The sequence below is a fragment of the Carcharhinus amblyrhynchos genome, chromosome 15 (assembly GCF_965287045.1).
Source record: "Carcharhinus amblyrhynchos chromosome 15, sCarAmb.v2.hapA, whole genome shotgun sequence".
Lineage (NCBI taxonomy): Eukaryota > Metazoa > Chordata > Chondrichthyes > Carcharhiniformes > Carcharhinidae > Carcharhinus > Carcharhinus amblyrhynchos.
Genome location: NC_137338.1, coordinates 26,996,131 through 27,068,219, shown reverse-complemented (window position 1 = coordinate 27,068,219; position 72,089 = coordinate 26,996,131). Strand labels below are relative to the sequence as shown.

Sequence of the window (72,089 nt, the reverse complement as noted above, 5' to 3'; positions counted from 1 at the left end):
AATGTCCCTCAAATTTCAATGTGGGAATATCCATAGATCCATAGAAAGGTTACCGCACTGAAGGAGGCCATTCGGCCCTCTTATCCATATCAGCCAGAGAACATCCAGATGCCCTTTCTAATCCCAACTTTCTGCACCCGGCCGATAGCCCTGTAGCTTATAGTACTTAAGGTGCAGATGCGGGTACTTTTAAAAAGAGTTTAGGGTCTCTACTCCACTACCAGCTCAGGCAGCGAATTCTAGATACCCATTACACTTCGTGCAAAAAAAAAATCAACCTCATGTCTCCTCTATACCGATTGCCACTTGTCTTGAATCTATGTCCCCGGTTCTGGAATTCTCCCATAAGGGAAACAATTTCATCCTGTCCGTTCTATCTCTTCCCCTCATAATTTTGTACCCATCAATCAAATCACCTCTTAGCCTTCTTTGTTCCAAGGAAAATAATCCCAACCTATCCAATCTCTCCTCATAACTATACTTCTCTAGCCCTGGCAGCATTCTTGTAAACCGCCTCTGCACTCTCTTCAGATCAACTTCATCCTTCCTGTAACATGGTGAGCAGACTTGCACACAATATTCCAGTTGTGGCCTCACCAATGTTATATACAATTCTAACATTATATCATTCCTTTTTTATTCCATACCTCTGCCAGTGAGGGAGAGCATTCCATACGCCTTCTTTACAACTTTTTCTATTTGAGCTGCTGCTTCTAGGAAACTGTGTACTTGTAAGCCAAGATCTCTCACTTCATCTACCTTCCTTAGTATATTTCCATATATTGTGTATTCCCTATAACTGTTTGACCTCCCTAAATGCATGACCTTACACTTCTCTGTCAAAATCCATCCACCACTTTTACCGCCCACTCCATCAGCCCATCGATGTCGTTTTGTAGATTATAGCTATCCTCCATCTACTACCCAGCCAATCTTTGTGTCATCTGCAAATTTTCCAACATACCTCCATGATATCAACACATCACTTCTCTTTTCAGATACTGACAGACCTCAACTGAATTTCACTCAGTCTCCATTTGTAGTTTTCCTTGAAAATAGATTTTTCTTTTGTGTTAAAAATGTTTGGCATTTAAGTTACCCTAGAAACGGCCCAATAATAACAATGCAAGTGGGACTGTTTCTGCGGCAGCATTGTTCTTGGATGAGGCATTTTGAAGAGGACTAAGGGAATTCTCTTGGCGTTCTGGCTAACATTACTGTGAAATCAGCATCTGACCATGGGGCTGATTGACCTATTGAGTCTGCTGTGTGCACAAATTGGCTGCCTTTTTCCTACTTTACGACCTTACTAAATTGGAAAAGTAAGTACTTCATTGGTTGTAAAGCACTTTGGCACACACTGAGTTGTAAGTTTGTTTAAGTTTATTAGTGAGACAAGTAGGCTTATGTTAACACTGCAATGACGTTACAGTGAAAAATCCCGTAGTCGCCACACTCCGATGTCTGTTCGGGTACACTGAGGAAGAATTTAGCATGGCCAATGCTCCTAACCAGCACATCTTTTGGACCGTGGGAGGAAATCAGAGCATTTGGAGGAAACCCACATAGACATGGGCAGGGGGGATCATGCAGACTCCACAGAGAAAGTGACCCAAGCCAGGAATCGAACATGGGTTCCTGGCGCTGTGAGGTAGCAGTGCTAACCATTGTGCCACCATGCCATGAGGTTATGAAAGATCCTACATAAATGCAATCCCAATATTTCTTCCTTCTTTTCTTACCATGAATGGAAAGATATTTAAAATTCCAAATATTATCTGCAGTTCTCAAGGGCTCCTGCCCAAGTTTCCAGAATGTAAATCAATTAAAAAAGAACTGTCCATTGCAATATTTTCCTTTGTCTAGAGTAGTTATTTCCTTCTTGTCATCAATATATATTTTTCCATAAATATTATAATGACGCCTTCTTGCGCATGTGCCAGATGGCACTGCATGTTATATGCTGGAAAAGGATAATAAAAGCTATTTAGGACCAGTTTAAGGCCCTTGGAAGTTTTATGTTTTTACAGTGGCCAGGCTGTGGTAGTTAATGAATAATGAGGAGTTAAACTGACCTGCTGCACGAACAATTAAGGGATTAGCATTAGCGAAAGTGGGAATGGGACCATTGGTCTGCGGTTAATGAGTGAAAAGTGTGAGCGCAGTGCTGTAAAAGCAACACGCTGAACAATCAAAGTACTCAAGATTAATTACTGAACAGCACCAACACAAAAGCAAAAACATCAGAAGTAAATATTCAGCGACATGAAAAGTTAACTGGCTCCTTTGATCCAAATCCTTTCCGAGAACGTTAATGTGAACATTTGTAATGTACACTGCACATAGCAACAGGTATGGCCTCTCCTGCATGTTCAGAGTTATCTTTGGGGGCAACTGAGCTAAATGTTAGTCAACAAAGATTATCTTTAAACCATGTTTGCTTTTCATTTTAATTATAAGTATTTGCTAAAGGGAAGGAAAGATTCTCCCCTGTGCGTTGGGTGAAATGAATCTTTTATGACATATTCATAATTCTGAATGCATTTCGCTACAGGAAAACAACTCATAGTAAATCATTGGCTTGAGCACTTTGACTTACTTCTGTGATAAGGTAAGGTGTGGTATTAGTGCAATCCTTCGTAAAACTATCAAAAAACATATTTCTTAAGCATTTGTGTTTCAGAATCTGTGGAAGGTATCTATAGAAGCACAATGGCTTATGAAGTGACAATTTGGTGTACAGCATACAACAGTGTATCTTGACTCAGGCCTCTGTTTCCAAAATTCCACATTTTATTAATGTGATTATTAGTGAAGCATAGAGAAGACATAGGAATATAGGAATTAGGAGCAGGCGGAGGCAAATTCAACTCTTTGAGCCTGCTCTGCCATTCAATCAGTTCATGGCTGATCTCTCCCTGGTCTCAAATCCACCTCCCCACTGTTCTCCATATCCCTTCTCTTTATTAGAAATATGCCTTTCTCCTTTTTGAAACCATTCAATGATTTAGACTCCACCGCGCTATGGGGCAGCGGGTTCCACAAATTCACCATCCTCTGCGAGAAGTAATTCCTCCTCATCTCAATTTTAAATCTACCGCCTCTCAACCTGTACCTGTGATCTCTTGTTCAAGATTGTCCCGTAAGAGGAAACATGTGATCTACATTTACTTCTTCAATCCCTTTTCAAATTTTATAAGATCCTTGATCTACGAAAATAAATCAGACAGGAGAGCCACACTACTTTATGTCCCAAGTTCTGGCCACTGAGGCACATTGATGTGCTCAAACCCTGAAAACTATGCAGAGATTTACAATGAGACTGAGACATCAGTCAGAAGATGGAACGATGGAGGAAATACTACAGAAATTTAAGCTCTTGAGTTTCGAAAGGCAGTATGAGTTGGTCTTTTAAAGCCACCAGTTACGTTGGGCCATTGATGAAAAGAAATCTTCCAAGGTACTTCACATGAAAGATAATAAACTACGCAGAATAGAAAATATTGGAAACACTCAGCAGAAAACGTCAAGAATTAAAATAACAAGCAACAGGAAGCTCAGGGCCATGCTTGCAGACTGAGTGGATGTGTTCCGTTCGAGATCATTATTTAAATAAATGTTATTGTAAGAAAAATGCAATAGGGGAACAGGGGAGCTTCACTCTGTATCTAATCCCATGCTCTACCTGTCGTGGGAGTGTATGATGGAGGGACAGTGTAGAGGGAGCTTTACTCTGTATCTAACCCCGTGCTGTATCTGCCCTGGGAGTGTTTGATGGGGACAGTGTAGAGGGAATTTTATCTGTATCTAATCCTGTGCTGTACTTTTCCTTGGAGTGTTTGATGGGGGACAGTGCAGAGGGAGCTTTATTTGCATCTAACCCCGTGCTGTATCTGTCCTGGTAGTGTTTGATGGGGGACAGTGCAGAGGGAGCTTTATCTGTATCTAAACACATGCTGTACCTGTTCTGGGAATGTTTGATGGGGGACAGTGTAGCACTGATGATATGTAAACAATTAGAAAACACCTTTTGTTTGAACAGTGAAATCGGAAGCCATGCCACATGCAGCAGGATGTATTTTGCATTTTATGTTATTTAAGCAAATACATGTTTTTCTGAAAGGCTGAACTAAAATGGAAGGAATTAACTCCCCCATGTCTGTGGTGTATTTTTCACATCTTTGGAATGTGGGAAGAAACTGTACTACCCGGAGGAAATCCACACAGGAACATGTAAAGCCCATACAGTCACACGGGGCCAGAACTGAACCAGGGGCCCTGGCACAATGAGGCAGCTGTGCTAACCACTGTGCCACCAGAAACACTGTGCCACCATGCTGCATCATGCCTGAGGGCCTACTGCTGCCTAATGTTGCAAAGTTGCACTGGCAGATATCTGAGGGCCGCTACATGTCCACTTTTTAGGCTCAGGTGTGGAAAGGGGGCAAACAGTGGTGGATAGCACTCAATGGACAAAGCAAATTCCTGGAAAGATTCAAAGTGTATGAAATAAGAAAGAGAAAAATGTAATTAAAAAAGGGAAAGCGCATTTCATGTGGATGGCCAAACTTTGAAAATTTCTCCCCCTTCCTTCTCAATGTTTGGAAAGTACAGAATTTGGATCGAGTGCCCATATGGCACTTTGCTTAGTTAGTATTGAGCACCATGTGATGTGACTCAGTCCAATTGAGGTCATCCAAATATCTACCAGTCTCATTAGTATTTTTCCAAGAAATTCTGGTAGAAAGATGCCAACTGACATTCATTGCACCACTTTGATTATGTATTGATGCTTTCTGCTAGTAAACTAACATCTGTGCATCTGATTGATGACAGACTGGAACATACCTGAGTGTAGCGACTAGAGGATTTTTCACAATAACTTCATTGCAGTGCTAATGTAAGCCTACTTGTCTCACTAATAAATAAACTTAACCTGAAATAACCTTAAAACTCAGCGTGTGCCAAAGTGCTTTATAACCAATGGAGTACTTACTTCTCCAATTTAGTAAGGTCATAAAATAGGAAACAAGGCGGCCAATTTGTACGCACAAACTCAATACGTCAATTGGCCCCTTGGTCAGAAGGTTGATTTCGGGGTACTGTTAGCCAGGACACCAAGAGAATTCCCCGGTCCTCTTCAAAGACAATTATTAAATTGTTTATATAGATTCACGAATGTCAGTGCCCACACTTTCCTTACTAAAAGACATTAGACAATGAATGCCAATAGTTATTGGTTATTCTATTCCTTAAACTCATAACACTAATAACACTACCCATTCCCTGGGAGTTATCATTGACCAGAAACTGAAATGGACCAACCATACAAATACTACAGTTCCAAAAGCAGGTCAGAGGTTGGGAATTCTATGTGGGGTAACTCATTTCTTGGCTCCACAGGATCTGTTCATCATGTACAGACACAAGTTAGTAGTGTTATGGAATAATCTCTACTTGCCTGGATGAGTGTACCTCCAAAAGCATTCAAGATGCTTGACACAATCCAGGACCAAGTAACCCAGTTGATTAGCAGCCCATCCAGCACCTTAAATATTCACTCCCATCACCACAGTGTGCATCATCTACAGGGTGCATTGTGGATCATCTCCAAGGCTCATTTGACAGCACCTTCCAAACCACAATCTCTACCACTTTGAAGAACAAGGGCAGCAGACACGTGGGAACACCACCACCTGCAAGTTTCCCCCCAAACCACACACCATCCTGGCTTGGAAATATGCCTCCATTCCTTCGTTGTCACTGGGTCAAAATCCTGGAACTCCCTCCCTAACAACAGTTCCTACAACACATGGACTGTAGCGGATCAAGAAGACAGCTCGCCACCACCTTCACACGGGTAAGTAGGGATGGGCAATAAATGCTGGTCTAGCCAGCCACCCCCACATCCTGTCAATGGATCCATATTGGATTTGAGTCCATATGACACTTCTCCAGAGCGTGACTCTTCAGGGCGATAAAAAATAAAAGCTTTCTGAAGACTAACAACTTGATGAAGTTGTGGGGGGAAACACCATATAAATTAAAACTGCTACTCTCAGACGAGTTAATTGTCCAACTTCCATTCACATTGTTGTGAGAAAGGAACGCTAAAGAAATATAAAGATGGAACAAATGTTACTTTGGGTGAGGTAAGTGCTTTATTCAGGATGGGTCTGTCAGTTTTAAGTGTGCCTGTTAATATTTGATAACACAGCATCAGAATCATTGTGTAGGAGGTCACAATAACAGGCAGGCGAATTCATTCTCCAGTCGCTTTTACATTTCATACTTCTGGATTTATCTTTGTAGGAGTTAACAGTCATTGCACTGACTTATGCAAACACTGAGAGGTAGAAAAAGACAGTCTGTTTCCACAGTTCTGATACTCAATGTATCACAATATATGCATCCTCCCTCATTAAGTTTTTAAGTTTAAAGTTTACTTATTAGTGTCACAAGTAGGCTTACATTAACACTGCAATGAAGTTACTGTGAAAAATCCCAAGTCATCACACGCCGGCATCTGTTTGGGTGCACTGAAGGAGAACTTAGCATGGCCAATGCACCGAACCAGCACGTCTTTTGGACTGTGGGAGGAAACCATGCAGACACGGGGAGAACGTACAGACTCCACAGTAACCCAAACCAGGAATCAAACCCGGGTCCCTGATGCTATGAGGCAGCAGGTGCTGACCACTGTGCCACTGTGTTGCCCCTTTCAAAACCTGAGAGAGGTGAAAAAATAGGTCATTTCTAGGGGAGCAGGGGAGTACCTGGGAGATTGTCTCCCACTATTTTCATTGCTAAACTGGTTCCATTATAACTTATGGTAGAATCCAAAATCTACATCCTGGAAATGTGGAGCTGGCAGAGATACATCAATCTCCCTTCCATGGAAACACTGACCATAATCATATTTTCCTGCTGAGGCCAGCTTGAAACTCAAGCCCTTTGTTCATTTCCATCATAACTTAACTGTTAGCAATCCTCATTCACTGGACCTTGGCTGTCTCTTGTGTATGGTCACATCCCATGCAGATTTTCCAACAAAGGGTTAACTATCACTGGGCATGTGGGTGTGCCACTGGCTACACAGCACAAAAGGTGCTTCTGTCAGTTGGAAGTGTGGAGGAGTGACGTCTGCATTAACTTCCTGTATTTACATAGCTGAAACCAGCTCCCTCATCTCAGTACAAAAGATGCTGCAAATCCGGAATAAAACCCAAATATTCCATCTATGCTCAGCAAGGCGATCATCTCCTATGGAGCGAGGGACAGAGTTAACATTACAGGTCAATGACCTTTCGTCAGAACTGAATGCAGTTTAAGCTGTATGGAATTATAGGATTCGAATCATAGAATTTCACAGTAAAAAAAACTACGGTGCAGAAGGAGGCCATTTGGCCCATTGAGCCTGCATCGACAACGATCCCACCCAGGCCCTTCCCTGTAACTCCACATATATACCCTGTTGATCCCTCACTCAACCAAACCCGCACGCATCTTTGGAGTAGTGGGTACATTACAGAAGCAGCTGAAGAAGGAAAAGGATGAAAGAGAAGGGACAGGGGAAGTTAAATTACAAAAGGAATGATGGTACAAAGTCAAAGGGAATGGTGATGGGACAAGAAAAGGACCAAACGTTGGGTGGTGATAAAGTGGAAATGAACTATTACCATTCCCAGTGTCAGAGCTATTACCAAGAGCTGCTGCCCGAAAAGAAATGGAGACAAAGGATATCATAGAATCCCTATATGCAGAAAGAGGCCATATGGCCCATCATTCCTGCAGCGGCAACAATCCCACCCATGTAACCCCACGTCTTTACACTCCTAATCCCCCTGACACGAGAGACAATTGAGCATAGACAATCAACCTAACCCACGCATCTTTGGAGTGTGGGAGGAAACAGGAGAACCTGGAAAAAACCACATAGACACAGGGAGAATGTGCAAATTCCACACAGATAATCAGCTGAGGCCAGAATTGAACTCTGGTCCTTGGCATGTGAGGCAGCAGTGCTCACCACCGTGCCACCATGCCACCCCAGCATGATCTCAGATTGTTGAACTGAGCATCTCATGCTTTGATGAGAAAATTTACAGACCTCTAGACCCAATACTGAGTTCACCATTCAGCCTGTGAGTCTGGGCCAGCCAGGAAACAGCTTCTCAATCCTCTAGGTTCAGGCACTTTAACTGCACATTTGCTGCTTTTTAAATATAGAACATAGAACATTACAGTGCAGAATAGGCTCTTCGGCCCTCGATGTTGCGCTGACCTGTGAAACCAGTCTAAAGCCCATCTAACCTACACTATTCCAATATGATGAGGGTTTCTGCCTTGACCATTCTGTCAGGCAGTGAGTTCTGGACCTCTTTCATCCTCTGAATGAAAACTAAAATCTCCCCAATTCCCCTACAATCCTTCTACCAATCACTTTACATCCAGTTTCCCTGGATAATGATCCCACTGCTGACTTAAAGCTTATCTCAATCTCAAAAATAAGCAATGTTCTGCAAATGCTGGAATCTGAAACAAGAACAGAAAATGCTGCAGAAACTCAGTAGGTCTGGCAGCATCTATTAGGAAAGAAGCAGAGTTAATGTTCTGAGTCATTCGACTTTGCGTTGTTACAACAGAAGGGAGGGAGAATGTGTTAGAGATGTGGAAACTGCAACAAAAAAGTAGCAACTTTAAGAACCAAAGATAGATGGCCAGGTATGAGAAAGAGCGGGGAAGGAGGGAGTCTGGATTGAAGCCACACGTGGTATGGGATACTTAAAAAGGGCTGAAAGATCAAGGAAAAAGGTCAAAGTCTCAAGTTGCCAAACTCAACAGTGCTGTTTCTCAGACGAGATCTCAAACCAAAGCTACTTCTAGCTTCCTGTGGGTGTCATGGTGCTATTCAGACCATAAGATATAGGAGCAGTATTAGGCCATATAGCCCTTTGATTCTGCTCTGCCATTCAATCATGGCTGCTAAATTTCTCAATCCCATTCTCCCACCTTCTCCCTGTAACCTTTGACCACCTTACCAATCAAAAACCAACTATCTCTGTCTTAAACATACTCAATGAGCTGACCTCTACAGCCTTCTGTGGCAATGAATTCCATAGATTCACCACCATCTGGCTGAAGAAATTCCTTTTCATCTCAGTTCTAACGGGCTGTCCCTTTACTCTAAGACTCTGCTCTCGGATCCTAGTTTCTTCTACTAATGGAAACATCTTCCCCATGTCCACTGTATCCAGACCTTGCAGTATCCTGTAAGTTTCAAATGAGATACCCCCCATTCTTCTGAACTCCATCAAGTACAGACCCAGAATCATAGAAACCCTCCAGTACAGAAAGAGGCCATTTGGCCCATCGAGTCTGCACCGACCACAATCCCACCCAGGTCCTACCCCCATATCCCTACATATTTACCCACTAATCCCTCTAACCTACGCTCCTCAGGACACTAAGGGCAATTTTTAGCATGGCCAATCAACCTAACCAGCACATCTTTGGACTGTGGGAGGAAACCGTTGCACCCGGAGGAAACCCACGCAGACACGAGGACCATGTGCAAATGCCACACAGGCAGTGACCCAAGCCTCAAACGGTCCTTATACATCAAGACTTGCATTCCTGGGATCATTGTCATGAACCTCCTCTGGACCCTCTCCAGCTAGGACAGTTCTCCTTGATACCATAGCTATTATTTAACCAGCAGCTATATCTGTTAAAATAGTGGATCTGGTCATAATCTCAGTGCTGTTCCTGAGATCTTACTGTGTTCAAATTGGCTGTCGTGCGTTTACATTGTAAATTTTATCATTGTAGGTGTGGATTGATGCTGCTGTGCTTTTTCAGATCCCTATTCTTTTCATCTGTACAAACTTTCAGCAAAATAACTGGCTGCGGCTGATTGGCACGGAGCTGCAGTGGCTTACAGATGAGGTAATGAATTAGTCTGGACAATTTAGAAGATAATTGTGTTGATCAAAACTGGATGTGCAGTCTGTCAGAGGAATGTTAAGAGCAAATGCACTGTTGCTTCACATTACTTACTACTGCACCCTCGCCCTTGCTAATCTCATTTTACACTCAGCAAGAAATTGTAATCCCCATTTGTTAACAATCACCTTCATTATGAAGTCCAGGTTTGTTTTCTTTTGGGTTTATAATTGTGAAATAACTGCCAAAAAAAGCAATTGCGTGCTTAGTTACTATTTCTGTAGCACTGCATACAATATAATTTACACAAACCCAGGCTATTAGCTGTAGCAATAACAATTGTGATAGAATTAGTAATATAATGGCTTTTTTTCATTTTTGCCCACAACCAAAATTAAAATTTTACAGTTAAATTTCCCTTCTTGGTGCAGTTGACTGATTCTGTCAGTCCATTTAACATAAGCATGACTGAGATCAGTTGAGCAATGTTGATGCTTGATGTTTGCCTGGTGAGTTTCAGTCCTGGATTAGAGTTTAATTAAATATGTGAGGTTTAAAATATGATTCTATATGAATTACAAATTGATCAGCAAAATAAATAAAATGGGGTTTCGCTTTCTCTGCCCGTAAATGATGACCTGGTAGAGCAGACTGACCATCCATTATAGAATCTGTCCTCCACAATCCCTGCCATCCAAAGTGTCCATTTCTCCTGCAGCCCACTTGCCTTGCATCCACCATCGCCAGCTGCATCTTCAGCCGGTTGGCCTGTAGAATGGGGAGGTGACGGACCAGTGATATTATCGCTAAACTATTAATTCAAAAACTCAGCCCACGTTCTGGGGACCCGGGTTCAAAACCTGCCACGGCAGCTGGTGGAATTTGAATTCAATAAAAATATCTGTAATTAAGAATCTACTCATGACATCGCCGATTGTTGCAAAAACCCATCTGGTTCACTAACGTCCTTTAGGGAAGGAACTCCGGTCCTTACCCGGTCTGGCCTACATGTGACTCCAGAGCCACAGTAATGTGGTTGACTCTCAGCTGCCCTCTGGCAACTAGGATGGGCAATAAATGCTGGCCAGCCAGTGACGCCCATGTCCCACGGGTGAATAAAAAAGAAAGAATTCCCTCCCCAAGCTCCTCTGTTGCTCCACCTATCCTCCTTCCCAAAAACAATTACATGACCAAGCCCTCCTCCTTTTGGATCAATGTCCTTTTCTCTGTCTCTGTGATTGGCCTTGGGGTGTTTTTCCTATGTTCTCGATGTGATGCTAATGCGAGTTATTAATGTTGTTAAACCCTCATGAATAGGAACACACATTTCAGTATTTCAATCGAGTTGAATCCTCTTGTGTTCAATGCAACCCCTATAAAGATGAAGTAGATATCATCAATTTTTAAGAACACAAGACACTTTGTAGCCGATTAAGTTTTATTGTCTTTGGCCCCACCATTGCTTTATCAATCCTGGTGCCAAGATCATTCACAACTTTCCCAGTTCGCTGTTTATGGAATGTGCTGAGTTATTGTAAATTCACATGGATATCCAACTCATTTTGAATGTGAAAGATTCACTGCAAGTGTGTGTGACCTGAAGATGAATAAGCGACAGCCCCCGAGGGTGATTCCTCTTTGGTCCTTATCTCAGGAATAAATGGTTTATGCTTTGATAAACCACACTTCATCATTCGCTAAGTTCCCTTGGCATTGTTGACAAATGTGTCAATGTCTCTTTACGGGTGACTTTTCAGATTAGGATTTTAGGCCATAAGCCAGTATTATTGTACTAACAGCCGTTGTCAAGGTTACTATCACTCTGCCCACTGAGTGTAAACCAGGCATGGGGGCACTTTACATCAACCTGGAGAAAATCTGTCAACTTCCTGCTGTCTTCCAGTGCTCTTAATCTGCCCTTCTGAGAAGCAGGGGACAGACATCTGCTGGAATCTGCGAGGCCTTCCACTTAATTCATGAATTAGGCATAATCGGAGCCTGACGGCTATTCTGACCAATGACTGGAGCTTTGTGCAGGTCATAGAATCCTACAGATCAGAAGGAGGCCACTTGGCCCATCGCCTGCACCAACAAGAATCCCACCCAGGCCCTATCCCCATACACCTGGGCACTAGTTCCCCTAACACTAAGGGGCAATTTAGCATGGCCAATCCACCTAATCCATGCATCTTTGGAGCTTGGGAGAAAACTGGAGCACCCGGATGAAACCCACGCAGACATGGGGAGAATGTGCAGGCTCCACACAGACAGGGACCCAAGCCAGGAATCGAATCCGAGTCCCTGGCACTGTGAGGCAGCAATGTTCACCACTGTGCCATCCTGCCATCCCTGTCTCAGGTGATGCTCGGGGTGGATGAGTTGCAGCCTAAGGTGTCCGAAGATGTAAGTCCCTGATGCCAATCAATTTAGCATGTCCAATCAACCTCATTCTCACGTCTTTGGACTGTGGGAGGAAACAGAAGCACATGAAGGAAACCCACACAGACATAGGGAGAATGTGCAAACTCCACACAGACAGTGACCCAAGGCCAAAATTGAATCCGGGTCCCTGGCACTGTGAGGCAGCAGTGCTAACCATTCTGCCACTATGCCGCCTCCCACAGTTTAAAAGATGCGGGGGTTTGGTGGATTTGCCATGATAAATTGCCCCTTAGAGTCAGGCGAACTAGCAGGGTAATTATGATGGGGGAATAGGATCTGGGTGGGATTGTTGTTGGTACAGGGTCAATGGACTGAATGGCCTCCTTCTGCACTGTGTAGGGATTCTGTCATTCTATGTATTTACTGGGATAGTAAACCATTTTGTGTTGGAAGGTGTGCCTAGCTCCTACCACCATGCTCCCCATCTCAACTCCTCCTCACGTAGTCAAGAATGCCCACCTGCCAGACATACCAGAGGGGACTGCTGCTCATGGACTTCATCCCACTCAATGCCCTCAAGAGAAGAGAGGGAGGATGGGAGAGGGAAAACATATTAACAGACTCCTCTAAACTAAATATGTGAGGATACAAAAAATGTAGTGACATTAATCAAGAGAAATAAAAAGAACATTATTCCCTTTGAGCTAATGTTTGCTTACTGGTCATCATAAGGAAAAATCGTTTTTTGACGCTTGCAGCAACTATAATAGTGGCTGACTCTGGCTCTGAGCAGCTGCAGTAAACAGGATACACATGGGGCACTCTGCTGGAATTGACGCACACCCAGGAAACGGAGAAGGATGGACTTGTTATGTAATACCACCCAGCCAGCAAGCTGCACGAAACCTGAATCCCCACAAAGGACAAAGGAATTTTTTATTCACAGTAAATCGTTAGCTTTAACAGAGAAGATATTTTTATTGAAGTGTGTAGAGGCAGTGCAAGCACTTGTATAATTTACAAAAACCATGAAGATGGCCCTTTGTGTTAAGTAGTTAATATTGTTGTAATCGAAGTGGACTTGATGCTTTTTTTTAAAAGGAGACTAATTGTGCCACTTTGGATGAATGCCTAAGTTTAAATAACAAGAAATTAAATTGGAGTTCTTACCAAAAAAAAGTCTAAGTCTCAAATGGGCGTGAAAACGGCAAAGTTTCAGATCCATTTTTTCGGTGAGGCCACAAGTCCAATCTTGTGGCACTGTGTAAAAAATAATGCACAATTTGTTTCCCACCAGTTGGGGGAAGGGGCGGGATCTAAGTTTGCCATAAAGCTGGCAGCTGACAGTAGAGGGCACAATTACGCATGTGCAGGTCTCTCTGTTCTGTGCAACAGCACAGAGAGATCTGTCAGTCACCATCAACCCCCTGGATAGCGTCTGCCCATCCCCTCCTCTGCCATCGCTAGCTTCTCTGACGAATTCTCCTTCTTCTATGGCCGCCAAAACTCCTCTAATATCAAGACTTGTTTGGCCACCTACTGAACCTAGACAATTAATCAGGCAATGAAAAGGTAAATTTAACCCATATTTTCTCAACTGGATTCCATACAGATTTATATGATGGGACTTGATGCTTTTAAATCTCAAAAGCAAACAGAAAGCTTGTTGAGTTGCACCTGTTGAGGCAACAGGTGAAAAGAAGAAAGCTGAACTAGCTGGTCCACAAAGGCTGAATGTGTCTATCCAGCCTTTTCTGTACTCATATCAGATGCAAAGCCTTGACCAGATGCCTCTGAAAAAGGATCACCCAGATTGAAATAAAAGAAAGTCTTGTCTTTATACACTCAGGTGTTCTCCTTTCGCAACCTCAGGACTTCCCAAAATACTGTCCAGTCAATGATGTGCAGCCACTGTTCTAATGTGTAGCAAACTTTATGCACAGAAAGCTCCCAAAGGCAACAGTGAAACAAATGACCAGAGTTTTGGTGGTGTTGATAGAGGCTAGGCTAGGATATTGGCTAGGTCACCTTGTCAATAGAGTTATGGGATCATTACCCCCCCCCCCCCCCAGCTGAGGAGGCAGACAATTCTTTGGTTTAAAATTCCACCTGGGGGAACCTCCAACAGTATTGCATTTCCTTGGCACAACATTGAAACCTTACATAGCGCTCAAGATTGTAGAGGCAGACTTGAACCCACATTCTCCTGGCTCCGTGGTGAGAGTGCTACTCACTGAGCCTCAGCTGGCCCCAAAGCATCTTTAGAATTTTAACTTGCCGCCTGGGTGTAGGACTGCTGTTAACATAGAAAACTAGAAGCAGGAATAGGCCATTTGGCCTTTCGAGCCTGCTCCACCATTCATTATGATCATGGCTGATCATCAAAATCAATGTCCTGATCCCTTCAGCCCCAAGAGATATATCTAATTTCTTCTTGGAATTACACAATGTTTTGACCTCAACTAATTTCTGTGGTAGTGAATTCCACACATTCACCACCCTCTGCTGAAGAAATTTCTCTAAAAGATTTACCCCTTATCCTCAAACTATGACCCCGAGTTCTGGATTTCTCCAACATTGGGAACGTTACTCTGTTAGAAATTTATAAGTTTCTCTGAGATGCCCTCTCACTCTTCTAAACTCCAGTGAATATAATCCTAACTGACTCTCCCCTCATATGACAGGCCTGCCATCCGAGGAATCAACCTGGTAATGCTTTGTTGCACTCTCTCTATAGCAAGAGCATCCTTCCTCAGATAAGGACACCAAAACTGCACACAATGCTCCAGGTGTGGCCTCACCAATGCCCGATACAACTGCAGCAGAACATCCCTATTCCTATACTCAAATCCTCTTGCTGTGAAGGCCAATATACCACTTGCCTTCTTTACTGTCTGCTGTACCTGCAGCAATTGTGGATGGATCACCTATTATGGGCACTGAAGTTTATATGATATTGTGCAATCTGTGGTGTTCGCCCTGTAGGCAATGTTCAGCAGCAAATATTATGGGCTTGGATTCCAAAGCTTAATGTAAATCTTTCAAATGTACACCTTGGAGGACTGATTGAATCTGCAGAGGCAAACAAGGAGTTTGAGAAAGTCTATAAATGTGACAGATGAAATTTAATTTGGACAGGGGTAAAATACTAAAGAAGAAACACACATCGGGAAAGGTTTGGAAACGATGTCACAATAGCTCAGGGTGAAATTTAGAGTCAAGATATGGATATCTGGCACTGACTAGTGTCATTGTTAGACTCCTTTTAGGTTGGAAAATAGATGCAAAGAGACATGAGGGAACATAAAAAATTCAAATAGTTTCAAAAAGGTCTCTACCTATTTTATACACACTCATCTCTCCAAAGATGCCCCTTCTCAAATGACACAGTAGCATAATAGTGATATTGGAATGAGCATGAAATAATGTGATTTAGCAATCAACATAACATTGTATAATTTATGTCCAAGGATGTGCAGGTTAGGTGGGTTGGCCATGCTAATTTATCCCTTAGTGCTAAGAGCATTAGCAGAGTAAATGCATAGGGTTACAGGGATGGGGTCTGGGTGGGATTGTTGTTAAAGTTTAATGACCACTACCATCCAGAAGGACAATGGCAGTAAATGTAAAGCTTATTTATTAGTCACAAGTAGGCTTACATTAACACTGCAAATGAAGTTACTGTGAAAATCCCCGAGTCTCCACACTCCAGCGCCTGAGGGAATATTTAGCATGGCCAATGCACCTAACCAGCACATCTTTCAAACTGTGAGAGGCAACCGGAACACTCAGAGGAAACCCATGCAAACACAGGTAGAACATGCAGACTCTGCACAGACAGTGACCTCAAGTTGGAATTGAACTTGGGTCCCTGGTGCTGTGAGGCAGCAGTGCTAACCACTGTGCCATCCCATTGGTGCAGGCTCAATGGGCTGGATAGTCTCCTTCTGCACTGTAGGGATTCTACAATTGTCTGATTTCGCTTCTTACTCATAACTTAAGTGAGATCCTCACTGCCTATTCCAGTAATTTAGATTAATGTTAAATATCCTCAGGCATCAATTGAAAAAAAAACAAGAGTTCTTCAAGCATTTTGTCCAGGAATCCTATTCTCATCATGATAGGTTAACTGGTTCATTCACTTCATGGCTTTCTGTTGTGCCTGAATGACTCTTGTTATTATCCACACAACATCAGTATTATCAGATATTCGCAGGACCGATAAAACCCTGCATCAATGCAAACATTTCCTTCTGCCCGACACCCTATCTGTACATTGTAATGACCATACGTGTCATCCTTTCGGGAGCAGTTTAAGTTTTAGTTTGCATCTGGGCTTTCCTAATAAAACTACCTCATTCCATTTGGACCAATGTATGGGGCAAAGGGAAGAATCGAGTTTGGTTGTCCTGTTGTGTTGAATGTAAAAATGGAGGCTGTTTCATAGCAGCACACTAGGTGCAATGGTGCTTTATAAGATAAAATTCTGTTTCATTAATCTCTTGGAGTTTAAAAGAGGCTGAAAATCTGTGTAAGAAATGGTAAATACCATTGGGCCCATCTAGTTTCAACTTTTGCAGAAACATATGAGCCTCCATCACTGTATTTTGCTCTGAATAACTTGAGTTTTCCCTTACCCAAAAGCCATGTACTTACCTGCGATGAAGAATTGTTTCCCGTTATCAGTCCTGAAACAGATTTTTCCCAGTTTGAACCTGTACCTTCTTGGAATGGTGCTCAGGATTAACCTGTCCTACTCCACTTTTTATGTTGGATGTCAGTTTAAGGTTCTTCTAAGATGTCCTCATCTGACAGAGGCCTTGCGTTGAAGTGATGACCAGGATGTGCGGTTAGAAGTGGTTTACTGGCTGGAAGTAGGAACCCTTCGGGGGAGAGTCTAAGACAAGGGAATTGGCCTGAGCTCCCAAAGGTTCATTGAAGATTTATTGTTGACATAGGAGCAGGGCAGAATTGAGAAGTGTAATAAGTTCACAAAGGCAGAAGTCCCTCCACCAGCATCTCTTTGTATACTGCCTTTGGAATTGTAAATAGAATATAGTCAATCAGCAGTCTATCTTCATGAGTGACAGAGGAACCAACACTCCCGGTTATATACAAAATTAAGTCTCCCTAATTGGCCAATCAATTGGCCCCTTAATCAGGGGTGTCTTTTGTTTATTACAAAAACAGTTACAAATATGAAAGATACAATACCAATGGCTAACACCATTTATCAGTAACCTACAATTATTATCTTCTATTCAGGAAGGGTTCATGGTCAGTTATTGTTTTCCAGGGCATTGCCCCTCAGAAGTATAATAAATTCACAAAGGAAGGAGTCCCTTCATCAGAATCTCATTATTTTCAATTCTAAAAGCAATATATCAAGTGTCATCAATCTACCTTCAGGAGTGATAGAGGAACCATCACTCCTGGTTAAATACAAAGAAATTCCCTTGATTGGCCAATCAATTGGCCCCTTAATCAGGGACATCTTTTGTTGGGCCCCTTAATCAGGGAGTTTGTATTCCAACAGGCCAACAGCAACGGCCTGATTGAAGTTATTACAAGAAGGTAATTGGAAAAGAGGAAAGGCAACTTCAGTCTGGATTTCCCAGTGTCTTGGGGCTGCTGGACATTTGAGATTCATTTTTGGGCTGTTGGTATTTTATGCTGGTTGAGAGAGGGAAAAACAAACTGTGCATTTAGAACGTGTGCTTAAATGCTTAGTTGAGGTTTGAACCCAATCAGCCACAGAATTCAAAATCGAAGAGGTGGTTTAGTGCAATGAATGAGGACACTCTGATTCACCCTCTCCCACTCATGACAGCTGAAAGTATGCATTATATCATCTCATTCAGCTTCTGAAAGGATAGTTTGTAATGCCACCATTTTTACTTTCTCCCTGCCCTAATTTCTATCTATCTTGTTTTCTCTTAAATGTGTTTTCGCTTGCATTTTTGTTTACTCAGCCGCGATCTTTTCCTGACTTTGGTCGTATTTGGGTGAAAGGACTGCAGTTAACGGGCAAAAAATCAATTGAAATTGTGCATTTGGCGAGCAAGGGCACTGAGTGGATGCCATGGAAACACACTAGAGGGACCCCTGAGTGCAGGAAGCTGCAGTAGTGATGGAAACAAATAAGGACCTGCATTTATATAGCATCCTTCACAATCACAGCATGTCCCAAAGGAATGTCAATGATGTACACTATTTTGAAATGTAGTCACTCTTTTAGGAAATGCAATTTGAGTTCAGCAAGTTTCCACAAACGACAACGTAACAATAACCAGATCATCTGGTCTTAGTGATGAGATAAATCCTGGTCAGGACCCCAGGAAGAACCCTCTACTTTGCCTTTGATACAATGCCGTGGAACGATTAACACTCACTTGATGGGGTGGACCTTAGTTTTAAAGTTTGTTTATTAATGTCACAAGTAAGCTTATATTATCACCACAATAAAGTTACTGTGAAAATCCCCTAGCCGCCACACTCTGGTGCCTGTTCGGATACACTGAAGGAGAATTTAGCACGGCCAATGCATCTAACCAGCACGTCTTTCAGACTGAGGGAAGAAACTGGAGTACTCGAAGGAAACCCACGCAGATGCAGGGGGAATGTGCAGATTCCGGAGTAAGTCATCCACTGTGATGAATGCTCGTAAATACACTTATAAAAAAGTAGCCTTCATTGGGATACCTTTGAACTTATATAATGTTTGAAATACTTGAAACTTGCACATCCGATGTGCTAAGTGTAATTTTACAAGATGTAAATTTTAAGTTTAAACCACGCAAGCCGGGAATTGAACCTGGCGCTGCAAGGCAACAGTGCTAACCACTGTACTGTTGTGCCGCCCCCACCTTAGCTGGAGCTAACGTCCCACCCACAGCACAGTGGGTGGGACTAGTGGCAGTGGACAAGGCAGCATTCGCTCAGTAGCACACTGGAGTCCAGGTTTTCTTCTCATGTTTCCGGGGTGAGACTAGAACTCACAGCCTTTTGGCTCAGGGTGCTAAGCACTGAGCCACATTGAACCTGAGACAAGGCATGGACAGTGGCTGCAAGGGAACAGACGCACAAATCAGAATCACAGCTACCCGATTCGGGCATGAGTCATCCCTTGTTCATAGACAACTCTTTAAAAAAATAACAAGTCAGTTTGACTTAACTCAAACTGTCTGAAACTCCCCTTGGGTTATTGGTCTCCAGATGCTGACAATAATTTGAATTTGCACTTCTGGAGATTAGGATATTACCATTGGAGAACCAGATGGTGAGAGAGGGTTAACAAATGATGCACAGTTCCTTAAATGCAGAACAGATCCCTACTTGTGCTTCTAGTCAGTTAAGAACCATCGCTTTCATATTCAGCTCGGAATTAAAAATCTAATATAAACCAGTTTACATCAACATCTGGAATTTGCAACCACAGTCCTTCTGCACAGCCTTCTCCAGTTTAAAGATCCCACACAGTGATATCAGCAGTACATGATGCCATCATATTAGCGTCTGCTCCACGTGCTGGTAAATTGGAGTCAAACGTCACGTGGGCGGAATGACAAGTAATCCAGTTTAAGGGTGGTGTGGCTTTGTGGAGTGAAAGGAGGCAGCTCTGTGAAGGTTGCACCTTATAGCCTTCGAAATACTGTGCCAGTGAGATTGCATCCTTTAAATGTTCTGCAAAATAATGATGCCAACACAATGCCGATTGCCAACACATTTGAACGTGAGGTTTTACAGCAGGTGTGGCTTCTCAATGAAACAGTTTGAAGTAGAACTTTATGGGATAATCTGAATGAATTAATTGGCTCAAAAATCGACCCTTAGTTATTTTTAAAAATGTTATCCTTCTTTTGTGGAGCAGCATGGTGGCAGAGTGGTTAGCACTGCTTCCTCATAGCGCCGGGGACCTGGGTTCAATTCCCGGCTTGGATCACTGTCTGTGCGGAGTCGGCTCATTCTCCCCATGTCCACGTGGGTTTCCTCTGGGTGCTCCGGCATCCTCCCACAGTCCAAAAGGTGTGCTGGTTAGGTGGATTGACCATGCTAAATTCTCTCTCAGTGAACCCAAGTAGGTGCCGGAGTGTGGTGACGAGGGGATTTTCACAGTGACTTCATTGCAGTGTTAATGTAAGCGAGGGAGGGGGAGCGGTAAGGGAGCTCCGGTAATATGCAACAGCGTGGTGCTTGAAACATTTGCGATTGTGTTGCACGCCAACACAGAGCTACTTACCACTTCACCCCATCTGACACTAAGAAACGAGTCAGCCTGTTTACTCAGGAGGGTGTGGTTAATATTTACGGAAGCAAAGGTTAGTTTGAGCAGTATTTGTAACAGCTCAGGGAATAGAATTTGTCTAAATGAGTACATTCACTCAATTAAATATCGGTATGGGTTGTTATGTCAACAAAGCAAATGCTTACCCCTCCGCAGCTGATATTTATGTTGTAAGTTCTGCACACGAGTCATCATTTTTCAGTGCCATGAAATCAACGTTTTATTCAAAAAAGAAGTTAGCACATTTCACAAAAGGGCAGAAATTCCCCTCAAAGTTGGTTTTTGGTGCTTTATTTGTAAAGGAAGTTTTGTCCTGCTCAACGTTTACTCCTCAGCTACCACCTAATGCTGCACAATGTGATGATTTAATTTATTACCATTCCCTTGTTGTACACAAATTGGTTGCAGTGTTTTCAACAGTGAGTATATACTTCTGAAGTATTTAAATGACTGGAAAAAATTTTGGTTTCTCCTGAGTTGGTGAAAGGTGCTATGTAGATGCCAGATCTGCCTGACTTTAAAATATTTCTGTTAAACACTCTATATATATTAGAATCCTTTATTACATACTTGGCATAAGATATATGCACAAAACATATGTTCTGGAGAATAACAGTTTATGAAATTAGCTCATTTCAATTTTGTCAGAGGACGCGTTGTAGAGATGCTAACTGTAGACTTGCCAATCGTGAGACAAATGGAGCGAGATCGAACAAATGTTGTTTCATCATTTTGATTGTCAATTTCTGCTCTGCTCAAGACCACAAGAAACTACAAAAGGTCATGAATGTAACTCAATCCATCACGCAAACCAGCCTCCCACCCATTGACTGTCCACACTTCTCATTGCCTTGGCAAAGCAGCCAGCATAATTAAGCACCCAACACACCCCGGGCATTCTCTCTTCCACCTTCTTCCGTCAGGAAAAAGATGCAAAAGTCTGAGGTCACGTACCAACCGACTCAAGAACAGCTTCTTTCCTGCTGCTGTCAAACTTTTGACTGGACCTACCTTGCATTAAGTTGATCTTTCTCTATACTCTAGCTATGGCTGTGTAACACTACATTATGCACTCTCTCACTTTCTTCTCTATGAACAGTATGCTTTGTCTGTATAGCGCGCAAGAAACAATACTTTTCACTGTATGCTAATACATGTGACAATAACATATCAAATCAAATCAAATCGAAATTCCTGTGTATTGGGATTTAATACCACACTTGTTCCCGGAACTTTTGAGAAGTACTTGTATCAGTTCACCAAATAAAAGCAAGGTGATTTATATTTATGAATTTCAAGTGAAATTTGTGCTGTGGAATTGTGTGGCCCTTTCTTGCCAGTGAGTGTATTGGATGTTAAACAAGTCAGCTTCCAAGCTTCCTCAGTTTTTCCCTCCTTGCCTTCGACTGTAATGATTCATGTTCTGAAATGCCTCACTGTAAGTTCAGCATCTGCAAAATTTTCTTGCTCATTAGCGCCGAGATCTTTAATGAAGTGTAATGGATGCAAAGTTGGCAGCACTTAAAGTTCAGAATGTATGGGGAAAGGGGATCAAAATACGGATGGACCTTGATGTAATTGGTGGTAAACCCACCTTTTGAGAAGCATTGGTAAGTTTTTGATCAGGAGGATTAAGTACTTTGAAACGGGGGCGCAAGGATGAGGTTTAAAACCAAGGCTCCATCTGCCCTCTGTGAAAGATGGCAGATGGAATTTGATCCGAACAAGTGTGAGGTGATGCAATTTGGAAGGAGGAAAGTATACAGTAAATGGTAGAGCCCTTAGAAATTTTAGCATACAGAGGGATCTAGGTGTGGAGATCCATAGTTCCCTGAAGATGGCAAATTAGGTGGACAAGGTGGTCAAGTAGGCATATGGCATGCTGGTCTTCATCGGTCAGGTTGTTGAGTATAGGAGTTGGAAAATCATGTTGCAACTGTATAAAACTTTGGTTGGGCCACATTTGGAGAATTGTGCACAATTCTGGTCACCACACTATGAGAAGGATGTTTTTGCATTGGAAAGAGTGCAGAAGAGATTGACCAGGATGTTTCCTGGTTTGGGGGATAGGGACTAAGAAGAAAAGGGAAGCAAACTTAAGTTCTTTTCACTGGAGCGTTGGATGATGAGGGGACCTGATAGAGGTTTACAAGATTATGAAGGCTTAGAGTCATAGAGGTTTACAGCATGGAAACAGGCCCTTCAGCCCAACTTGTCCACGCTGACCTTTTTTTTAAACCCCTAAGTTAGTCCCAATTGTCCACATTTGGCCCATATCCCTCTATACCCAACTTATCCATGTAACTATCTAAGTGCTTTTTAAAGGACAAAATTGGCAGCTTGCTCCAGTCACTCACCACCTTCTGTGTTTAAAAATTGTCCCTCTGGACACTTTTGTATCTCTCCCCTCTCACCTTCAACCTATGTCCTTTAGTTTTAGATTCCCCTACCTTTGGGAAAAGACATTGTCTACCTACCCTATCTATGCCCCTCATTATTTTATAGTCCTCTATAAGATCACCCTTCAGCCTCCTACGCTCCAGAAAAAAATGTCCCAGCCTATTCAGCCTCTCCTTATAACTCAATCCATCATGTCCCGGTAGCATCCTAGTAATTCTTTTCTGCACTCTTTCTAGTTTAATAATATTCTTTCTATAATAGGGTGACCGGAACTGCACACAGTATTCCAAGTGTGGCCTTATCAATGTCTTGTACAACTTCAACAAGATGTCCCAACTTCTGTATTCAATATTCTGACCAATGAAACCAAGCATGTCGCTTTCTTCACCACTCTGTCCACCTGTGACTCCACTTTCAAGGAGTTATGAACATGTACCCCTAGATTGCTTTGTTCTGTAACTCTCCCCAACGCCCTACCATTAAACGGGTAAGTCCTGCCCTGGCTTGATCTACCAAAATGCATCACTTCAATAGTCAAAAACTTTTTCCCAGGGTCAAAAGGTCAATTACTCAGGGGCATAGGTTAGAGAGCGAGAGGGGGGAAACTTAAAAGAGATGGAAGGTACAAATTTTTCATACAGTGGGTGGTGAATGCCTGGAAGGTGCTGCTGGAGGAGGTGGTGGAGGCAGATTCTATAACAACATTCGAGAAGCATCTGTATAGATACATGAACAGTAGGAAATAGAGGGAAATGGAGCATTTCCCAAAAAAAAGACTAGGGAGGCATCGATGTTGGCACAGACTTGGTGAGCCAGAGATGTGAGGGCAGAGGGCGAGAATTTGCCACCTAGCCAAATCTCCGTCCATTGCAATGGGAAGGGAAAATCCCACCAGCATGAACGGCTATAACATCCAGCCTACTGGTGGGATTTTCTGAACCTTCCCGCTGGTGCGTTCTCCCAATGCCTCCCCGCCCCCTCACCCCCCACCCCAGCCAGCAGTGGGTTCACTGGTGGCGGAGGTGTGAACAATTGACTGCAGCGGGACTGGAGGATCCTGCTGCCTGCCAATGGTGGCTTGCCTCTGCTGCAGTATAAATATGCTGCATGTTGTGTTGTGGGGTGGGGGGCGGAATGGAGGGCGGCGGGGAGAGAGGTCCCTACGCATCAGTAGTTTTTTATTAACTGTGATGCACTTGGGGATGGCCTATGCTCAGGACACTATATGAATGCAATTCTTTTTTTCCCTTTTACACCACCCCCTTTCCCTGCACTCCCCCATGCACCCTTTACACCACCCCCTTTCCCTGCACTCCCCCATGCACCCTTTGGTAACTAGGCTGTGAGTTTGTGAATACTAAATGAAAAAATTACCAGCGCACAATAGAAGATTTGCGAGAACGCCATGTACCACAGAGTGATAGATCACCAGAACAATTAGTTTGTGCTTACAATCACCAACGAGGATTAATGTTTTTAAGCTCACTATATACTGAGAACATCCATCCTCTTGGGGCGCAGTGTTTCATTTGAAGGTGCGAATTCAGCAGTTTCCTTAGTCGCAGAGCATTAGAGAGAGCCTGGTGTGGTATGATAGAAAAGACCCATATCCTTTGTGGTACACCACACTAAGTTCACGCGTCAGCTTTCTTCCAGTGTTTTCTTAGAATAGAACAATTGCTTTTTCTTTCCCTTTCTCATTTCTAACGTGGCATCGGGCTCCAAGAATTATGGATTTCCTTCTGAGGGAACTGCAAGTCCTGATAAAGTGAAATATATGGGACGAGAACCACTTGTTATTTCCCCGCAGCTGACGATTTGGGGGCTTTGTGAGTGGAGCGAGGGCAATAAATTTCGGCAGTGCCTTTGCAATGGACGGAGAGAGCGGCGCCTGGGACGCTTGTAATGACCGGTTTGTGCAGATAGCTGGGAGAAAAGTCCAATAGAAACAATTTGCCCACAGACAGGATTATTTATCTAACTCGCATGCGTCTCGGAGATATTCTGTTTCTGTCTCATATCTCAAAGCTGACCAGGATTCAATGCACAGGGGAAGGAAAAGAGGAAGCCAAAATAACAAAACAAACTTATCACAAGTACAATTGGATTAAATATGCAAATTTCCTCCCCAATATTATGGTTTTATCGCATGCATATTTAAAATTGCCCTCCTCATAATGTCTCTTCAAGTTCTGTTGAATGCCAACGCAATTTGTGCTTGATAATTTCTCCTTTTTTTTGGTTTAGCTGTCAATTGGTCAGACCAATTTATGGTGGCCTGCCCGTCCCATTCTCCTTCTTCTTGTGGTGGGCTAAAAATGGCGCCTCAACAGATGCCCTCAACCCCTGCGCTGTTCAGCAGTGCGTGCCTCAGCTGCCTGCATTCTGCAGGCATGCAGCAGGATTATTTATACATCGCTCTTTATTACCTTATCTACCTCGCAAAAATTTCCTCAATAAGTTTTTTCCTGTTGCTACGGTTGGAAACAAAACATGAGGGAGGGGGGGGGGGGTGGGGAAAGAAAGCAAACCGAGTTCAGGAAGGTCCTTCTGGTTATTTGGTGAATATTGTTTCCTCTGGCTGTTGGCAGCACTGAGGAAGCAGTTGTTCAGTGAGCCAAGGGAGCTGTTAGCTCGTTTGCACTGGGACTGTAGCTATTCGACGGAGCTGAATGATGATGCAGGAATGCATAAATCATACAACCACCATGAGTCAATGGTACAAATTTCTCCCTTTATAGGTGCAAGTTACACTGAAAGCAGCGACACGCTGAGTAAAATTGAGCAACAGTTTAGAAAGAGAGTTATCTGAGTTTGGCTTAGGGTGTTGCTCATGCACTTATCAGTCTGTTTTGCTTAATGATAACCACTTTTTCTTTTTTTTTCAAAAAAAAAGAGAAGTCGCCTGATTCTGACAACTGTTGGTGACTCAAAGTGACATAAGCCTCTGAACGTGGATCTAGTCCTTCTGTTTCCTCACAGCCGTGGGTGACTAATTTGATGTTTTCAAAACGACTTCACTATAGACTCCAGTGTTTCCTCAGTCAGCCCTGAAGAACCCACAGTCTCTCCTCACTGAGACCATCAGCCAAGCCTCGCATCACATTGTGTGAAAAGTTGCACAAGACAGATGAGTCTGGGGCAATCTCGTTTCTTCAGCAAAGCCTCTATTAAACTGGAGATAATTGACAGCTAACGTGAGCCACTTTTCCTGCCTCAGCTCTGAGCTCAGTAAGTAACTCATCACACAGTCACATAATAACAGCATCTTTCTTGCATTTAGCTTCAGAGGACTGTTTCTCAATGTTCACCGGAGCGAATCACTTTAAACAGCAGCCACTAACCTCTCATGAAGCACTGTTGATATGAAGGAAATGACTCAAATATGCTGTTCGAAGCCATGATGTCCCGTGGAGTCGTCCCAACTGGCTGCGCAGGTCTCCCACCTTTTCAAAGGAAAACCAAGAGAATTTAAGAGTTGCACTCTCCACAGCACCGTTCATCTTTGGGCAATTTCCTTTTACCTTATCGCACAGCTTCTGCCGCAGTAGTAAACTACACGATAAGGTACTTTTTTGAGGTCTGAAATGTAAAAATAGTGGATTGGTTGTGGTTAGATGATGCTTACCACTGTACGAAATGCTTGGCACTCTGTGGTTTAAATCAGAATGAGTTGCTGTGTTGCTGACCAATATCCCGGACTCACTGTTGTGTGACTGGTTTGCACCCAACTTGTGGTTCTGTGGTTGCCTACGAGGCCCGAAGAGTTTCACACAACCTAAATTACAAATTTAACTGTTTCCCCTCAAAAACTCAACCTCATTGGCTGCCGCTGGTCACGTGCCCTGGCTGATGTCGCCTTTTTTTTCTCATTGTAGCATGGCCCTTCCCGCCCCACCTGCCCTCCCCTGCCTCCGTCAGGAAATAGCAAGGCTAGAGTTTGCAAAACTGACTCACAGTCCCTTTTTGCTTATTATGCAAATAGAACGATACGATTCTGTACAACAGAGCCTGTGTTGCTTTAAGGGCAGTGAGGCTTTCTGAATCTATCATTAAAATTTTACTGCAGTTTTCATTTCTTTTGTTTTTGATTGCTGGAAAAAACAGTTTGATAATTAAATAGTTCCATTTTGATTCCTTTCTTAGAGATCTTGAAAGAAAAAAATTATTTTTCTCACACGGGGGAAATTTGTAAAATGTCATCAGGATTGTTCTCATTGTGTTCAGAACTTTTCACAGGTAGTACGTTAGATTATTGCTTTAAACATGCCTTTGCAATGTTCCTCTCAAACTTTCCAAAAAACCTGCCTACCATATTTTTCACATTGCATTTCTCCAAATCTGAATGCAATTTAGACTTAAACTTTTATAAAACTGAAGTAAATTCCAAGATTACATTACCTCAACTGTACTACTGCGCCTCCCCCCCCACCATCACCTGCCTACCAAACCCCCCCCCACCATCATCCTCTCCAAACTCTGCTCCAAGTGGATACAGGGTAGCCATTAAGGAAAGCGATTAAGGCCATAGGGTGGCATGGTGGCACAGTGATTAGCACTGTTGCCTCACAGCACCAGAGAGACTAGAATTCGATTCTCAGCTTGGGTCACTGTCCACAGAGTCTGCGCGTTCTCCCTGAGTCTGCATGGGTTTCGTCCGGTTGCTCCAGTTTCCTCCCAGAGTCCAAAAGACGTGCTGGTTAGGTGCATTGGCCATGCTAAATTCCGCTTCAGTGTACACGAACAGACGCCAGACTGTGGTGACCAGGGGATTTTCGCAGTAACTTCATTGCAGTGTTAATGTATGCCTACTTGCAACACTAATAAATAAACTTAAAACTTAACTTAAACTCTCTGATATTCCTCCACGACTGAACTTCCTGCCGATTTTTATCGCCTAGGCTCCCACCTGAAGAATGGATCCTTAAGCAACTTAACAGAGCGCTGTGGACTCATTGTTGGTGGAGTCAGCACTTCCCAGAGAAGTGGAGAGCAAATTGGAACAAAAAAACCCTGATAAACCTCGGAACCTTTAGCCAGGGGCCCTTGTATATCGGACTGGTCGATGCACTAACTGAATTACGCATGATTTTGGAAAAGGAACGCTGGAAATTAAAGAAGTGCTCAGTTAAGTCAAGGGACATTTGCAAGTTACAGAGAGTTTGGAGACTCACCTCAGACAGGATACCACCAGTAACTGTCGCAGCACTTTTCACACAGTCCTATTCCAAGCAGTTATTTATAAAAAGAAATACATTAGTGCCTTTATATTCTAATTGCAGTCCACAGGATTTGAAAGGCAAGTCAATGAGTTTATTCTCCGTTGGTAAATGGCACGTTATTCTATGTGTCGTCTGCTTATTACTGGCTTACGTTGCCTTTTTTTTTCAATCGGACAATGCAAATGATTGGGACTCCTAATTGTTAGGTTGGAGCACGCCGGGATTGTACAGCAGCTGGCTCACTGCAAGTATTCTGTGAATAAAGTTTTGAATTTCCTTTGCAGTTAACCACATCACTATTTAACCGATCCATCTGCTGCTAACTTTTTTTTTGTGTTCCTACACATATATGTGATCTACCAATGTATATATGAAAAAAATAATTAAATCGTCAACCTCTGGGGACAAGCTGCATCACTCAACAAAGAAGTTGTAGTCCGTTAGTGTGATGGCTTGGATGCATTTCCGTAAATAAGATCACCATGTGTGCGAGATGTAAGCTATGAATTCTCTCTTGTATTTCCAGGCTATTATGCTTTGCAACGCCTGGTGCTCATTTCCATGCAATTGGTGCCACAGTATTTGGAATCATTTGATCTCATAACAGAAGGAATGAAAGCAAAGAGAGCGGAAAGAGAGAGGAGTGTTTCTCTCTCTTTTCTTCTTGAGTGATGTTAGGCATAGCCATTAGCAAGGCTGAGTGAGTCAAAGGATAAGCTTCCACCCATCGCCCCTGCACTACCCCCCCACTCCCCACCCCACCCACCACTGCACCACTCCTCATCCTAACAGGATCTCGCTGTTAATTGATCCCAGTCCACCACATGGCTCCCTTCCACAAGAGGATGCTTCATCGGAGGTCTGGTGGCTCTTCAACATCAATCGATGTGCAGGGATGTTAAAAATGCATGCGGAAGCAACGCGAGGAAGTCAGGATCAGACGATCTGCTCCGGAGAAGCTGCCAGAGTGAAATATCAGTCGCCAGCAATCTAATTGTATGGGACTAATTGGCATCACTGTGGTCCCTTTGCCCCTCTGTGTTCTTTTAAAAATATTCCGGAGCAAGAGTGGGTCGCAGATACTCTGTAGTTTGCTATTGCATCATCAAGAGAAGGTGGTCCCAGGTTTTTTTGCCTAATGTATCTCAGCTAGGAAAGCTGAGTCAGTGTCTGACAACAGACATCAGTGCCTCTGGATCAGGATGGCAAAATCAACACTCAGCCACCCTTGCTGAGAGGGGCAGTAATGATGAACCCTGTAATGGAGAGAATTAGGCTAAGCTGGGATGCTCGCCGTGGGTTTCAGCGTCCACTGGAACTCTCTGACTGATGTAGAAGAGTCCTTGCGATAATGTTAGAAATGTGGGTGGCTTTAATTGTAAACCAGGTCTTGCTTCTGAGTGCACTGAAGTTTATTAAAGGGCTGGGGGGTGGGGTGGGGTGGGGTGGGGGGGTGGCGGGAGCATGGGGGTTGGGGGTGGTGGGAGGGGAGCAGATCAGGAAGGGAGGAGAGGAAACCATTGCCTGTACTGAACTGTGGTATCACATTAAAACGGTTGTGAATCATCAGAACACTTTCTGTTGCTGATTCAGCAAATAGATAATATACTCTGCGCTCATTACCCATCACCAATGCCTCACTGCGCCTGTGCGCCGAGGACCATTGCCACATCTGAGCCAGCATGGTTCAAGCCCCACTTTCAGCACAAAGCCCAAATCGACTCTCAGGCTGTGACCTTACTGTCCATGCCCCGCTGCCACAGCAAATAAGGACGGAGAATTTGGCGCCCAGTCAAATCTCCATTCAATGCAGCGGGACCAGTGGACACGGGGAAGATTCCACCCTCAGTCATTCGGATGAGACATTAAACTGAGGCCCTGTCTGTCTGCTCAATTCTCATGATTGGAGGGGAGTTTTCCTGATGCCTGACTAGTATTCATCCCGTGGCCAACACTCTTCATAAAAAAGATGATCTGGTCATTTACTGTTGGTGTGACCTTGCTGGGCAAAAACTAGTTGCCAACAAAGATGTGCTAAATTACCCCTTAGTCTCCGAAGGACTAGCTGGAGTAAATGGATGGGGTTATGGAGATCGGGTCTGGGTGGGATTGTGGTCAGTGCAGGCTCAATGGGCCGAGTGGCCTCCTCCTTCACTGTAGGGGTGTTATGATAACAGAGGTTACAACCAAAAGAAGTACTTCATTGGTTTTAAAGCACTACGAGTCGACCTGAAAAACTGAAAGGCTTTATTGAAGTGGTTATTAATGCCTATGAGGCAATGCTAAAGCAAAGATTAGTACCAGCAGGAGGGGAGAAAAGCCATAAAATGTACAAAGTAGAGTCAGATACTGTTTTAGGATTAACCAGTTAGGCACACAAATTCCTCTCACCAGGAACTCAGAGTAAAGCTTCACCATGTCAATCATAACTGCACGTCACAGCCTTCCTGAAATAAAGACATTCTCAAATTATACTGCATTTTGCTTGATTGTAGGAATTTTAGCAGTTCACCTCGAAGATAATGATATAGTTGGAGTTTTAAGCATAGAAAGATGTATAATCTGGGCTAAAGAATTAAGAAGTACCTTGTTCACTCAGAAGGAGTCAGTGTGGTAGACTTAAACCAAAAAAATCCTGAGCTTTTACTTTTCATTTATTTAACAACACTAATTGAATACATTATATATCTGACACTCATGTCCAATGAGTTTGATTGTATTTCCGGGATAAAAGCAAAAGGTAAAGTTGCCATAATCCCGGATGATCATAGACTACTCTCCCCTTTGAGGGGGAAGGGGTGACTGCTGGTGATTTAACCCAAGAATCACTACATGTCAGGCAAGGGGCAAGGTTGAGAAGGTGACGCCTTCATAAATAACCTCAGCCCGTACGGGAATTGAACTCGTGCCGTTGGCTTTCCTCTGCACCACAAACTAGCTGTCCAGTCAACTGAGCTGAATTATAACGAACAGGTCATCCCGAGATTCGGTGTCTAACCGGTAGTTGCTGACTCGTACGCTCTGACTGCCATTTCCTGCTCAATTGAGTGTTGTTTGGCAGGGGGCGGGATTTCCATCCACCCTGGGAAGGAAGTCCCACTCGTGAGATCTTGTCGGTCCATTAGAGTGGTCAACGGTTCTTCAACCTGGCCAGACAATTTTGCTGCAGTGGCCAGAAGTGGTAGTGCAGCACTCTGCCTGGGGCTAAGACTCTTTGAAAAGGTAAGTCCCAAAGGTCTCATGGGTAGGAGGCTGGGGGATGGCCAGGGATGCTCAGGAGGGGGCCGATCGTACATCGGGGTACAGGCCAAGGGGACAGAATCCAGGAGCTCCAACATCCTGGGGGGGAGGGTGTCCAAGTTTGAGGGGGGCTTCAGAATGGGGCACCTCTCCTCCCCACCATCTTCCATTAGGCAGCCACTTATGGTTCTTAGCCAGTGACTATATGGGACCCACTGAGATTGGACCCACCCGAGGACCCTGCCTGTCCTAATGTGAAATTGCAATTGGGTTTGGGTGGGCGGGATCCCAGAGGGAATCCCATCATTCAGTTTGACACTCCCCTGACCCCACCCCATCTCCCGCCTCAGGACTGACTTTACAGGAAATGTAAAATTCTGTCCCCAGAGTCCATGCTGACTGGAACAGTCAGGAGGGGCTAATCTTCGGGGAAGTTTTGTTTGGAGTTGGGAAGATTAAAGCTATGTTAGAAGACTGTATCATCCTTTAAAAGCTGAATCACTTAGGAAACACATAGCTTGGCCTCAGATTCAAATTTCGGTTAGCCATGTTTCAGGGGTGCTTTATCATGGAAGTGAAATGTCAAATGTACATTCAAGGAGAATGAGATAAAAATGGAAATGCATGTTCTCACACTGACATTTTTTAAGAAGCAAGAATGGTGCACATGTTTAAATCCCTTGTTCCCTCCACCCCCGTGCCTGATGATATATGTTGGAATATGGTTTATGTAGGTAGCTTTGTCTTTGCAAGTTTCCATGTCCGAGTGGTTGCTTGGTATATGTGTGTCCAGTTGACTGTGCTTGCCAGCACTTTAACAACTGGACCAGTTGGGGTCTCACCTGACAACTAATACCCAACCCGAATCCAAATTGAGAATCCAACAGTAACTGGGGCAGTGATCAGCTGACAGAGGCCAGGGTTCAAACCAGAATTAGCACCAATCTGAATGGTGCATTAACATACCAGGAGTTCAAATGGTTGGTGAGCCTAATGCTCATTCGAACTACTCCAGTTAAAATCAGGCCAACAACGGCCGATTGAAGGGCTTTTGTTTCTATACATTCATAGCTGGGCCAGAATCTCTATTTAGCCTTGAACAGAATGTATTTTTGAGGACAAAAATCAACCAGTTACTGTGGATCTAGAGTCATAGATTCCACAAGTGCAGAAGGAGGCTATTCAACCCATCAAATCTGCATAGACCACAATTCACCGAGGCCATACTCTCGTAACCCCACACATGTACCATGCTAATCCCCCTGATGCTAGTATCAGTTTAGCATGGCAAATCAACCTAACCTGCACATCTTTGGACTGTGTGAGGAAACCCATGCAGACAAGGGGAGAATGTACAAACTCCATGCTGACAGTGACCCAAGCCTGAATCGAAACTAGGTCCCTGTGCCGTGAGGCAACAGTGCTAATCACTGTGCCACTGTGCTGCATCTTTGTGTAGATCAGGCCAGGTAAGGACACCAAGGGCCCAATTCTCCCATTGCAACCCACAGCTTTTCTGGCAGGTCCGGTCCGGAGAATCATGTGGCAAGTGTGAGGTTATCCACTTTGGTAGGGATAACAGTAGGAAGGACTACTACTTACAGGACGAAAGGCTGCAGGATGCTACAGTGCAGAGGGACCTCGGGGTCCTTGTGCATGAGTCGCAAAAACCCAGCCTGCAGGTGCAGCAGGTGGTCAGGAAGGCAAATGGGAGGCTGGCCTTCATAGCGAGGGGGATTGAATATAAAAGTAGGGAGGTCTTGCTGCAACTGTACAGGGCACTGGTGAGGCCGCAGCTGGAGTACTGTGTGCAGTTTTGGTTGCCGCACTTGCACAAGGATATTTTGGCCTTGGAGGGAGTGCAGAGGAGGTTCACTAGACTGATACCAGAGTTGAGGGGGTTGAGCTATGAGGAGAGGCTGAATAGATTGGGCTTGTACTCGTTAGAGTTTAGAAGAATGAGGGGGGATCTTATAGAGACGTATAAGATGATGAAAGGGATGGATAGGGCAGAGGTGGAGAGGTTCTTCCCGCTCAGAAAGGACAGTAGGACTAGGGGGCACAGCCTCAAAATAAAGGGGGGGTAATTTAGAACAGAGTTGAGGAGGAACTTCTTCACTCAAAGGGTGGTGAATCTCTGGAATTCTCTGCCCGTTGAAGTGGTGGAGGCTACCTCGCTAAATATACTTAAGACGTGGGTAGATAGGTTTTTGGTAGGCAAGGGGATTAAGGGTAATGGGGAGAAAGCAGGAAAGTGGAACTGATCCACTTCAGGTCAGCCATGAACTTATTGAATTGCGGGGCAGGCTCGAGGGGCTAGATGGCCTACTCCTGCTCCTATTTCTTATGTTCTTATGTTCTTATGTATTGACCATTTCACCAAATTCGTGCATGCGTTGGGAAAACATACGCATCTCCCAGAGCCAGAGAACAATCACAGTCGAGACTGTGCTGGAAACCGGCAGAAAGGGAGCTAAGTCATTTAAATCTTTTTTTAATGTATTTTAAATATATTTTGCTTGTGATTATGGGGCCTGGCATGGAACTTGCCAGGCCCAATATCTCCCATCCCACCAGGAATATTTCATTTTGGCGAGGTTCGGGGAACTAGCGAGAGACCCTGCCAGAATGAAGGGAGGGGGCAATCGGGTTCCCCCAGGGGTTGGGCGGCGGTGGGGTAGTGCTCCCAGGGCATGCCCCCAGCACTGCCTAAGTGCCCATGTCCAGGGGGCACCTTGGCATTGCCCACTGGGCATCGGGCAGTGCCAAGGAGATGGGGCCTATTGTCGGTGGGGCCCGGGGTGATTGGTGGGGTTGGCGGGTCCCGCTGCCATTCTGCATTGGGATGTGTCTGGACTGGTGAGAGGGCAGCGATTGGGGTGGGCTGGGAGGGTGTGGTCTTCCGGGGTGGAGGGGTGCCTGCCTCTTGGGGGGAAGGTCTGACCCTGGGAGGGGTTAGCGGGGGGGTGGTGATCTGCCGGGGTCAGGGGAGTGGGGGGATCGCCACTGCTGGGGGGGGGGGGGCGGTGAGCTGGACATTGGGGCGCTCTGGGCAGGGGGGAGTCAGGGTTGGCCCGGGGATTGTTGTGGGGGCTGTGATCAGGCTGTGGGGGGATGGCCTGGAGGGGCAGCACTGCGGGGGTCCCAGGCTGGCCATCGATTGAGCTGGCCAGCAAACGGGGAGACTGACAGATCGGGGCCTCTGCACATGCGCAGATTTCCAGAACTGTCAAACTCCGGTGTGAATAGGCCCCACCCCTCTGAGATTCATAACTGGGACCTCTCCAGTGCACAGACTGAGGAGATTCAGGTCGGAATATACACTGAGAAAACAGTCTAGAACAGTTTTCCCACCAATTCAGCACTTTTCGGAGAATCGCTCCAGGAAATTAGTGAACCAGATTGATCTTTATAACAATTGGTTTCACAGTCATCATTATTTTATTGAATTCAAATTCCACCATCTGCCACGGTAGAATCTGAACCCAGGTCCCTAGAGAATTATCCTGGATTTCTGGATTGCTCCAATGACAATGCCATTATGCCACCACCTCCCCACAATGAATGGAATGGAAGGAACAGGATACAAGGGATGGAATGTTGTAAACTTTATAAATAATCACAGGGCGGGACCAGTTCTGGGTCCTGAATCTGAATGTGCCAACAACCTGCCCACCAGTGAAATCTTCCAAAGGATAACCTCCTGTTTGTCTGCCGTAAGGATGGTTGGCATGTTACTGATGCTGTAGGCCCGATCAGAAGGCCTGCAGCCTTGGAAAGATGGCAGTTTCCTCCCCAGCAGAGATGGGCACTGTCATTGCAGGATGTGGACCACAGAGGCCCTTCTATCTTGAGACACCCTTTGAAGAGGTTTACAATTTAAAAAAATTAAACTATGGCCATAGCTGTCAGGCTTTCAGTGCGGAAGAAAGGCCGTCCAGTGGATGGTGAGTGATTGCAGTGGCAGCCCTGCAGATTCTTGTGTCTCCGGCGGGGATGAGGTTTCGTGGGTCAGCTATGGGCAAGCCACTCCCTGTCAGGATTTAGCCTCAGTGAGGGGAAGGAGCCTGTTCGTCGCTGGGGAGAACCCAGCAGCAAACCCATTATACCACAATTGGACACTTAACCTTCTGCTGCTGAGCAAGCAGCCACTCCTTTGATGACCTGACTCATGCAAGGTAGCTTAGAAGAACCAGAGAACCACAGAACCCTACAGTGCAGGAACAGGCCCTTCGGCCCATCGAGTCTGCACCGACCACAATCCCACCCAGGCCCTATCCTCATATCCCTACACATTTACCCACTAATCCCTCTAACCTACACATCCCAGGACACTAAAGGGCAATTTTAGCATGACCAATCAACCTAACCCGCACATCTTTGGACAGGGACTGCTTGGACCATAACCCAATAACCTTGTGTCAAAATGTCCTCCTGCTCCCCTGATGGGCTGAATGGCCTCCTTCTGTGCTGTAAATGAGTCTATGAACGGTTACTGGTGTTGAGCAGAGAGACAGAAGGAGATCAAGGCATTCCTCTGCCAGGCACATGGAAACTGCTGGCGTGTAGGGAAGAGTATCATTTCTGTGAAGCATCACAAGCTGCTCACATCGGATTGAACCCGAGTGGGGTCGGCAGACAATCAAACGGCTATGAGAAATTCTCACATAACCACAGATACATGTGAAACATATTTTAAAATGCAAATCCGAATATAATAATAGGTTCTGTTGCAACTAAAAAACCCTTTTATGTCTTATTCTGAAATGTTCTATATTGGAATAATAAAGTGGAATCAATCTCCAACAGAAAGATATTAATGCTTCGTCCATGTGCATCTGATTTGTGAGGAATGTATTTTTTTTTGTTTCAATATTTTACATTTAATGAGCTTTACTCAAAATGATGAAAGGTTCTTCGTTCCCAATGTATTGGAAGATTGGCATTTGGGTTGGCAGTTGGGGGTAGGAACAAGGTTTGCTGGGAGATGTGGAAGATCTCCGTGGCATGAGGTGCTGTCACCTCTGTCAGTGATTGGGAAAGCTACTGAGGTGAAAGTAGACAGCTTTCTGGGCTGTTCCATGATCTCAGGAGTGTGTATGTGAGTCACTGGCACTTGTTTTATTGGACCATAAGAAATAGGAACTGTAGGCTGTTTGGCCCTTCGAGCATACTCTGCCGTTCAGTTGGATTGTAGCTGACCCAGCATTCTCCAAGTCCATTTCCCTGCCCTTCCCCTGTAACCCTTGATTCCCTTTTCTCTCTTTCATGGGATGTGGCTATCACTGGCAAGGGCAGATTTGTTGCCCATCCTTGATGACCCTTGAACCCAGTGGGCTTGGTTAGGCCTTTTCAATGGGTAGTTAAAAGTCAACCACATTCCTGTGGGTTTGCAGTCACACACAAGCCAGACTGTGTAAAGGTGGCAGATTTCCTTCCCAAAGGGAATTAGTGAACCAGGAGGGTTGCTACAATAACCAGTGATATTTTCCTTAGTCGTCATTACTGAGACTAGATTTTAGGTCCAGACTTAATTAATTGCACTTAAATTCCACTAACTGCGGTGGTGGGATTTGAACCCATGGTCCCAGAACATTAACATAGGCCTATAGGTTACTCATCCAGTGGTATTACCACTACACCATTGTCTTCTCTAAAATAAGGTGAACCACTACAGAGATAAGAGGACAGGAATCCACACTTTGTTCCAACACCACCCCCCACTCCACAACACCTATTCCACCCACCCATACTCCCCTCACTACCCATCTCCCTCCTCACAACCAACCAAAGACGTCAGGACCCCTTGTTGCCAAATGAACTAACTTGTCTGGGCCGCTCCAATCTTCACAAACGTTTGTGCCTCTGGCAGCTGGAACTTGGCAGAGCTGCACGGCATCTCAAAGACATCCAGAATTTATAAATGAGGTAAGATCCTCGAAACAACTGAGCTATAGAATTGTAGTTGTGTCTGTACTTGAAGGCTGATGCTGCTATCTGAAATGATTTGTGCACATTGGGGCTATTGTGAGAGGCATTGAAGAACATGGTTCAAGGTATCCGAATCTTCTTTCCTCCTCTTTGATCTGCTTCAATTGCACTAAAATGGAAGTGCATGAGAAAATGTGAAAGAGTCCAAGGAATTTTTCCCCAATAGTCCTTCTTTCGTGCGGGATAATTGGGTATGAAGTCAACCTTCAGTGCTAATAGTCTGCTGCCATTGGAGTGATATTAGTTGTCAGTTAGAGCACTGTGGTGGTAGCTCCTGTACTTTAATGGCAAACGTGAAGGCTACAGTTTTAGAAGATTCACTTGTTTCTGGAACAGGTTTCTTGTTTCTGTTTCCAAAAGTCTGGGTTGGGGTCACTAAGTACAACACTTGGGTTAAAATAAGAGGAATGTGATAGCGCTGTGGCTGGCCAGCATTTATTGCCAAACCTAGTTGCCCCTGGAGGGCAGTTGAGAGTCAACCACTTTGCTGCAGCTCTGGAGTCACATGTAGGCCAGACCAGGTAAGGACAGCAGATTTCCTTCCCAAAAGGACATTAGTGGACCAGATGGTTTTTTCCAACAATTGACGATGGTTTCACGGTCATTAGTAGATTCTTAATTCCAGAGTTTTTTTATTGAATTCAAATTCCATCATGTGCCATGATGGGATTCAAACCCGGGTCCCCAGAACATTAGCAGAGTTTCTGGATGAACAGTGGTAATCCTACTAGGCCATCGCCTCCCCAAAGAAGTCATTGGGGAACTCGGGGAGGGCAACTGCCTAATGTGTACTCTGATTTGATTTGATTTGATTTATTATTGTCACATGTATTAACATAGTAAAAAGTATTGTTTCTTGCACACTATACAGACAAAACATCCTGTTCTTAGAGAAGGAAACAAGAAAGTGCAGAATGTCGTGTTACAGCCATAGCAAGTGTGTAGAGAAAAATCAACTTAATGCAAGGTAGGTCCATCTGCGATGCCCATGTCCCACAAATGAATAAAAACGAACTTCTGTAGTATTTGATTTAATGAGCATAAAATCCCAAGCTGGAATGCCCAGTTTATTAAATACAGCTGGAATTGGTGCAGCTGAATACTGATCCCAAAACTGACAGCGATATCACATTCCTCTTATTTTAACCCGAGTTTTGTACTTAGTGACCCCAATCCAGACTTTTGGATACAGAAACAAGTAAATCTTCCAAAACTGTAGCCTTCAATTTTGCCAATGAAGTACAGGAGCAGGGTCACACCACAGTTCTCTAACTGACAACTAATATTACTCCAATGGCAGCAGAGCGTTAACACTGAAGGTTGACTTCATACCCAATTAGCCCCCACAAAAGTCTAACAGCAGCAGGGAAGAAGCTGTTCTTGAATCAGTTGGTACGTGACTTCTGAATTTTGCATCTTTTTCCCAAAGGAAGAAGGTGGAAGAGAGTATGTTCGGGGTGCGTAGGGTCCTTAATTATGCTGGCTGCTTTGCCGAGGCAGTGGGAAGTGTAGACAGAATCAATGGATGGGCGGCTGGTTTACATGATGGATTGGGCTACATTCGTGACCTTTTGTAGTTCCTTGCTGTTGTGGGCAGAGCAGGAGCCATACCAAGCTGTGATACAATCAGAAAAGATGCTTTCTACGGTGCATCTGTAAAAGTTGGTGAGAGTCGTAGCTGACATGCCAAATTTCCTTGGTCTTCTGAGAAAGTAGAGGCGTTGGTGGTCTTTCTGAACTATAGTGCTGCATGGAGAAACCAGGACAGGTTGTTGGCGATTTGGACACCTAAAAACTTGAAGCTCTGAGAGTGGGCTTGCAGCCTGCACAGTGGAATATTTATTCCTTATATCACTGCCGAGGGAAAATTCCTGTTGGCCTGTTCTACCAATGAAAGGTTATTGAATGATTGCAGGGAAGGTTCAAGTTGGCTGGATGGGACTGGGCATAAAAATGCTCAACACATTGTTGGTGGGCTATCAGCATAAAGTGCAGCTGGTGGGTTTCACCTTAGTTAGGAGGTGATAGCCTAGCGGTATTATTGCCAGACTATTAACCCAGAAATTCAGCTAATGATCTGGGGAGTCAGGTTCGAATCCTGCTACAGCAGCTGGCTAAATTTGAATTCAATTGAAAAAAAATCTGGAATTAAGAATTTACTGATGACCATGCACCATTATAGATTGTCATAAAAACCCATCTGGTTCATGAGTTCCCTTTAGGGAAGGAAATCTGCCATCCTTACCTGGTCTGACCTACATGTGACTCCAGAGCCACAGCAATATGGTTGACTCTCAACAGTCCTCTGAAATGGCCTAACAAGCCACTCAGTTCAAGGGCAACTAGGAATAGGTAATCAATGCTGGCCCACCAACGATGCCCATGTCCCACAAAAAAATGAAAGAACCATTTACAGCACTTGGACATTTAATATTCAAACTTCGGGGTGGAGGCGGGGGGGGGGGAGTCTTTTCCCATTCCTTCCCCACCACAGAAATTGTAGTGGGTGGGGGGATGTCCCATGAAAAGGTCCATTGACCTTGGACAGGACTTTCTGGTTTTGGGGCGAGCGGGAACCGCAGAACCCCACCCAGGGAATGCGTGCTGCTTTTAACAATGTTCAGCATTCAGAATATCATAGAACCATAGAATCCCTACAGTGCAGAAGAGGCCATTTGGTCCATTGACCCAGCACCAACACAGCGTATCTTACAGTGTAACCCCATACATTTCCCATGGCTAATTAATCTAGCCTACACATTTTTGGGATGCTAAGGAGTAATTCAGCATGGCCAATCCGCCTAACCTGCACATCATTGGAGTGTGGAGGGAACTGGAGTACTCAAAGGAAACCCACGCAGACATGGGGAGAATGTGCAAACTCCTTAGAGAGAAAATAGATGAAGGCACAAGTGCTCTGAAATTCAACAGCTCTAAAGCCTGCAGGCTGGATTTGAGGATCCCAACTCCTGAAGGAGTAGGATAATTGGGACGGGAATCTCAGCCTTTCTGATGGAGCAAGAATTGATATCATCCCAAACCCTCAGGGATAAGTATAAACCTGTACCTGTGGGAATGCTACTGCTATTCCCAGTCCTGGGGATATCAGAGCAGCACCCTACCATGTGGATGAGGGAGGGGTGGTGTGTGAGAGTCAGAGATCCTATTGGAATGGAGAAGAAAGACAAACAGTCTGCTTTCTCCTCTGGGATTGGTTATTGTGATTCAGAGACATCTTTGAAGCTTTAGGGCAGCATGGTGGCACAGTGGTTAGCACTGCTGCCTCACAGCGCCAGGGAGCCCGGTTCAATTCCCGGCTTGGGTTACTGTTTGTGTGGAGTCTGCACGTTCTCCCCATGTCTGTGTGGGTTTCACCCGGGTGCTCTGGTTTCCTCCCACACTCTGAAACACATGCTGGTTAGGTGCATTGGCCGTGCTAAATTCTCCCTCAGTGTACCCAAACAGGCACCGGAGTGTGGCGGCTAGGGGATTTTCACAGTAACTTCATTGCAGTGTGAATGTAAGCTTTACTCGTGACACTAATAAATAAACTTTAAAAATAAACATTTTGAGTTCAGCACCACTGGAGTGGGTAATGGAATCTGCTTGGCCTAAGAATGGGTGCAATCCTTCATTTAACCCTGCGAAGGTGCCAGACACGTCCTGACATTCCTGTAGGAATAAGGGGAGCTGATATATCCCCCACCCCACTTCCCGCCCCACTTTCTATCCTCTCTATCCCGTTTGTATTAGAAAACTAGGTGAAGTGCTGTGTTGTGTTCTTTAAAAGAGAGAATAAGGGCAGGATTTTCTTGTTTGCTCCAAGGTTGGAAAATCCTGCCCGAGACCGATGGACCTTAGCATAGTCAGTGACCCGCCCGCCACAATTCCCGTGGCGGACAGGACAATAAAATTCCATGCTAAGATATTTAACAAGCATTTGGAATAAGAACTACACATGTTGTTAGCCAATGGATGCCTTTATTTTCTTCCAGACTCCTTCTGCTGGCTGTTTGTCATAACCTCAATTGGACAAAATGCACAACACACTTTTCAATACACCACAGTGCAGGACATTTGCAAAGCTGAGAAATTGAAGGTAATATAAGCACATTAACTTAGAGCAGATGAACTAGGTTGGAGTGGGAAGGGGGTGTGTGATTTTCTGCTCCAGCTTTTAGTGAGTTGGAACAGCAGAAGGGGCAGAGAATGGCACGGGAGTCCCAAAACAGCTGACCAATTGACCCTGCCACCCACCAATGAGATCCTTTTTCCATCAATTTAAACTTCACTATTGGGCCTCCACACATGATTGTCCCCCCCATGTTAAATTGTCCATTCAGGTTAGTGTGAGGGCACTACAGGTCACCAAAAATTGCACTTGACGAGCCCAACCCACCAGAGACGCACAGGTGAGTCCAGTCCTTAGGGTGTTAGGTTTATACCCGGGCAGTGCCAGGGGACAGTGCTGAGGGCAGAATAGGGGAAATGCGGGTGGAGAACGGCAGAGGGTGGTGCTTCTATTAGGGGGTTTAGAGGGAACTTCCATGGACATGATGCTGGCCATGTTGGTTGCGGGGGAGTGAGATGGTGAGGTTCTGTGGTGTTTCCTGGCTAGAGGGGTGAGGAATGTTCCATAGGGGGTGTGTGTAACACCGTCTCTTCATTTTCTTTTTACAAAGTGTTTAAAAATAGGGTGGGAATCCCAGCCACACCATCAATGGGCCTTCCTCCGCCGAGATGATATCTTGTCAAAAAGATGTCATTATTCTACCCCCATTTCTAATTCACCCATCCAAAATAAATGAGTTAATAATAAAGTGGTCATTTCAGAGAATTGGTATGCTAGTATTCCAGAGCCAATCAATGCAAAGCTTGTGCTTCAAACACGGGCAAGTTGTAGGAGGGGTGACTGTAGAACGGGGTCCATCAATTCTGAGACCCTGAGAAGAAGGTGCTGAGCAAGAGCAATGCACCATGGGTGCGTGTGGGTCGTCATAATAAGAACATAAGAAATAGGAGCAGGAGTAGGCCATCTAGCCCTTCGAGCCTGCCCCGCCATTCAATAAGATCATGGCTGATCGGTCGTGGCTCAGTTCCACATTCCTGGCCTCTCCCCATAACCCTTAATCCCCTCGCTTATCAAAAACCCATCAACCCGCTTCTTAAAAATATTTAGCGAGGTAGCCTCCACCACTTCAACAGGCAGAGAATTCCAGAGATTCACCACCCTTTGAGTGAAGAAATTCTTCCTCAACTCCCTTCTAAACTGCCCCCCCCTTTATCTTGAGGCTGTGCCCCCTAGTCCTACTGTCCTTTCTGAGCGGGAAGAGTCTCTCCACCTCTATCCTATCCATCCCATTCATCATCTTATACGTCTCAATGAGATCTCCCCTCATTCTTCTAAACTCTAATGAGTACAAGCCTAGTTTATTCAGCCTCTCCTCATAGCTCAACCCCCTCAACTCCGGTATCAGCCTAGTAAACCTCCTCTGCACTCCCTCCAAGGCCAAAATATCCTTGCGTAAGTACGGCGCCCAAAACTGCACACAGTACTCCAGCTGCGGCCTCACCAATGCCCTATACAGCTGCAGCAAGACCTCCCTACTTTTATATTCAATCCCCCTTGCTATGAAGGCCAGCATCCCATTCACCTTCCTGACCACCTGCTGCACCTGCAGGCTGGGTTTTTGCGACTCATGCACAAGGACCCCGAGATCCCTCTGCACCGTCGCCTGCTGCAGTTTTTCGCCACGTAAGTAATAATCCTTCCTACCATTATTCCTACCAAAGTGGACCACCTCGCACTTGCCAACATTAAATTCCATTTGTCAGTTCCTGGCCCATTCGCCCAGCCTATCTAGATCCTTCTGTAGACTCTCCACACCCTCCGCGCAATTTGCCGTTCTGCCAATCTTGGTGTCATCAGCAAATTTCGACACCATACACTCGGTTCCCTACTCCAGATCATCTATATAAATGGTAAATAGCTGAGGCCCCAGCACCGACCCCTGGGGCACTCCACTAGTCACCAACCGCCAATCCGAATAGCACCCATTGACCCCCACTCTCTGCCTCCTATTTGACAACCAGTCCTCTATCCACGCTAACACCCTACCCCCAACTCCATGTCCCCTGACCTTCTGCAATAACCTCTTGTGAGGTACCTTGTCAAACGCCTTCTGAAAATCAAGGAAGACCACATCCACCGGTTTTCCTCTATCCACTGCCTTAGACACATCCTCATAGAACTCCAGTAAATTTGTCAGACACGACTTCCCCTTAACGAAACCGTGCTGCGTCTGCTCTATCAAGCAGTTCCCCTCAAGGTGCCTCGCTATTTCCTCCTTGATGACGGATTCTAACATTTTACCTACAACAGATGTTAAACTAACCGGCCTATAATTCCCCGCCTTTTGCCTGGCACCCTTCTTAAACAACGGCGTAACATTAGCTGCTTTCCAATCTTCCGGCACTTCCCCTGAATCCAGCGACGTCTGGAAAATAACCACCAAGGCATCCACTATCACCTCTGCCATTTCTTTCAGGACCCTCGGATGCATTCCATCCGGTCCTGAGTCATGAGTTGGTGTAGGATGTAATTACTTCAAGTAAGCTTCGGAGAGGCACTTCCAACAAACGCAAAAGAGAACTAAGTTGAGATTAAAGGACGGATTCTCCAATCAGGAGCTTCCTAGCAGCCTGAGGAATCTGATTTGCAATCCTTTAACGAATGGAAATGTCCGACACTGTGGGCACATGGATCCCCGAACGCTCCCTGTGGGTGGCGCTCCTGACCTGGCATGACCTGGGCACGTCATAAACACAACTCAAAATTGCTGAACACACCACACACACACATGCACACATGCGTGCACACACACACGCACACACTCGTACGCACATGCATGCACACACACATGTGCACACACACACATACATGTGTGCATGCACACACACTCACACATATATGCACGCACACATGCACACACATGCATGCGCACACGCATACATGCACATACTTACACACACACACATATGTACGTGCACACACAGACGTGCACACACGTGCACACACACTCAAACACACACATACAGACACACTGAGACACACACAAACATACACATAAGTTTTGATGTAGGACCTGTACAGAAATAAATAGTGACTGAATTCCCAAACTCCTGTTACCTGTCTCTGCGTCAAGTGTTGCTGTGTAACTGATTGTGGTTTCAGGCAACTGTAGCAAAGGGGAAAACAAAGCTTATTAGAGTCCTGTGATGTGTCACATTTTGTTTTAATATTATTGCCAGCACTTTCAATCGGGGATGGTATGCGTACCAGTTATTTTCCTTATGACCACCAGTCAATATCTTTCCCACGGTTCTTCCCTCAGGTGTGTGAGGGACAGAACACTTATTCTTTGAGTTTTCTATTTCCTCCCTTGCTCACAGAGATTTCCAACTTTGGACTTGAGGTCCTGCTCCTTTAACTATTTTTTTTGCGAGCTTCTAGGTTTACAGGCTAACTTTGAAACCATTGTGTCGGCTTCATAATTAAGCCATGAGTCAGTAGGCCACAAGTATAACCACTGGTGCCAGACATGTTGAGCCGAGCTGTTTTACCACCTGTTAACATTAGTTTCTTGCGTGGGTGGAAAAACAGCGAGGTGCAGCAAGATTCACTGGAATGACATAAGCATATCCCAAGGACGACTAAAGCACACTGGGGAGAATTGTGCATTCTTACTTTATCCTGCTGATGTGGACAGGCTAGACATTCTATCATTGGCAACTTACCAGTACTGATCAAATTAAGATTTCCCTTTATTGTACATTTTTCCCACACAAAGAGGTTCTTTAATTGAAAGACTTTTTTTTAAAGCCATCCAATTCCTTCCTCTCCTAAAGGCACTCATGTCTGTGCCAGGGTAATTCTCATAATTGTTGACTAAACTCCAGTGTCTCACCCATTCTTCATAATAAAACCTGCAGGACCAGGGTTTAGAGGTTTATGAAACTTTCTAGCCCGTGTGGTCTTCACACACGCACACACACAATCTTCTCTACTTGCCTGGGTGAGTGCAGTTCCAACAACACTCAAGAAGCTCTACAGCAGCCCACTTGATTGGCACCCCATCCACCACCTTCGACATTCGCTGGTTCCATCACCAATGCCCCCTGGCAGCATTGTGCACCATCGACAAGATGCACTGCAGCCACTCGTCAAGGCATCTTTGACAGCATTTTCCAAACCTGCAACCTCTAATAAAAGGACAGATGCATGGCAACACCACCTCCAAGTTCACCTCCAAGCCATATGCCATCCTGGCTTGGAAATATATCTCCATTCCTTCAGTCTTATTGGGTCAAAGTCTAGAACTCCTTAATGGCACTATGGATATTCCCACAACATAGACTGCAGTGGTTCAAGAAGGTAGCTCACCACTACCTCTTTAGGGGTAGTTAGAGATGGACAATAAAATGCTGGTTTAGCCAGTGACATACCCATCCTGTGAAGAAAATTAAAAAACACACACACACTTTGCAGAAAGAGTCACTGGACAGTGATAAGCGGGGACCTTATTGCTGACGTTTCTCTCTCCCAGCTTCCCTCAGCTATGGCCTATTGTAGCCACTCTGATAGAAACTAATAACCCAGCACAAATCTGGGATTAAACCTGTCTCTTCTTAGCTTTGGCTTATAGGATAGGGATTTAACTATGAGGAGAGATCGAATAATTTAGGATTGTTTTCACTTGAAAGACAGAGGCTGAGGGGGGACCTGATAGATGCCTGCAAAATTATGAGAGGCATAGATAGTCAGATGCTTTTTCCCAGGATGGAAGTGTCAATTCCAAGGGGACACAGGTTCAAGGTGAAAGGGGGTAAGTTTAAGGGAGATGTGTGGGGGACGTTTTTCACACAGAGAGTGGTGGGTGCCTGGAGCACACTGCCAGAGGAGGTGGTGGAAGCAGGCACATTAGCAACAGAGACATCTGGATGGGTACATGAATATGGAGGGAATAGAGGGATACGGTCCAAATTTTTAAATTTAGTTAGGGCATCAGGATCAGCACAGGCTTTGAGGGCTGAAAGGCATGTTCCTGTTCTGTACTTTTCTTTGTTCTTTGAGTTCTCCTGCTATGTTTCCTTCATAAAACATCTGCCAGAAACAGATTAATCAGTCACATATTTCACTTTCCGTTTGTAGAAACTGACTACCTTTTCCTAAGCATGTAAATTGACCGCAGTTCAACAACAATTGATTGTCAACTGTTTGTTTAAAGTTCATTTCTTAGTGTCACAAGTAGGCTAACACTAACACTGCAATGAAGTTACTGTGAAAGTCCCCTATTTCCCACACTCTGGCACCTGTTCGGGTAAACTGAGGGACAATTTAGCATGGCCAATGCATCTAACCGGCACATCTGTTGGACTGTGGCGGGAAACCGGAGCACCCAGAGGAAACCCACGCAGACACGGTGAGAACATGCAAACTCCACACAGACAATGAGCCAAGATCCGAATAGAATGTGGGTCCCTGGCACTGTAAGGCAGCAGTGCTAACCACGGTACCATCATGCTGTCCCATATGCACGGTATTTTATAGCGTTCTGTAGAAATGCATTCTTGGTCAGTGTAAAGTTGAGAAGCACAGGGGCAGCAAGGGAAGGTTTATTTGATGTGCCAATGATGTACACTGCATGTTACTATCAATTTTATTCATTCCATGCTCCTTTGCACTCCCAATCCAAGCCTGGACCGGTCTGCTTGTAGCAGCAAATCTTGTTCATAACCTGTCAAATTCCCCAAATGCAAAAGGAATTCAGGGCAATAAGAACATTCCAAGTCCCTTTGTGGGAGATATTATGCAAGATAAATGATTGATTAAAAAAATTGACATATTGGGCAGGTGGGGGAGGGAGGAGGTGTTAATCAAAATGTAAACTAAATTATTTATTTTTATTGAACAGAGAACTAATGGTAAGACACCCTCGTAAAAAGAGGCAAGGAAATGGTTACAACAATTTGAAAAATAGTTTATTGACTGGGATTGCACCTTGAACGGTCTGTGGCTTGGCTTTGATCCCAAGTTAGGGTGCTTGAAAATACTGTATTCCTGATGGCAGACATTTTATGTACACCAGCATTTTAATGCATGAGGAGCGGGAACAAAGAAAAGCTGCTGCTGTTATTGTGCTGGGTGTCTGATTTAAAATCAATGGCTTCAAAGTGCTCTGATGCAGCTGTCATTCTGTCTCCTGGCGTGCCAGCTGTACTGTATCCGGCAGCAACCCAAAGAATGAAGGCACTCATTGGCAACATGGCCAACTCCAACTTGCTGAACATTGCTCTCACCCAGCAGAGTGGGATTACTCATTATAATGGGGTTCAGTGGGTGGCAGGGACAAACCTGAGTGAAAGAATATGGAAGTCTATAATAAAGCCAAGATATGTCTAATAATGTATTTTTAATGCCTTAAATTCTCCCCGCATCTGTATGGGCTTCCCCAACGTGCTCTGGTGTCCTCCCACAGTCTGAAGGTGCACACGTTTGTTGCATTGGCCATGGCAAATTGCTCCTTACTTTCCAAAGATGTGTAGATTAGGAGGATTAGGGGGTAAATACTTGGGGTTATGGGTATAGAGCCTGGGTAAGGTTCTATGTCAGAGAGTTAGTGCAGACTTAATGGGCTGAATGGCCTGTAGGGAGTCTATGACATTGTGTAAAGGGATTTTAATCTATCTCCACCACTCTGATCTACACCTCTTTCTCTGGCCCAGCAGCTGATGGCCCACAGTCTGTTGACTCCTCAGATTACGCCAGAACTAGGAGCCAACATTGGAGTCATTGCTTTTAATGGGTTTAGTTCACATGTGTTTGATGGCTCCTCACCTCACTTTGGCTATGCTAGGCTATGAAGTGAACTTATGCCAGTCACTCATGCAGCAAGTTCATTGTGTAATATCAGCGTAAAGATACAGATAGCTGAGGTCAAAAATGAAATTTAAACAAAAGAGATTTATGATAAATCCACAGCAACAAACCATGAGAAAGGTAGAAGGCACAGAAAAGTGGTTTGCGAGATTAAGAGGGAGTATGAAAGAAAGACTAGTCATCAACAAAAGTGGAAATAGTAAGGACATTTCAGAGTATTAATGGTTTAAAAGGATTGAAAGTATTTCAGCTCAGGTTTCCTAAGGCTGGAGTTGGGGCATGAGAAAAAATGCTACTGGAGACAAGTATTCAGAAAGGAATGGTAATTGTTAATAAGGAGGTTGGGGTGGAAATACAGAGATAAGATCAACAATAATACTTTCCCTGGGAACAGGTAATTCATTTGACCTGGGGGTGGCAATTCTTTCTAGTATTAATCAGGAAACTTGGCTTCACTGTCACATTCCAGAAGTGGATTAAAATCCATTACTCTGATCCTACATCACCTTGACTCCAGCACTCCGGTGTTCACCTCACCATAGAAGAATGATTCCTCTTTATCAGGGCAACATGATGCCTTCAGAAATTATCGCAATGAGCTCCAATATCATTAGAGGTGGGTCTGGGGGAGCCAAGGATCAGAATAAGTCTTTAGGCTGGTGGTGTTCTACTTTATGTACCTGACCCTTCAATCCACGACCCAGCACATTCTAAAATATAAAGATTCAATCAACAGGAGCTTAATTATTCCGAATGGAAGACATGTCCCTCCTTTAGGACATTCTCAGACATATTATTGAGACCTATCACTCACCATGGCAAAGATGAACTAGTTGGTGGAAATTTGACAGGGCTACGCCTATTTTGTATCTACATAGATGCAGCATTCTGAACCATAATGGGCAAGTAATGGATATTTGACTTGATAATGGATCTGGCTAATCTTCAGGCATATAGACATTGCCTTAAACAGCATGTAGACCCCATATGATGCTAGAAGTATCTATTTAGGAACCCCTCTGGGAAACTGGGCTCCTTTGAGCAGGCCAGGAACCAGGCCTGTTCCCGTAACGTTTCCGGGTATGGATATAAGGCCCAACCAGAAGTGTCACCCAAAGCTATAGATGGGATTTTCCAGCCACAATTGCCCCAAGGTCGGAAAATCCCACTCGAGGCGTATGGACTTTTAACTGGTCTGTATCCTGCCTGCCACAATTCCCGTGGTGGGCAGGATGGTAAAATTTCGCCCTATGTCTGTTTTTTTTTAAGATTGATGATGAATAGATGGAAAACTGTGGAATTTTCTGTAAAAAAACTATACTCCTGACTTCATGCTAGAAGGAAGCCTCTGGTAAAGCTGCTGAAGGGCATTGAGCCAAGGCCTTTTCTTTGAGGAGCTCTTGTCATACTATTCAAGGGCTGTAGTGATTGGTCATTTACAATGGCAACCAACTTTCTTTGTGCCAGGTATGACTCCAGCCACCAGAGGGCTTTGTCTTTGGCTGCACTGACCTCAGTTTTGCTGGGATTCTGTGGTGCTGTACACTTTTGGGACCGTGTTTGGAACGGAAAAAGTTTCGACTTTCAAACTCATATATCGAGCCTTATTTTTGGGCCTTCTGCCATTTCCTTGGCAGCCTTTTTCTGGAAGTATACCAGGGAAGCCCAGAAATGCTTAGGGCCAGAGACTATTAACATAATTTAAAAGGAAGTTGTATAATTATTTGAGAAAGAGGAATACTAAAGAACACACAGAACAACAGGGAAGTAACATTAGGGTAGATAGATTTGAAGAAATAGGCACAGAGATAATGAGCTAAGTAGCCTTTCTGTGTGTTGCAATTCCTATGATTTTATTAGAGATAACAATAAATGTACAGATATCCTGGGGGCGATTCTCCCCAAAACATTCCGAGTATCAAATTCTTGGAACAATTGGAGTAAATCACCTTGGTTTCTTCAGTAGGATTTTCAAAATGAGTCTCTCATACTCGGTGCACTGCAGAGTGCCTCAGCGTAAATCCCGTTGAAATTCAGTGGATGGGGCCTATCTCCGCTGGAAAGTCCGCAGTAAAGCGCTGAGCTGCTCATGTGCTGATCTATCAGCACCAAGATTGACTATTGCACAGTAGCCCTGCACTGCCAACCTCCCGATTGCTGGCCAGCCCCTCGACCCCCACGTTGCCGGCCGTGCAACCCTCCCCCCACAGCCCGAGTGCTCGCCCTATGAGCATGTCTAGGCTTGATCTTTCCCCAACCTCCCCCCCAGCCTGCCTTGACACCCCCACCCACCCCGCCACCCCACCAGTCCCGATCACTGGCCTCGCTCCCTCTGTCGCTCAACCTAAGCGCAGAGTGACAGCGGGGCTCTCATGCCTCCCTTGCCTCCATTAGGGCCCACCCACTCTTATTAGGCCTCCCCTTGGTACTGCCCGATGCCCTGTGGGCAGTGTCAAGGTACCCCACTAGAGATGCTAGTGGGCCCAGAAATTTCAGTCCTAGGCCTGCTAAACTTATGCAAATAGTATTAAAATTAGAATTCAAATAACGTATGCAACTTCATGCCAATTTCCGGCACAGAGCTGAAGGTGCCGGAGACACTCGAAGGCCGTGGATCCAGCAGGGAGCTTGCAGAACAGCCTCCATTGGAGTCTTCCACCTTGCTGCAATACAAAAACAGCACAGCAGACTGGGAGAATCACCACCCCTCCTCCCCCACTCCCCTCCTCCCCCGCCACCCACCCTTATTTTTACATTATTTAGAGCATATTTTAACTTAATTGAATATTGTTGGCCTTTAAATAAAATTTCACATTTTAAAGTATCAGCGAAACCTCTTCAAACATTATGGCCCAAAATATGTTGTCAAAATACCAGAGACTAATAGCATCTATCATTATTTAAAAAAGAAATGTGTCAGCAACTTCAGGCTGCAGAAAAATATTTGATTCAAAGTGGAAACAGAAAAGTTGCTGAGAGATGTATCACTCTGTCACTAGCCTCACAAGAACAATGTTTCACTGTTTGTCTACCCATTCAAATGCATTGAGTGGCATGAAGTACTTGTATTTGCGTAGTAGATATTAATTAATTCACCACAGAGAAATTGAATAAAATCTTGTCAATCCAAGTATATATTTTAACAAAGTAATAAATACTGCTAAATGTCCTTCCTGACATTGAAAATTGGTGGTTGCAAATGCAGAGTCTCATTCCTTCAGGTTTTAATTGTTATTGGAGAGTAAGGCAATTTATAAAATAAAGTTCAAAACATTTTCTTTCTGATTTATCTTTTGCTCTTTTGAACTAATCTTTCTTCCTTTTCCTATTTATCTTTGGCATTTTGTGTGACATTTAGTTTTGCCACTCCAATTTACATTTTCTTCCCAATCCTTGTGCTGTCAAATTTCAATCTGATTGACTAAGGAAATGCTTGGCTGGTTGCCCCTTTCATTCAATTCCCCCATGCCCTGTAGAGAGTGAATTCTTTTTCCGACTTACACTTTTAGAAACTAGGATGGCAAAAGTTGTTGCCGTTAAACAGAAGGGGGTAAGTCTATTTAATAGTCACAGAGTCATAGAGATTTAGAGCATGAAAACAAGCCCTTAGGCCCAACTTGACTTTGCTGCCCAGTTTTTACCACAAAGCCAGTCCCAATTGCCCGTGTTTGGCCCATATCTCTCTACAGCCATCTTACCCATGTAACTGTCCACATGCTTTTTAAAACACAAAATTGTACCTGCTTCTACTACTACCTGTGGCAGCTCATTCCAGACACTCACCACCCTCTGTGTGAAAATATTCCCCTCTAGACCCCTTTGTGCCTGTCCACTCTCACCTTAAACCTATGCCTTCTAGTTTTAGACTCTCCTACCTTTGGGAAAAGACGTTAACTTTCTAGCCGCTCTTTACTTTATAGACCTCTATAGGATCAACCCTAAGCCTCCTACACTCCAGGGAAAAAGTCTCAGTCTATCCACCACAAAGGATGCCATTCAACCCATTGAGCCTGCACTGACACCAATCCCACCCAGACCCTATCCCCATAACCCGATGTATTTACCCTGCTAATCCCCCTGACACTAATTTAAAGCGACTAATCCACCTAAGCTGCACATCTTTGGACTGTGGGAGGAAACCGGGGCACCCGGAGGAAACCCACGCAGCCACGGGGAGAACATGCAAATTTCACAGAGACAGTTACCTGAAGCTGGATTTGAGCCTGGATCTCTGTATGGTGAGGTAGCGGTGTTTTCCAAAAATTTGAGAAGACATCATGGTTCTGCGAATGTGTGCTGGGCTAGCGTTTGAGCCTTTCGCATTTGAAGAACTTGGCAAAAACACAATTACCAGCTCAGCTTTCTCAGGGTCATTCAGGTCCATTTGACACGGGCCTGAATGTGCAGTTCTTATCATGGTGTGGTGTGGTGGAATTATTAGAGCTTGCTTAGTTCCTTATCAGAGTTGGCTCAAGTAAAGAGGTTCCATGTGGGCTGGGTAGTGTTGCTCAGCATTAGAGAAGGCAGTGCAAGGTGACATGGCATAACAGTAGTTACCACTGCTGCCTCACAGTGCCAGGGACCTGGGTTTGATTCGCTGCTTGGGTCACTGTCTGCGTGGAGTTTGCACATTCTCGCCATGTCTGTGTGGGCTTCCTCTAGGTGCTCTGGTTTCCTCCAGCAGCCCGAAAGGCATGCAGGTTAGGTGGATTGGCCATCCTAAATTGCCTCTTAGTGTCGGGGGACTAATTAAGGTAAATATATAGGGTTGTGGGGATAGGGCCTGGGTGGGTTTGTGGCCGGTGCAGACTCGATGGGCCAAACGGTCTCCTTCTGCACCGTAGGATACCAAGATTCTCAGGGGAGACAAAGACAGAGCAAAAATATTGAAACCAATTCAAGACAATATCCTTCGGGTAGGTCTATAAAGCAAACATTGGCGTACCAGACCATGACTAAATGGTGCCAGCTTGGGCAGATGCAAAACAAAGACATACATAAATGACCAGAAAGGAAACAAAATCATTCTGCAAGAGAGAGAAGCATCTTTCTAACTAAAGGAACAGCTCGCCTTCCGTTCGGAATAATTAAGCCCCAGTTGATTGAGCTTACAATCTGCCAGGCCATTGGAAACATTCAGGAGCAAAGGTTATGTAATAGGAATACAGCTAATACTTGATCCTTAGTTACAGACTCCCATCCATTGACTCCATTGACACTTCCCGCTGCCTCAGAAAATTAGCCAGCATAATGGCACTGTGGTTAGCATTGCTGCTTCACAGCTCCAGGGCCTGGCTTTGATTCTCAGCTTGGGTCACTCTCTGTCCTGAACCTGCACATTCTCCCCATGTCTGTGTGGGTTTCCTCCGGTTTCCTCCCACAGTCCGAAAGATGTGCTGGTTAGGTACATTGGCCATGCTAAATTCTCCCTCAGTGCACCCGAATGGGTGCTGGAGTGTGGCGACTAGGGGATTTTCTCAGTAACTTCATTGCAGTGTTAATGTAAGCCTACTTGTGACACTAAAAAATAAACTTTAAAATTATTCAATGTAACTTAAATGTCCCACCTCACTTTCCTTCCAAAATCATCCTTCATGCCAAATACCATCTTTCAAATGGTAGATACAAAATACTGCAGATGTTGTAATCTGAGACAAAAACAGAAAAATGCTGGAAAATCTCAGCCGGTCTGACAGCATCTGTGCAGAGAGAATAGAGCCAACGTTTCGAGTTTAGATGACCCCTAGTCCGAAAAGTCATCCAGACCTGAAACATTGGCTCTATTCTCTTTCCACAGATGCTGTCAGACCTGCTGAGATTTTCCAGCATTTTTTTTGTTTTTGTTGTCATCTTCCATTTGTCTGCCCATTTCACCAGTCTGCCCTCATACTCCTGAAGATTATTCCTATCCTCTTCATGCTTTGCTGCATTCCCCATCTTTATACAATCCGCAATCCGAACCAAAATTTAGGTCATAGATGTGTTTTGAAATGACCAGCACCAGAGAAAAATCACCGTCAACTCCTCTTCACTCTCATGAATGAACGACCATTCACCACTGCTCTCCACTTCCAGTTAATTTTGTTTCTATGCTGCCCTTTAATCCCATTTGCTTCAATTTTCCCAACCTGTCCATTTGAGTCCTCAACAACTGCCTTCCGAAAGTCAAGATACACAACTTCATCCTCACTGCCCTCATCAGCCCTCTCCATTGTTCAGGTCTGTCCAACTCTGAAAATAATGAAAGCTTCCTCAGCCCAGTGAATGATTGCTTAGGATGTTTAAAATGAGGGAAGTAAACAATATTGCCACTCTGTGTTTTAAATATATCAAAGAAGAACAAGTAGGCCTGGCAATGCTATGAAAATAATGAATTACTGTCCACCAGAGGATTTTGGGAGAAGAGCTTGGTAAACCTGTCTAAAACTTTAGAAAGTATTTGTGGTTAAAAAGTCTGCATTTACTTCCTAATTATGGCTATTAGTGGGGTTGACCAAATGATGTAATTAAGGATTAAGTGTCCCCACAGGCTGACTGTACAAAGCTGTAATATCTGAGGTTTTTCTTTAAGCATGTGGATACAATACTGAGAAAATCCCTTTCTGTAATTCAGCACTAATAAGTACAGCTCCATCATTCACCCTTTTATCAGATAGACACTTCTATTCCATAATGTACAGTTAAAGTACAACCCTGTGTTACAATAATTTCTAACTCAAATAATCTCTTCCATTGTGAGGGGACCATGGAGTTCCTTACTCCCTTAGCCTTCACCTCCTTTCACAGTCCACATGCTTTTAAAGCCCAGTCTCTGTGTCAACTAACCACAAATTCCTGATTTATTGTGTATGTTTGAGACTGGGGTGAGGAAAGTTCACGAGGTCAGGGGTAAGGGGTCACACTGGGCTTTATGAATGTTCTGAAAGGCTTGAGTATAGGCTTCAAGTCTAAACCCACACTTATGGTCTCCAAAGATGAAATGTGGGAAAGGCAAACCTTCACTCCAATTGTGCTCTGCTCCCAATGAGAACGTTTTAAAACCACATAGTGCTAAAAAAATACACTCACCAAAAACATAATTATAGTTTCTGAACCGACCGGCTTGGGACTCTAAGTTCGAGTAAATGTCAGCCTTTGCTCAGTGGTCGCACTCTCACTTCTGACTCACAGTCTGTGTATTCTAGATCCTGCTCCAGAGGCACACTGTTCATGCTGACATCTCAGTGCCATCGGAGCGAGTGAGGCATTGCTGGATACATTAAGCTGGGCCTTGCCTGTCCCTCAGACAGATTTAAAAAATGGCTTCAAAGCCAGTGGGGAACTCACAACTTCACCCTTTCAGCCGTTCAAGCAGTCCTCAATGAGACCGAAGGCAGGAAACACACTGAGCTATGGTGCTACCCAGCTTTGACACCTTTTTAATTCATAGAGATTACAGTCATAAAGAAAAAAGAGCTTGTTTATCTGATGTTGATTTATCAGGATAGATCTCAGTTGAAGCTGAGTGTAAAATGACTAATAGCTGTTGTGTATTCGGCTAGGGGGTTTAGCCCAATAACTGACTCCACAGGCAGGCATCAGGAAACACAAGTACTTATTTGCAGGTCTCACTCTTTCCACTCTCCAACTCCTAATGCCCTCCCAGGGAGCTCCCCAGCAGACCTCCAGATACCCAGAGTCACACCATGTGGTACCTTAAAGCGGCTATGCCCCCAACATACATAACAATAGTGAGTTGGCAACACATTGTACATCCTTTCCAATTGTTATTTCTGTTGACTTCAATGGAAATGAATGTGGGTGGGATTAAAATCAAATTGTTGACTTACTATTTATTACCTGTTTCGCACGATCACACAAAAATATACTTCCTTTAATCTGATCATGTTTATTGGCAAAAATTTATCAGGACAAAGATCTCTGAAGTGTTGCCATGTGATATGCTGACTGGTAGATTGAAGTGGAGGTTAAAGTTAATTTATTAGTCACAAGTAAGGCAATGATTTTACTATGAAATTCCACATTACAGTCACAGTTCGGCACCTGTTCGGGTCAATGCACCTCTTTCAGAATGTGGGAAGAAACCGGAGCACCTGGAGGAAGCCCATACAGACATGGGGAGAACGTGCAAACTCCACACAGACAGTGACCCAAGCAAGGAATCGAACCCAGGCATCTGGCACTATGAGGCAGCAGTGCTAACCCACTGTGCCGCCGTGCCACCCCAACAAAAACACAGAGAGAAATGAAACATTACTCTTGCATAGGCCAGGAATTGAACTCAGGCCTCCCTCGTGGCAGGCGAGAATTCTATCACTGAACCAACAATTCTACAAGGTGAATATCTCTTACTTTGAAATGGATGAGAGAGTAAGGTGGATAAGCAGACTTCTGAGAGCAGTAACCAGAATGTCCACGCATGTCATCCTGATAGTTTGTTCCATCTAGTTATGGGGCCTCTAGGACCAGGCCTCCTCCTCAGCCTTGGAAAGGCACCACCCTTCCTGACACAGAAATCAGGATTGTTTTTGGGTCTTGATCTTGTTCCCAGGGGCGTCCTTTGTTTGAATAGAGGGGAGTACGGTAGGATGAGAGAAGAATTGGCGAATGTGGACTGGGGGAGCGCGTTGGAAGGTAGGTCTGCTGAGGAGCAGTGGAGGATCTTTAAGGAGATCTTTCTTGGTGCTCAGCGGAAATTTATTCCGATGGTCAAAAAGGACCGTAGGAGGAGATGTAATAAGCCATGGATAACGAAGGAGGTGAAGGAAAGTGTTAAATTAAAAGCGGAGGAATTTAGAGTAGCTAAGAGCAGTGGGCGAGAAGAGGATTGGGAAAGGTTTAAATGTCAACAAAGATTGACAAAAAAGTTGATAAAGGAGGGTAGAAGAAGCTATGAAGCTGGGCTAGCGCTTAATATAAAAAAGGATAGCAAGAGTTTTTATAAATATATAAAAAGGAAGAGGCTGGCTAGGGTGAACGTTGGTCCCTTAGAGGATGAGAAAGGGGACCTAGTGGTTGGGGATGGGGATATGGCTAAGGTCTTGAATAACTTTTTTGTTTCTGTCTTCACGGAGGAGGACGTGAATAATTTGCCGGGTGTTAGCGATGGAAAGGTGGTAGGACTGGAGGGTCTTAATGACATTACTGTTACTAGAGAGGTGGTGCACGACAGACTGGAGGGGCTGATTGTGGACAAGTCTCCAGGACCGGATGGAATGCATCCGAGGGTTCTGAAAGAAATGGCGGAGGTTATAGTGGATGCCTTGGTGGTTATTTTCCAGACGTCGCTGGATTCCGGGGAAGTGCCGGAAGATTGGAAAACGGCTAATGTTACGCCGTTGTTTAAGAAGGGTGCCAGGCAAAAGGCGGGGAATTATAGGCCGGTTAGTTTAACGTCTGTGGTAGGTAAAATGTTAGAATCCGTCATTAAGGAGGAAATTGCGAGGCATCTTGAAGGGAATTGCTTGATAGGGCAGACGCAACACGGTTTCATTAAAGGGAAGTCGTGTCTGACAAATTTACTGGAGTTCTATGAGGATGTGTCTAGGGCGGTGGATAGAGGAGAGCCGGTGGATGTGGTCTTTCTGGATTTTCAGAAGGCGTTTGATAAAGTACCTCACAAGAGGTTACTGCAGAAGGTCAGAGGACATGGAGTTGGGGGTAGGGTGTTAGCGTGGATAGAGGATTGGTTGTCAAATAGGAGGCAGAGAGTGGGGGTCAATGGGTGCTATTCGGATTGGCGGATGGTGACTAGTGGGGTGCCCCAGGGGTCGGTGCTGGGGCCTCAGCTATTTACCATTTATATAGATGATCTGGAGGAGGGAACCGAGTGTAGGGTGTCGAAATTTGCTGATGACACCAAGATTGGGGGAAAGGCAAATTGTGCGGAGGGTGTGGAGAGTCTGCAGAAGGATCTAGATAGGCTGGGCGAATGGGCCAGGAAATGGCAAATGGAATTTAATGTTGGCAAGTGTGAGGTGGTCCACTTTGGTAGGAAGAATGGTAGGAAGGACTATTACTTACGTGACGAAAAACTGCAGCAGGCGACGGTGCAGAGGGACCTCGGGGTCCTTGTGCATGAGTCGCAAAAACCCAGCCTGCAGGTGCAGCAGGTGGTCAGGAAGGCGAATGGGATGCTAGCCTTCATATCGAGGGGGATTGAATATAAAAGTAGGGAGGTCTTGCTGCAGCTGTATAGGGCATTGGTGAGGCCGCAGCTGGAGTACTGTGTGCAGTTTTGGGCGCCGCACCTGCGCAAGGATATTTTGGCCTTGGAGGGAGTGCAGAGGAGGTTTACTAGGCTGATACCGGAGTTGAGGGGGTTGAGCTATGAGGAGAGGCTGAATAGACTGGGCTTGTACTCGTTGGAGTTTAGAAGAATGAGGGGAGATCTCATTGAGACGTATAAGATGATGAATGGGATGGATAGGATAGAGGTGGAGAGACTCTTCCCGCTCAAAAAAGACAGTAGGACTAGGGGGCACAGCCTCAAGATAAAGGGGGGGCGGTTTAGAACGGAGTTGAGGAGGAACTTCTTCACTCAAAGGGTGGTGAATATCTGGAATTCTCTGCCCGTTGAAGTGGTGGAGGCTACCTCGCTAAATATTTTTAAGAAGCGGGTTGATGGGTTTTTGATAAGCGAGGGGATTAAGGGTTATGGGGAGAGGGCGGGAAAGTGGAACTGAGCCACGACAGATCAGCCATGATCTTATTGAATGGCGGGGCAGGCTCGAAGGGCCAGATGGCCTACTCCTGCTCCTATTTCTTATGAAATATAGTTGTTATTGGGATTTTCCTAGAGACAGGTTCTCTGCCCAATTAAGGATAGCTGTGAGGCTCTTGCATTTGGACAGTGGCAGATTGTGTGTGTGGGGGGTGGGGTATGTGCTAATTAGAAGTTTTCCACCCTGAAAGGACCAGCAGGCTGTGATGGATGATAGGTAGAGAGACTTTTTTAAAGTCTTCAATTGGAAATGGTTATTGTGGTCAGGTCAACACTAAGGGTGCGTGAGGGCAGAGGGAGTGAACAGGTTGAAGGAGAAACCTCTCTGCAAGGTGGCCTGTGCTGGCTGTCATACCCACATAGGCCTCCAGTCCTATCTGGAACGTTAGGCCTCTAACCTGCCCTCAGATGCCCACCTCCAGGCATCTCAGCTGGCCCCTGCTGCTGCATGAATTCCCACATTCACATTTTTCTGTGCTGTTCCTCGCTAAAAATGCAAGGAGATGTCCCCTTTTTACCTGTCATCTATGTGTTTCTTTAACTTTGCAAAGTTGCTTTAACCCCAGTAAAGGTATTATGGTCCGAATGTAAACTCCCCAAGATGTGAGGTGTGCAGAAGGTTAAAATGCAGTTAGGGATCTTTCTGGTTTGAATCTGCCCAATTCCAGTTTTAACAGCAGTGGGACGAGGCACAAGCAATCAATCAGTTCACAGGAAAGGGGTTGGGTGATTTTAATATTATAAATTATGTGTCTGGTTTCGCCTTAGCAGTCATTCTATCTCCTGCTTGAAGTTGGCCATGATTCACAGGCTTTGGTAAACCTGGCAGTCTAGGTGTCAGGACGGACTGATAAAGCATGAGGTAAACATCATTGCCATTCTACATGTAGGCGAGGAGGGACAGGATTATCCCTCAGGCCTGACAAGCTACTCAATGAACAACCCCATCTCTAACCACGATTTGTCTGTTCACTCCTCCGATGACCTTCAGATCCCCTACCTCACTTTTTCAAACTCAACTCAGACCATCATCTGACCCTCCCTCTTGTGATTAAGAAACACTGGACCACCAGGGGACACCCACTCCCAGGGCCGTGAAACCATTAGCCCGGCAATACGGAATGACTCTCCCCACCATCCCAACAACCTGGATACCTCCCCCATCCCTCCTAATGATTCACCACGCACCACCCTGCCCCCCCCCACCCAATATACCAATGCACTGATCACAGGTTTCAGGCCCATGAAGCAGGCTTCATGCTCAAAAGTCTGTCAATTGGGATGCCTGTGGCTGGGCACTTTAAACCAAGCCGAGAATTAATTTTGCATGACTTGTGGGAAAGCCCATTCTGCCAGGTTTCCCGAATTCGCAGCAGTGTCTTTGCACAGCACTAGCATCCAGGCAAAAATTCAATCCCACATTCCAAACCTAAACAAAATCTTTCTCATGAGTAGATCCTTTTCCAATTTCTGTTTACTTTATTTTCTGCTCTATTGCAGATCCTGTCATTCCCGTGGTATCCATCAATAGTCAGAGGACTATCTCTCCTGCTTCTAGGTCTCTATCCAGCGTTCATTGTGGTCTGGTGAACTGGAGTGACATGCTGCTTTACCGTAATCCCTGATGAAGAATCTCCTCCAATTTCAAAGATCTGGTTGCCAAGGGAATGGAGGGGGAGGGATGGGAGTGGAGGATGTGTAGTTGGGTCAGTGAGTGGGTGTTGTAGTGGGGGCAGTGGTGGTGGAGTTTATGGCACAATGGTTAGAACTGCTGTCTCACAGCGCCAGGGACCTGGGCTCAATTCATGGCTTGGGTCACTGTCTGTGCAGAGCCTGCACGTTCTGCCTGTACCTGTGTGAGTTTCGTCTGGATGCTCCAGTTTCCTCCCACAGTCTGAAAGATGTGCTGGTTAAATGTGTTGGCCATGCTAAATTCTCCTTCAGTGTAACTGAACATGTGCCGGAGTGTGGCGACTGGGGGATTTTCACAGTAACTTCTTTGCAATGTTAATGTAAGCCTACTTGTGACACTAATAATAAACTTTAAAAACTTAAAAACACACGGTGCATCATGTTGACTCGCACTTGGTTGGCATTTCCGACAGCCCTTTGAGAATATTGGAGTTGGCATAAGGGGAGAGGCTAATGGGAATTGAGCCAAACCAAAAGACAGGGGGTGAAGTCAGTCTCTTTTCACAGTTGCTTCACAAATACTGATCAGCATTAACAGTGAGAAGAACAACTGTGGCATTCGTAGCTGGGATGTTAGATCCACTTCTGAGAAAGATAGTGACACATATAGACTGTCATCTTTCATCCAAGTGCTTCAATGAATGTTTGTGACTGTATTATGAAAATTGGAATAAAAATGTTGCTGATTTACACTCATTTGAATTTGGATTAGTGAAAAATATGGCAAGTTACTCATAGAGTCAGAGAGTTGTAAAAGTTTACAGAATGGAAACAAGTCCTTTGGCCCAACTTATCCATGCCACTCAATTTTTACTACCAAGTTAGTCCCAATTGCCTGCATTTGACCCATATCCCTCTATACCCATCTTACCCACCTAACTGTCTAAATGCTTTTTAAAAGGCAAAGTTGTACCTGTTTCTATTACTACCTCTGGCAGCTGGTTCCAGCATCTCACCACCCTCTGTGTGAAAAAAGTTGCCCCTTTGAACCCTTTTGTATCTCTCCCCTCTCACCTCAAACCAAAGCCCTCTAGTTTTATACTCCCCTACATTTGGGAAAAGATGTTGACTATCTACCAAACCTATGCCCCTCTTTATTTTATAGACCTCTTGAGCCACACGAAGAAAAAAGTTTATGTGGTGCCTTTAATCTTGGGGAAAATCACCCCAAGGTACGTCGCAGGAACATTTTCAAATAAACAGAAGACTTTTCTTCTTAACTGGTATCTATAAATGGGTTGCGGGGGGTGGGGGGGAGGTGGTGGGGGGATGCGGTGGTGAGGGACTGCATAACATTTTCTCTTTTGCTTTCGCCACTTTGAACATGGACGTACAATAAACTCCTTGTATCTTGGAGAATCCTGAGCAGTGGCATCCTTCCTCAAACGTTAACTGCCATCTCAGCTGGAGTGGTGCTGCGACAGTATATCACGGCAGAAAGGCTCTTGTGCTGTCTCCTTCGCCTCAGGCCAAATAAATCTTTCCATCAGAAAATAACATGCAAAAGCCCTCAAGTGGAAATGGTGAAGGAAGGAAACCCACAAATGACTACTTTCCCCTGCCACAAAAAAGACATGTGTGTGACAGCACACCAGAATCCCAGCATCCTACTGCCTGGATGCAGTTGGGAAAGTGGGCATGGCATCTCGGTGCTTATGTTGAAGTAAACACATGTATGCGGACAGATATATTCAAAATCAGGCTCGCAACAGTCCCCAAAGCTAATTGCCACTGGGGTAACCTTTACCCATTTCTTCCCAGGCTGGTTTGGTTTATTGAATTGCTGATGAGTGTGCTGGTCCAAGCTGATGATGATGTAACCCAGCGAAGGAAAGGGAAAAGGTTTGCTTATGGGGGGGAGGCGGGAGGTGGGATGGATGAGCAGAACATTTTTTTGCTTAGTCGTTTCCCTTCATTTATCTTGCATTGCACAACATTACACGACAGAAAAAAAAAGAGCCCAGCAGCTGCAGTGAGACTCCTTTAGCTTTTTTGGATTAACTTCAGCCACAAAACATAAAATGAACAGACAGGAAAACAGAAGGATCGGGTTTCACAGGAGCAGATAGCTTCTCTTTCAGAGGCGAGAGGACTGCGACGGCCGTGCAGTCCACCAGCAGCAAACTGTTAACACAAGACTCTAAAAACCCTTCAGCCCTCTTCACCCCAGCACTTTTACGCCCCTCTGCCCCACTACTCCCCTTTCCCTTTCATATAGAAACACAACATGTCAGACACACTCTGGGTAATCAGAACCATGGCAAGCTTTCCTCTTTCAGAATGCCACACACTGCCGCCTATCCCCTCCCAGCAGTTTCCACCACTGAAGCTTGCTCTTTGGGAGCGACTCCGTGCAGGGCCCTGATTTACAGGTTCGTCAATATGTTGTTTTCCCCTCGGCACCAAGCCAAGGGTATAGGACCACCCTTGAGGCAGCGATCTCATTGCAAAGGGTGGCCTGCGACTCAGAGCCGGAGTCATATTATACACTTTTTACATGTTTTAATCTACTGGTGGTCCTGCAGTAGACCTTTATAGATTGTTGTAACACTGTTTGCCAATCGGATGTTCATAGATGTCGCAATTTGATTGGCGAGCCTGCTGGAAGGCGTTCTGTGCTGTTTACATTCTGCTTCATGACCCATCTGCTTCTCAGAAGCTTCTCATTATTGTCTGGTTATCTTCCTTTCTTTAAATCAATTTTTTTAAGATTCCCGAGCCTCCCCTTTTATCCACGTGTGCGATTCAGTGTGATTCTCCTCGGCAGTCTTTTGAAGGCAATATGAAGGGCAAACGTTACTTAAGGTATAAGTAACATTTGCAAATTGTGCGGAGGGTGTGGAGAGTCTGCAGAAGGATCTAGATAGGCTGGGCAAATGGGCCAGGAACTGGCAAATGGAATTTAATGTTGGCAAGTGCGAGGTGGTCCACTTTGGTAGGAATAACGGTAGGAAGGATTATTACTTACGTGGCGAAAAACTGCAGCAGGCGACGGTGCAGAGGGACCTCGGGGTCCTTGTGCATGAGTCGCAAAAACCCAGCTTGCAGGTGCAGCAGGTGGTCAGGAAGGCGAATGGGATGCTGGCCTTCATAGCGAGGGGGATTGAATATAAAAGTAGGGAGGTCTTGCTGCAGCTGTATAGGGCGCTGGTGAGGCCGCAGCTGGAGTACTGTGTGCAGTTTTGGGCGCCGCACTTACGCAAGGATATTTTGGCCTTGGAGGGAGTTCAGAGGAGGTTTACTAGGCTGATACCGGAGTTGAGGGGGTTGAGCTATGAGGAGAGGCTGAATAAACTAGGCTTGTACTCGTTAGAGTTTAGAAGAATGAGGGGAGATCTCATTGAGACATATAAGATGATGAATGGGATGGATAGGATAGAGGTGGAGAGACTCTTCCCGCTCAGAAAGGACAGTAGGACTAGGGGGCACAGCCTCAAGATAAAGGGGGGACGGTTTAGAACGGAGATGAGGAGGAACTTCTTCACTCAAAGGGTGGTGAATCTCTGGAATTCTCTGCCCGTTGAGGTGGTGGAGGCTGCCTCGCTAAATATTTTTAAGACGCGGGTTGATGGGTTTTTGATAAGTGAGGGGATTAAGGGTTATGGGGAGAGGGCGGGAAAGTGGAACTGAGCCACAACAGATCAGCCATGATCTTATTGAATGGCGGGGCAGGCTCGAAGGGCTAGATGGCCTACTCCTGCTCCTATTTCTTATGTTCTTATGTTTATAAGGTAAATTCTTTGACCTTCTTCAGAAGGACTTTGGTTTAACGGTTGCACAAAAGCAACCGTGTCACAGGTAAAGCTTACATTAACACCACAGTGAAGTTACTGTGAAAATTCCCCTAGTCGCCATACTCTGGTGCCTGTTCGGGTACACTGAGGGAGAGTTTAGCATGGCCAATTCACCGAACCAGCACATCTTTTGGACTGTGGGAGGAAACCGGAGCACCCGAAAGGAACCCATGCAGACACAGGGAGAATGTTGGCCTCTATCCAGTGTTTGAATGTCTCTTGAATCATAGAATCATACAATACAGAGGGAGGCCATTCAGTCCATTGTTTGGCTCCTTAAAGGAGCTATCCATCAGCTCCCTTCTCCTTCCCCATAGCCCAATCAATCCTTTTCTTTTCAAGTATTTCCTCCAATTCCCTCTCGAAGATTATGATTGAATCTGTTTCCACACACTGTTCTGGCAGTGCTCATTCCAAATTGTAGCAACTCATTGCTTTGAAAAATAACCTCCTCATCATTCCTCAGATTCTTTTGTTCATTGCCTTCAATGTGTCTTCTAGTTAACAGTTGACCTGCCAGTGGTGACAATTCCACAAAAATTTATTCTATCAAGACCCCTTATGGTTTTGAAAACTGCTGTTAAACTTCCCTTTAACCTTCTTCATTTAAGGAGATCAATCCCAGCTTCTCCAGCCCCTCCACATAACCCAAACCACCATCATCCCTCACACCATTCCAGGGTCACCTTCAATTTTGCCTCACACCCTTTTCTTCAGAGCTGAAGCACTTTGACTCCACTTGGATTCTCCTTTCTGATGCTTCACCCGAGATTGACAATCCGCCATGTGAGGAATTGCGGGATTGTTCCTTGGCACAGTGGATGATACAGTGGCACAGTGGTTAGCACTGTGTGCCTCACAGCTCATGGGACCTGGGTTCGATTCCCGGCTTGGGTCACTCTCTGTACGGAATATTCTTCCCGTGTCAGCACGCGTTTCTCCTGGATGATCTGGTTTCTTTTCACAATCCAAAGATGTGTGGGTTAGGTGTATTGGCTGTGCTAAATAGCCCCTTAGTGTCATGGGGACTAGCTAGGGTAAATGCATTGGGTTATGGGGATAGGGTCTGTGTGGGATTGTTATCGGTGCAGACTCAATGGGCTGAATGGCCTCCTTCTGCATTGTAGGGATTCTATAATTCTATGACAAGGGTCTATAGAAATATGTCACATTGTTGTGTGAGGGGGACTGGCTAAGGTAAATGCATCGGGTCACAGGGGTAGGGCCTTGATGGGATTGTGGCCGGTGCAGACTCAATGAGCTGAATGCTCCTTCTGCACTGTAGGGATTCAGTGAGAATCTTTCCATTTTTGGACTGCCGCAGTTGAAGAAGACGACTCACCACCAGCTCCGTGAGGGGATATGCAACAAATTGGCAAAGGCACTCACTTCATAAAACAATAATACAAAAAGGGGCAAGTGAATGTCTTCAATGAGAGAATCAAAAAATTATCCAAATCTGGGAGAATTGAACCAATGTCATTTGGTTGGGGAAAACATCAAATCTGAAGTTGCATCCGGTCAGGACTATACTTTTTCGGATGCCTGCTATTCTCTGAGAAACCAACCATTCTATTTTCCTGTTGCTGCCTGTTTCACAATATTAGTGCTAAAGCCACAACGAGAAAAAAAAACACCATGTCACTGCGAGATACAGGTTTCCTCTGGCAATAATACACTGGAGTCAAGGGGAAGCGAGTATTAAAAAAAAAGTTACTCTTCGAGTCATTTGGGTCACCAAACTCCCACATCAACAGCAGACCCCCTCCAAACTAAATGTACACCTTGAGATAAGAGAAAGGAGAAGGAGGAGCGGGGCGGTGGGGGGGAGGGGGACGGGGAGCGATAAGAATGCCACACTCACGACAAACTAAAACAATAATGTAAAAGTGATGAAAAACACATGAGGCAGTTAAAGGCGTGGCAGTTAACCGTTTGAGTTCACTAATCGGTCAGTCTGGCATCATATTAATCGTAGGATCGTAGAATCATCAAACCCCTAAAGAGCAGAAATTGGCCATTCAGCCCATCAAGACTGCATCAAGAACAATTGCACCCAGGTCTTATTCCCTGCTAATCTCCCAGACGCCAAAGTGTAATTTAATATGACCAATCAACCTAATCAATATTGGTCAGTATTAGTCCAGTAATCCAATTGATCTGAGAGACATAGAAATCCCACCATGACAGCTGGGGATTTAAATTCAGTTCATTAAATTCATTCAGTTCACTTGGGTCGCACAGTGGCACAGTGGCTAGCACTGCTGTCTCACAGCACCAGGGTCCCAGGTTCAATTCCAGCCTCGAGTCACTGTCTGTATGCAGTTTGTACATTCTCCCCATATCTGTGTGGGTTTCCTCCCACACAGTCCAAAAATGTGGGGGTTAGGTTGATTGGCCATGCTAAATTGATCCCAGTGTCAGAGGGATTAGCAGGAGAAATGCATGGGGTTATGGGAATAGGGCCTGTCAATGGATGCTGTCCAAGTCTACGTGGCACCAAATCCTACAGCAGGTGGCACATTTGATGAACAAGTTCCCTGAGCATGCATAGTCTTCAGCAACATTGGTTCTTGGTCAGCTGCAGGGGTGACAAACGCTGCCTATAGGTGCTGGGTCTAGCTAGTCACTGACCCATGATGGCCTTGCTGTGGCTCTTCAGAGGCTTGCATAGGCCATCCCTTGCCTTCTCTTTGCCTAGTCAGGCATCTCTGTCACTTTCTTCTTCTTCATCTCTGCCGCCTGTAAACCATAAGGCAAAGAGCTATGTCAACAAGATCCTAATGTAGTCCTCCTGCAGGATGAAAGAGAGATGCATGGGTTAGCACTGGTCTTCTTGGCCCTCTCAAGGTTGAATGTTCAGTTCTGGCTGTGTCTCAAGTCTCTTAACACAGAGTTAGAGGAGAGTATTGGCCACCACTTGGATCACCAGTATTTAGTGTATTTTATGGCTTCCCAAAACCTCATCCACCTCTGCCTCAATCCACTGGACTATTCGGCTGCATGCTGTTTTCTCAGCGCAGGCAATGGAATTCTCCTAACCTGCACTGCAAGGCTGTGCTATTAGCTTGAACAACAATGGTTACGGGTCTAATCCTGAGTAAAGATATTGCAAGGGGCCGTGAGTGTCTCCACAATGACTGTTCCGAGGCTAACTTTTTTAAAAGGAGTCTAAAATATGCCCAGTCATCCAGTGTTCTGCTGCCCCCTAAAACACACATTAATTGGCAATCTGTGCCCATAGAATCAGAGAATGATAGAATCCCTACAGTGCAGTAGACCATTTGGCAACTTTGAGTCTTCACCAACTCTTACCCAGGCCCCATGCATAAAATCATAGAACCAATGAAAAACCACAACACAGAAGGAGGCCATTTGGCCCATTTTGTCCATGCCAGCCTGAGGACACCCTGATGCCTTTTCTAATCCCACCTTCCTGCCCCCAGCCCATAGCCCTCCAGCTTACAGCATTTAAGGTGCAGATTCAGGTACTTGTTGAAAGAGTTTAGGATTTCTACTTCTATTACCAACTCAAGCAGCAAATTCCAGATACTCATCACTGTTTGTGTAAAAATATTCTACCTCATGTCCCCTCTACACCTGCTACCACTTATCTTGAATCTATGTCTCCTGGTTCTCGAATTCTCCACACAAGGAAACAATTTTATCCTATCTATTCTATCTCTTCCCCTCATAATTTTGTACACCTCAATCATGTCATCCCTCACCTTCTTTATTCCAAGGAAAATAGTCCCAACCTATCCAATCTCTCCTCATAGCTACACTTCGCTAACCCTGGCAACATTCTGTAAACCTCCTCTTCTCTCTGTCCAGATCAATTACATGGTGACCAGAACTGCACGCAATATTCCAGTCGTGGTCTCACAAGTATTTTATACAATCCAACATTATATCCTTACTTTTATAGTCTATACTTCTGCCAATGAAGGAGAACATTCCATATGCCTTCTTTACAACCTTGTCTACTTGAGCTGCTGCCTTTAGGGACCTGTGCGCTATAGGCTAAGATCTCCCAATTCAACTACCTTTCTTAGTATGTTCCCATTTAATGTGTATTCCCTTGGCTGTTTGACCTCCCTAAATGCATGATTTCACACTTCTCTATGCTAAAACCCATCTGCCACTTTACTGCCCACTCCACCACCCCATTGATACTGTTTTGTAAATTACAACTGTCTTCTAACTACTACTCGTCAGCAAATTTCCCAATCATCCCTCCCGTGTTCAAATCCAAATCATTAATATATAACACAAACAGCAAGGGTCCCAACACTAACCCTCATAACCCCACCTATTTACCCTGCTAATCCCCCTACCTATGTATCTTGGGACGCCAAGAGGCAATTTGGCATGGCCAATCCACTTAACTGGCACATCTTTAGACTATGAGAGGAAAGCGGAGCATCCAAAGGAAACCCACACAGATATAGGGAGAATGTGCAAACTCCACACAGGCTGTCACCCGAGGCCGGAGATGAATCTGAGTGCCTGGTGCTGGAAGGCAGCAGCGCTAACCATTGTGCCACTGTGTCACCCCTCAAAGCGTAAAAGGTTTTGGAGCATTTGCACACATATTCATGCTTTCGCATTGAGTGCAAAAAAACTTCAAAACTTCAAAAATCTCAGCCACAGAACCCCTTCAACCTATGAAGAATTTAGAGCTGGAATAACAATGGCAAAAAATGTGTTCTCCAAACAGAACTGACCAACATAGGAATGAGTAGAGAGGTTAAGAAAATAATTATCCAGACTGTGACTTGCAGTGATGTGTACATGGCTGCCAGTGGATATCCAAGGACCAGAATGTTGTAAAATGTGGCTCTGAAGGTGGATAGAGATGGGAAGGGAATGCAAACACAATGAAGCCAATCTCAAGAACGATGGAGGAGGAAAGATTGTGGGTAAATATTGTCAAGAAAAGGCAACAGGTTTAGACTGGCCACATCCTCAGGCATGAGAACTTGCTGAAGGAGATTTTTGAGGAGAGAAGTCGACAAAGAAGGAGAAAGAGAATGATAATATTGGACAAATTGAAAAGGAAGGTTGCCATGAGCAACCGACAAAGACAATGCAAGACTGTGAGGCAGAGGAGAAATGTGCAGAGGAGCTGGCCTCCCTGCTTCCAAATTGATTCAAATTCTCTCCCCAGCCCCCTCCCTCAGCTCCCTCAGAAACTTCTAGCGACAATCCAACACAATATTAGATAGATAATAACTTATGTGGGGTAGAGCATGACACTGTGAGTTAAAGATATCCTATTAATCTTTTCTGTTTAATTGATGGGCCCCCACTCAGGGTGAGGGTAGGGAAACAATTGCTGGATATGTCATTTCACAGGAGTCTGCAGCCAGATACTGAGCAAATCTGCATTAAAATAGTTACTCTTTAGTCCCCAGTCAGCTGATCCTGCTTGAGAACATTGTTAATGAAAGTGACCTGGTAACATCATTCTCATTTCACTGAGGGCACTTGCCAACCTATCTCCAGACAATTTTGAGGACTAAAGAATCAAAAGAGCCTGAGAGTTGTCTGGCTAGATTGTTGGGGGAATTTGATGGACTTGTTTGTGATCACATCCAGGGTGAACCTACAAGGTGTGCAGCCGTAAATAGTTGACAAACATGTGGCACCAGCCAAGAGGCCAAGGCTCATCCAAAATTAGGCTTATTGAGCCTTGTCAGCAGATTTCAAGCAGGCCCCCCTTCATCTCACCGGTTTATTGGCTCACAACTTGGACTTGTTGTCTCCTCTTAAGTGATTTCACGGTCGCACCCATCAGCGAGCTTGACCTCAGGCCCTCTGACTTTGAGCGTGAATCTGTGTGGAGGGATTTGAATGAGGATTGGAAGTTAAATATGTCCAGGCCTCAGGATTTAGGGCCTTAATAGATCATCATCAGCTTTGGCACCCCTGATACCAGCCCCTAGTTAAAATTTGTCTTGTCTTTCAGAAGAATGAGGGGAGATCATATTGAGGTATATAAGATGATAGAAAGATATGGATAAGGTAGATGGGGAGCGGATGCTTCTTCTTGTGGGGCATTCTATGATGAGAGTCTTAGGATAAGGGGTTGCAATTTTAAAATAGAGTTGAGGAGAAACTACGTCGTCTGAAGGGTTATGAACCTGTGGAATTCGCTACCCCAAAGTGTGGTGGATACTGGGACAGTGAGTATGTTTAAGGAGGAGTTAGACAGATTTTTAATTGGTAATAGGTTGAAGGTTATAGGGTGAGGGCAGAAAAATGGGAATAAGGAGCATATCATCCATGATCGAATGGTGGAATGGACTCGATGGACTGAATGGCCTAATTCTGCTCCTGTATCTTACAAACTTATGAACTATGATGCTGAGATTCATGCTGGTGTGGATCAGATGAGTTAAACTGAGGGGATAGGAAGATACAAAGCAGATGGTGTGCTATCCCATTACTTATCCCAGCTGACATTCAGCTCTATTAGGTTCAAGTAACTGGCAGCAAATGCAGTCCCCCGACCCCGTTTTATATCAGCCCAAGTCAAATTGCACCCCAATCTCTTTGAGGTGCTGCTCAATGGCTGTGTATCTCAAAGACTTGCGCCACCGTGTAAAGACATTCCTTCTAAACTCGTTTCTCATTGTCTGAGGGAAAATTTTACATTAGCAATACCTCCTCACTGATTTACCAGCTACAGGATGCCCTTCTCATTCTTTGGAATCTACAATCACATATAGACCAAATAACTCGCCATCATATCTGTTGCTATCCTAGGCCCAATGGCAACACTGAGGCACATTTAGAATCGCCTGGAGAGTGAGTATACCTATTCAGCATTTGTTAAATAAGTAGTTTTGTTCTTGTTTTTAGGATCATCACAGGCTTTGGCACGACTGTTTCCAGTCTCGAGTTAAAGTTGGTCTTAAGAAGAGTTAAGGAACTTTCAATCAGAAACAGAGAATGCTCAACACAGCATCTGTGGAGAGAGGAGATTAGCTGTCAACACTTCAGGATGATGATCTTTATACTCTGGACTGAACCTCTTCCTCCACAACTCTCTCCACTGCCGTGTTCCCCTTCAACTAAAAATCAAAGCCTATTTGGAGATATTATAGATTCAAGTGATGATGAAGGTTGTAATCTTCCTTGTGGATCATTTTAACAGGAAATCTGTCCAGCATCACTGGCATCTGTGGATAATATGATAAATATAAATGGTCCATGTTGCAACATTTCTGGTGTGCTATCAGCCGGCTATTTTTCTTGCATATTTTGGAGAGGCAATGGCTTAGGGGTATTATCGCTAGATTACTAATCCAGAAACTCAGCTAATGTTCTGGGGACTTGAGTTCAAATCCCGCCACTGCAGATGATGCAATTTGAATTCAAGAAAAAAGAATACCTGGAATTAAGAATCTACTGATGACCATGAAACCATTGCCGATTGTTGGAAAAACCCATCTAGTTCAGTAACGTCCTT

At 44.7% G+C, this 72,089-nt stretch overlaps 1 long non-coding RNA gene across 2 annotated transcripts; it reads left to right on the top strand.

Moving 5' to 3' along the window:
• Positions 1-26,112: 26,112 nt before the first annotated feature.
• On the top strand, positions 26,113-60,676 carry LOC145353176 (uncharacterized). 2 transcript variants are annotated; one of them, XR_013888654.1, is made up of 3 exons: positions 26,113-26,208; positions 26,295-26,578; positions 60,627-60,676. It is a non-coding gene; the product is annotated as an uncharacterized LOC145353176 (long non-coding RNA). The 2 variants fall into 2 exon arrangements; XR_013888653.1 differs by lacking the exon at positions 60,627-60,676 and adding an exon at positions 27,913-28,672.
• The last annotated feature ends 11,413 nt before the right edge of the window (positions 60,677-72,089 follow it).